This window comes from Leucopleurus acutus, assembly GCF_964270905.1.
Source record: "Leucopleurus acutus genome assembly, chromosome: 12".
Taxonomy (NCBI): domain Eukaryota; kingdom Metazoa; phylum Chordata; class Mammalia; order Artiodactyla; family Delphinidae; genus Leucopleurus; species Leucopleurus acutus.
Window position 1 is genome coordinate 25,677,412 of NC_139154.1, and position 63,302 is coordinate 25,740,713.

At 44.2% G+C, this 63,302-nt stretch overlaps 2 protein-coding genes across 4 annotated transcripts; both read left to right on the forward strand.

The window, feature by feature from the left end:
* Positions 1-9,148: 9,148 nt before the first annotated feature.
* LOC309969663 (sulfotransferase 1C4-like) lies at positions 9,149-19,081 on the forward strand. The gene is made up of 7 exons (XM_082851517.1): positions 9,149-9,448; positions 12,127-12,252; positions 12,968-13,065; positions 13,349-13,475; positions 13,692-13,786; positions 16,675-16,855; positions 17,714-19,081. Exons 1-7 carry the CDS (start codon positions 9,295-9,297, stop codon positions 17,827-17,829), a joined length of 897 nt encoding a protein of 298 aa, XP_082707643.1. The 5' UTR covers positions 9,149-9,294; the 3' UTR covers positions 17,830-19,081.
* A 5,570-nt stretch (positions 19,082-24,651) lies between these two features.
* GCC2 (GRIP and coiled-coil domain containing 2) lies at positions 24,652-60,660 on the forward strand. 3 transcript variants are annotated; one of them, XM_082851519.1, is made up of 23 exons: positions 24,652-24,716; positions 24,830-24,886; positions 25,824-25,908; positions 27,036-27,103; positions 31,348-31,452; positions 32,241-34,697; positions 35,427-35,496; positions 37,980-38,080; positions 38,174-38,272; positions 41,897-42,016; positions 42,465-42,629; positions 42,926-43,030; positions 43,677-43,839; positions 46,873-46,973; positions 47,070-47,147; positions 47,855-47,992; positions 48,809-48,930; positions 50,273-50,449; positions 52,003-52,220; positions 53,683-53,877; positions 54,873-55,012; positions 56,527-56,728; positions 57,791-60,660. In XM_082851519.1, the coding sequence occupies exons 1-23, from the start codon at positions 24,711-24,713 to the stop codon at positions 57,859-57,861; spliced, it is 5,043 nt and encodes a 1,680-aa protein (XP_082707645.1). In that variant the 5' UTR covers positions 24,652-24,710; the 3' UTR covers positions 57,862-60,660. The 3 variants fall into 3 exon arrangements, with proteins under 3 accessions (XP_082707645.1, XP_082707644.1, XP_082707646.1); XM_082851518.1 differs by having other exon boundaries at positions 56,527-56,801; positions 57,791-57,821; XM_082851520.1 differs by lacking the exons at positions 54,873-55,012; positions 56,527-56,728; positions 57,791-60,660 and having other exon boundaries at positions 52,767-53,766.
* The last annotated feature ends 2,642 nt before the right edge of the window (positions 60,661-63,302 follow it).

Consider the following 63,302-nt stretch of genomic DNA (forward strand, 5'->3'; position numbering starts at 1 on the left):
CGTAAATAAGTTTCTGAGAAGGAACTTGTTTAATTCTGCTTAACTCAGAGCTTCAAACATGTGCTTGACCCAAACTCTTCCTCAAGTGAAGCCTCTAATCTCCAGGAAGCTCACATTCTTCCCAGCACATTCTGGAGGACAGTACGAAGGTCATTGGCCTTGAGGGTTGGAAGGGTGGTCCCTGAGTTAAATCACTTCTCCGAGAATGACCGCGGGGGCACAGTGGGTCTCACAGCCCGGCCAGAGCCAGGACCTTCAGCCACCTGCCCAGAGCCCACCTGATGCTACCATACTGCCAGCCCCTTCAAGGAGACAAACTTCGTGAAGTGGTCATTATTTTAGAGAAATGAAACAAAAAAAAATCCTAGTACATTTTGTTTGATAAGATAAGCAAAAACTTAAGGCTCAAGGGAAAAATTTTCTCTCTAATTTGCCCAATAATGAACCTGATTTCTTTTTTTTTCTATTGGAAAAAAGGTATTGTCTATTTGTCCAGAGACACATATATTTATAGGCACAGCAGTACTATACATGCTGGAGGGTTTTTTTAGGTTTGGGAATTTTTTTCCCCCAGCTTCATTTAGGGATGATTGACAAGTAAAACGTCAATATAAGGTACACAACGTGATTTTTTGGGGGGGTTTTTTGGGTTTTTTTTGTTTTTTGCGGTACGCGGGCCTCTCACTGCCGTGGCCTCTCCCGTTGCGGAGCACAGGCTCCGGACGCGCAGGCTCAGCGGCCATGGCTCACGGGCCCAGCCGCTCCGCGGCATGTGGGATCTTCCCGGCCCGGGGCACGAACCCGCGTCCCCTGCATCGGCAGGCGGACTCTCAACCACTGCGCCTCCAGGGAAGCCCCAACGTGATGTTTTGACTGAGAAATGAGCACCACAATCCAGCTAATAATACAACGCGTCCATCACATAGTTACTCTTTTTGGTGGGGGAGTGAAAACACAATTGAATTCTACTCTCTTAGCAAATTTCAAGTATCGATATATAATAAATTCTCAGTTATAATCATCATGTTGTACATTAGGTCTCCAGAATTTATTCCTCTCATAAATGAAAGTCTGTACCTTTGATTAGCATCTCCCCTTTCACCCCACCCCCTGGTAACCACCGTTCTACTGTTATTATGAGTTCGATTTTTTTTAGATTCCACATATAAGTGAGATTGTGCAGCATTTGTCTTTCTATATCTGGCTTATTTCCCTGAGCATAATGTCTTCCAGTTTCATCCATGTTGTCACAAACGTCAGGGTTTCCTTCTTTGTTAAGGTTGAATAATATTCCACTGTACAGGCAAATGTGTCTTCAAGATAGTAATTTTGTTTCCTTTGGATATAACCTAGAGTGAGATTGCTGGATCATGTGGTAGCTCTATTTTTAATTTTTTGAGGACCCTCCATACTGTTCTCCACAGTGGCTGCACCAATTTACTTTCCCACCAACAGCACACAGGGTTCCCTTTTCTTTACATCCTCACGAACAATTCCTCTTTTAACTTTTTGATCATAGCCATCCTAACAGGTGTGAGGTGATAGCTCATCGTGGTTTCGATTTGCGTTTCACTGATGATTAGTGATGTTGAGCATCTTTTCATACACCTGTTGGCCATCTGTCTCCTTAGAAAATGTCTCTTCAGGTCCTTTGCCCATTTTTTAATCTGGTTACTTGTTTTTTGCTATTGAGTTGTATGATTTGTATGAGTTCCTTATAAATATTTTGTTTCAAATATTTTCCCCCATTCTATAGACTTCTCATTTTCTCGATTGTTTCCATTGTTTTGCAGAAGCTTTTTAGTTTGATGTAGTCCTACTTGTTTTTTTGACCTTTGTTGTCTGTGTTTTTGGTGTCATATCAAAATAATCGTTGCCAAGTCCAATGCCAAGGAGCTTTTCCCCTATGTTTTCTTGTAAGAGTTTTACAGTTTCAAGTCTTATGTTTAAGCCTTTCAGGGTTGATTTTTGCGTATGGTATAAGATGATTTTATTCTTTTGCATGTGGATATCCAGTTTTCCTGGCACCATTTATTGAAGAGACTACCCATTCCCCATTGTGTATTCCTGGCCTCCTTGTTGAAAATTAGTTGATCATATATGTTTGGTTTACTTCTGGGCTCTTTAGTGTATTCCATTGGTCTGTGTGTCTGTTTTTATGCCAGAACCATACTGTTTTGATTACTATAGCTTTGTAACATTTATTCTGTGAAAAATGCCATTGGAATTTTGATAGGGGTTGCACTGAATCTATGGATCGCTTTGGATAGTATGGACATTTTAGCAATATTCACCCTTCCAATCTGTGAACACAGGATATCTTTCCATTTATTTGTTTCTTCTTCAATTTCTTTAATGATTATCTTATAGTTTTCAGTGTACAGATCTTTTACCTGCTTGGTTAAATTTATTTCTAAGTATTTTATTCTTTTTGATGCTATTATAAATAAAATATTTTCTTAGTTTATTTTTCAGATAGTTCATTGTTAGCATATAGAAATGCAACTGATTTTTATATGTTTATTTTGTATCCTGTAACTTTACTGAATTTGTTTAGCAGCTTTTTTATGGAGTCTTTATGAGTTTTTCACATATATGATCATGTCATCTGCAAACAGAGATAATTTTACTTTTTCCTCTTCATTTTAGATGCCTTTTATTTCTTTTCCTTGCCTAACTGCTCTGTCTAGAACTATGTTGAACAGAGGTGGCAAGTGTGAGCAACCTTGTCTTGTTCCTGATCTTAGAGGTTAATTGTTTTCTTGTTCTTTTGTAGTTCCTTTGTGCCTTTCTTCCTCTCTGGCTGTCTTCCTTTATGATTTGGTGGTTTTTTGTAGTGTTATGCTTTGATTCCTTTCTCTTTATCTTTTGTACATAAGGATAGCTTTGCCAAGTAATGTGTTCTTGGTTGACAGTTTCTTTTTTTTTTTCTTTTAGCACTTTGAATATCTATCTCATCTCACCCTCTCCTGGCCTGTAAGGTTTGTGTGGAGAAATCTATTGATGTCCTTATGAGGGTTCCCTGCTATGTGATAAGGCTCTTTTGTCTCGTTGCTTTCCAATGTCTCTGTCTTTGGTTTTTGACAGCATGATTCCAGTGTGTCTCAGTGAGGAACCTCTTTTGGTTGAAACTTCATGTCCTTGGATGCCCGTATCATCCCCAGATTTGAGAAGTTTTAGCCATTATGCCTTTAACTAAGTTTTCTGCCCCTTTCTCTCCTGGTATTTCTAAGATTTGCGTATTTGTCCTCTTGAAGGTGTCTCATAAATCCCATAGGCTTTCTTTAGTCTCTAACAGTTAAGGGAACAAAAAGAAAAAGAATGAAAAAGAATAAAGAAAGCCTATGGGAGCAGTTACAGAGCCAGAGTTCGCAGTGCAGACACATGCCGAGTGGTCATGGGGCCTGGGCGTGGAGAGGGGGCGTGTACGGAGCGGCTGGGGACCGGGGTCCAGGGCATGCAAGGGGTGGGGTGAGTGGAGGTCACGGTCCCAGGGCAGCACGACCGCGGCTCCTTCTTGGAGAGGAGAGCACACGGCAGCGTCTTCCTCTCTAGAGGGTCTGTGGTGGCTGTTGGTTACCTCAGTGGGGAAGCTGCTGGGATGCCCTGCGGGGCAGGCCACTGGGGTCCACGCTGACAAATCCTATGAAGGCTGCAGAGCCCACGCAGGGCGACTGAGGTCCTCAGGGACAAAGGCTGCTGGGGTGCCCTGCAGAGCAGGCCCTGGGGGCATGGTGACTCCGCTGTGTGTCTGACACTGGTAGCCCCCTTCTCTGAGCCCAGCCACCTCCAGACAGCTCTGCTGTGCCAGTCCCCCCAGCAATTCTCTCTGTGTGGTTATCCTCCTGTTTGGGCTCCACTGTGTTGCTTTAGGTCCTTAATTAGACTCTTGAAGCCCTTCCCAGGACTATTTTTGTTCGTGGATGGCTGGGATTTTTTTTGGTGGGGGATGAAGGCTCATATCTCCTACTCCACCATTTTACTGATGTCACTTGTCATCTAATTTTCTTGTAAGCTAAGTGATAAATTACATAACCATATAATTTATTACCCCTAGAGAATTAAGCAGATTTACACTTCACACATGAAAATAATACTACACAGAGCTCAAAGAGCCTACGTGAAGCAGACAGCATGGAGAAATCAGAACAGAAACAGCTCTCTGTGGGGTCTCTGGCCATTTTTAGTTGTTGAAGCTGAAAAAATGTGAATACTCTATTGCATAAGCATAAAATAAAGCTAACGAACCTTACCATTCCTTCATATTCTATTGCTTTAATTCAATTACACATTAACACAATGATAATTCAGGCTGGAAAGGAGGAATCTCAGCCGCGTTCAACTAGGAATGTGGCCTGAACTAGAGATACAGACGGCGGACAGAGGATGCTCTGAGGATGCAGCCCTCCAGAGACCTCTAAGGAGAGGAGGAGAAAACCGGGTCCAGTTACCTTAAGTAGAAAGTGAAATGAACTGAGGGTTCAGGAAGTCCTGGATGATCAGAGGGCTGCAGGGCGTGACACCAAGAATTAGATAAACCACATCTAGATCTCCTCCCACCCAAGTGTCTCAGAAAAAGGCTATTCACAATGCCTCACCTGTGAAGTGCAGTGATCACCCCTGTAGCCTCACATCTCACTCAATATCAGGAGGACACCCAGCCAGTGTCTGCGTTAGGCATTTAAGTACCGAGGGGAAAGGGATTATCTACACGCGTTAAAGTTTGTGAAAACGTCCCTGAATGTGCTATCCATCACTCTTTCTAGAAGTCACTGGAGAGTGGAGAAATCAGTTCACTGAAGCTCAGACCAAGAAGTTTAATGAAAATTGTGAGAAAAACATGGCTGATACGTCTCTGTCCTTCTGCATGGATCTTTAAAGAGCAGCCTCTGTGAAGCAGAAGAGAAACCTGTTTCCAAAAACCACGAATGGCTCGTGTGACGTGATGTCAGGGTTTTTAAACCACGACCTGGACATTTCAGCCTGATCTGCCTTTTGGATGAACCCAGTGTGACTTCAGTTACGCAGCATTAAGGTGCTTCATTTTCCTTCTCTCTCTGCAGAATTTCAGTCTTTAGGTGAATTTCAATATATCAACATGTAATATATAATATCACACACATTTTCATTTCTGTTCCTTCTATATATCCTCTTTCTACCTTCTGTTATAATTTTCTTTGAATTAAAACATTTATTTCAATCATATTCGTCAAAAATTCCCACTCCATTCATTTGATAACAGACTTGTACTGAGCGCCTTATTCATGCTGGGGAGTGGAGGGCATTGAAAGATGATAAAAATAGGGGGTTTTTTTCTTCCAAGAATGTAAAGATTCTTGGGGTTTTGTTTTAAGGGATGATCTGAGATTGAAGGTTTCGTGCATCCTTCCTTCACTTCACTACGAGTTCAGAACCAACCCAATCTCTGCAGTTGATTGAAGTGGCAAGTACTAACTAATACACTTCCTCTGACTTTGGTTTTCTCCCTCCTCAGCTCCTAGAGCCGAGCCCTGCAGCAGTGTGGCCACAAGGCCACCGAATCAGAAGGTGGGATGGGCTGTGCGTGACCCCAGACGATCCCTGGTCCCACACAGTCTGGATGTCGTTCCGGTCATACTGACCATGGCCCTGTTCCTCCTCTTTCCTCCTGACTTGGTCTCAAGGATTGGATAAGAATTGAGGAATTTATAAAAAGCCCAATAGGCGAAAGACTGATTCAAGGAATAAAGACAATTTCAGTTCAATTTTATTCAGTACGAGCTTAGCCCACTTCCCAATAGTTGTCTTTTAAAACAGTCTGCTGAACCAAAATATGTTTTAGACCTGCTCCTTCTGTAAAAACATATAAACAAGAACCTGTTTAAGAAAAATGACCTGCATTCTGACTTTTCCTAAGAAAAGCAGGTTAGAAAGCCCCTTTGTAATTTTTTCAAAGGGATCACATGTGAGGCCTAGACAAGCCCCTGGTTTGCACCTGGGACATCCAGAGAGGGCAGGAGGGGGTCTCCTCCCCACGCCTGGAGGAAAACAGTGGGAAAGAGGAACCAGGAAGACTTAGGAGAGAGAGGGCAGTGACTTCACCTCTGGTGCCTACCGTGTGCCAATACCGCAGAATGACTTACATGCCTCAATTCTTACATTAATCCCGTGAGGCTAAAATGGCTCAGAAGGGATTGAGTGACTAGAAAGTCTACACGGGGCAGCTTCAATCCAACCCCAGAGATTTGGAATTCCAAAGCAACGCTTAGCAGACGGAGACTTAGCACCACGTGAATTTTATAATAACTAAGTACAACACTTTATTTAATTTTCCTGAACTTGTGAGAAAGTATTGATATTATTGGGGAAAAATATTAAATGAGAATAGGAACCATCCGTGCAGTCATGAAAATGTTTCAGGTTATGTGAAATCTTCAACTATCCCCAGGTCTATTTCAACCTCAGCCAGTCCTCTTCGGGGACAGGGGGCATTTTCTCCCTGTCTCCCAGCCCTCCATCCCCAGCACACAAGGGACTAAACAAAACTGCCAAGATGTTGCTAAGCTCCCCAGCTCTCTACTCTGCTGGCACACAGAACTATAAAGACCATAGAAAGGAATTTCTCTGAAAAGCCACAGATAACTTTCCTAAGCCTTTTAAAATGCAGGTGAGGGCCAGGAATTCCACCTGGCAGTCTTGGTCCCAGGCATCCATCCATCTCCCGACAGCCGACAGGGAGGCTGAGGGGCAGGGAGAGCCCAGGCATCCCCCTGAGGTCACATGGGGAGAGGGGCCCATAGTCATGGCTCATTAGTCACAGATAAGGTTGCTGAGCGGTAAACACACTTTCATTCGCACAACAACTCCATAGGCAGAGGCTGTCATGACCCCCATTTTCAGAGGAAAGTCGGGGTGCAGGGGCACAGAGGGTCAGCACCCCGTCCACAGCCCTCGGCTGCCGGGAGCTGGTGCAGGGGTCAGGGCAGGCGTCCGGTGTCTGCCTTCCGTCTCAGACCCCCAGCCTCAGCCACCAGCTCGCCTAACCCCGGCACGGTGGTGGCTCCCAGACCTCACTCCCTCGGTTCTCCAGTTCGTTTCCCTCTTCCCTTCTGCAGAGGACACAGGCGCCAGCCACGGGGCCGGCTGCGGTGAGGACACGGGCAGAGCCCAGTTTCCGTGCTGCGGCGGACAGGGGAGGACACGGGGCTGAGTGCGGACGGCTGCTCCAAAGGACAGGACAGGGCCACCAGCAATGAAAGGGGAGGCACCCAAGTTCAGGGACAGGCTCTCCAGAGAGGGGCTGTTTAGGGAGGACGTTAAAGAAGATCTGAAGGTTCAGACGCAGGTGAGCCTGAGCCAGAGGGTGAAGCCGGGAAATGAAGGACAGCCACGGCGGCGGGAGCCTGTGCCTGCGGGAGGCACGGGGACACAGGAGGGGGGACACGGGGGGCATCAGGGCTGCAGAGCGGGCAGTGTGCACACCCTGGGCTCCCAGGTACCGCAGGGGCGCCACGCGGAGGCCCTCGTGGGGTGCTGTGAAGGTCTGGGTGGGAAGTGGTTTAAGCAAGAAGGGAGACTCCTGCCGGCAGGAACAGCATCTGGGGCAGCTGGGGGTGGGAGAGGCGTCTCAGGGTGGTTCTCTGTCAACTGGCTTCCGTACTGACACTGACCACCAGGGGTTAGCGCAGACCCAGAGGTCAAGGGCAAAGTCTTTCCCAAGACCCACCCCCCCACAGATGCACCCATGAGTCGTGGGGACCATCTGTGCTTCTGACCAACCAGCTCTAAGTGTGGAGGGTCCCCATGACCCCCATAGCATCCATAATGGTGCTTTCAGGACTCACTGAAAGCGCTACACCTACAATTACAATTTCATCATAGAGGATTCAGATCACAACAGCCAAATGGAAGAGGTGCTGGGAGCAAGGTCTGGGACAGAGGGAGCAGAGCTGCCGTGCCCTATCCCCCTGTCCTCGTGGAGCCTGGGCACGGCACCCCCCTGGCCCGGCCCCTCACTGCGCTCACCGGCCGGGAAGCTGCACAGAGCCTCGGGGTCTGGGGTTCGTGGGTTCTCATGTCACCGGCCACACGGCTGACCCCACTCTCCAAGACCCTCTCCTCTCCCTGGAGGGGGGATGGGATGGAAAGGCCCAACCCCGTGATCACATGCTTGATCTTCTGCCGTGGCGGCCCCTCCCCTGGAACTGTCTATGGGCCCAGCAGGTGTCACCTCGTTGGCACCAACTCAGGTGTGGTCTAAAGGGACTCACGGTGAACAACCAAAGGCTCCAATCACTCAGGGACTTAAAAGGCTTTTGAAACTCGGCATCGGGAACCGGAGACAAAGACCAGACGTGTTCTCGATTATATCACAAGGAGAAACAGGAGACCTGGGCAGGTCTGGTCTTGTTTTCGAGGTGGTCAGCCGAGAAGGGTCGTGGTGGAAATAGGAGGGGAAGAAACTCCGCTGCAGCCAGGAATGATTCCAAGGAAAGGCACAAGGAGGCTAAATAAGCACCGAGGCTTTTAGGAAAACAAGGGGCTTACAGGGATGTGGCACGAGGCTGGGAGGTGAACTCCAGGAAGGAGGAAGCCAGAGGGTGTGTGTTCTGTAGCTCCCAAGTTTTTGCATCCACTTGGCTTCAAGTAAGACAAACATGTTTTATTAGCTGTGAACAGACACCGACTGATACGGACACTGAACAGCCTACAACAGGAAGGAAACCTTCGCTATTACAGCCTCGTTTACTTTACTCTTAAAAATAACAATGCTGACCCCTTCGGCCATCTGTGCTGGGAGGTTCAATCTAGGCTGTCATTGTTAGCAACACAGAAACTTCCCTCCAGCCTTTCGGCGTAGGCATTCTGCAGTTGCAACCTGTAATCCCGCGGGCAGATTCCCTGCAACTTCTTAATTAGCTTAAAATTCCCAGAAGAAACAGTTAATGGAGATCTGTGAATTATTTTGTGGACACAGAGGAGAACTACAAGTGAGGTGGCACTGACTCCTGCTAACGGTACAGAAGAGCAGGGCTGAATGTGCACAGGACCCTGAAACGCAGCCAGGAGCCGAGGGCTCGGCGGCTACATCAGAGCCCCGCTGGGGCTGTGGAGGACTTTGCGCTGTGTGCAAAGTCCTAAACACGAGTCCCAGCTCCCTGGATGGGCTCCCCCTCGACTGCCAGCCCAAGGCAGGACCTGAGGTCTGAGCTCTGCCCTGTCTGTACGATGCCAAGAACGCAGCTCTGAGCTGACTGAGAGTAACACTTTCCTGGAGCAGAAATCTGATATCCAACACTCTTGGCCTTGAACAAAATGGAGGATTTAAAATATGACGGCACGGAGCGCCTGGCTGTGGACTACGTGGAGGGGATTCTGCAGCCCACGCCCACCTGTGACACCTGGGATCAGATCTGGAACTTCCAAGCCAGGCCTGATGATCTGCTCATTTCCACCTACCCGAAAGCAGGTAGGCGGGAGGGATGTGGGGGAGACGCAGAGGAGGGTTAGGAAGAGAAGCGGGAAAGATGCATCAATAATGAAATAAAGAGGGCTTCCCTGGTGGCGCAGTGGTTGAGAGTCCGCCTGCCGATGCAGGGGACACGGGTTCGTGCCCCAGTCCAGGAAGATCCCACATGCCGCGGAGCGGCTGGGCCCGGGAGCCATGGCCGCTGAGCCTGCACGTCCAGAGCCTGTGCCCCGCAACGGGAGAGGCCACAACAGTGAGAGGCCCACGTGCCGCAACAAATAATAATAATAATAATAATGAAATAAAGAAACCGACCTGGATTTGAGTGGAAAGCTGTTTACTGGGCAGAGTGATACTGCCAAGACAAATCACAGGCAGTAACTGAAACCACACAAAAAATATTAAAATGACCTACACATCTTAAGAATTTAATTCTTTCTGTGATGTACCTGTTTTTTTACTTCCCTGAAAGAGAGTGAATCAAACAGCCCAAAACAAAGGGGCCAGACTTGCTGCCTTACTTGTTCCCAGCACAGGCCCATATAGCAGAGCCAGACAGGGGACCCCTGCCTGATCTAGAGAAGAGGAGGGGCTTGGGCTCTGCGATGCTGAGCTTGTAAGTCTCCCAGCTCAGGGTCCCAGAAATACTCTCTTAATTTCCACCCTCCCTGGTGGTAGGTTGTGAACCTACTTTCTTATTTCAATAGTCAGTTTAACAAAGTCACTGAAGAAACAAGACAAACTTGAGCTCAGCCACTGCATCATAAAAATGCGGGGGTGAGCAGAGAGAAAGAGTTCTCTGCAGTTATTTGTGTATATCTACAGTCAGACCAAAAATACAGAATTCAACTCATACCCCAATTGCACTGACATCTGCTCTCTGCAAAGTCAAGCTCCATGTCAATAACTTCTGCTACATGCTCACACACATGTGCGCGCGCGCACACACACACACACACACACACATGCACACACGCTCCACCCCCTTTGCCTTTATCTGTAACAATCTGACAAAAGGCTCTACAGGCAGACGGGGCCTTAGACTCACCCGTCCATCGGTTTCATATCGGCCCTGATTTTCTGATCTTACTCATCATGAGTCTGTTCAGAATTAAAATTTTCTGAATGTGAATTTCTGAAAGTACCCACTGGTGGGGATCACATCTCACTGCCTTAATTTCACCCACAACTCTTAAGTTATTACCATAATTTCAGTACAATGCTTAATCATTCATCTTTTCTCCACCTGCCATATGTGAGCATTAACATTTGGTTCATTCAGGGTTTTCATGGGTTAGGGGCAAGCAGGACCGCACAATGCAAACACCACGCTCAAAAGGTGAAGCACTTGCCAGCTAAGGTAATATTTAGTCAATCACTCAAAACCTGTGCGCCAATAAAGGCTCTACTGATCAGAGGGAAGAAACAAGCTCAGATCATGGAATGGTTCACACCTAACTTTTTAGCAGGATAATAAGTGCTCTGTGACTGAGGTGAGATAAACACACTGCAGAACCGCTGACTGCTAGGGGACGATCTGGCCCTGAACCTCCAGTCGCACTGGAGTCTGCCCCAGCGTTAGCCCGTGGCTGTCAATTCAGAATAAACACACAAAGCGAGTACACTTGAACTTCCTTTGAGTCAATAGCTAAAGAAATACTGGTCCTGGATCCTGTAATGAAAGAGTTGGTGTCAGAAAATATTAGAAGCTAACTGGTCGAGGATGTAAACTGCAGCTGCTCTCTTGTTTCCTAAGCTGTGCCCCCTGGCAGACCTAGAAGTGCTGAATTGGGAGCATGAGAAAGGGTCTCGTAACCAGAGTCGATCAGCCCAGACCCAGGACTCAGAGCTCAGTCTCCCAGCCTCCTCCTGCCACGGACTCAGTCAGGTGTCTGGTCAGTAGTCTTCAGCCAAGGCCGAAGGTCAGGTGGCAGCCCCACGCTGGTCAGGATGGGGCGGCCCGCAGGAGCTGACCGGAGCTGGGAGACAGAGGCCCTTCTCGGGGGCAGCGGGGGCAGTGAAGGCGCAGCCTCTGGGTCGAGGTTCCAGGCAGCAAAATGCGGAGTGGCCTCTGCACATCTTCTATCAATCAGACCTCTACCTCCTTCCCTCAAATCCCAGAATGTAAATCAGATCTCAGGACATTTAGAATCTCGGCAGCAAAGGAGCCTGGGGAATGCACTTTTTAGCCTTTCAGGTAAAATAAAGGAAAGTGTGAAAATGGAGACTAAACCCTAATCTTTCATTCATTCGGCCAACACATAACAAGAGCCTCCTCCCGCGTAGCAAGCCCATGCTACGCACTTGGGAAACAGTCTGAAGACCACACCGTGATGACTCTCCACATCACAGCCTGGTGAGAAGGACTCTCGTTCTGCCTTTCGAAGGAACTATGCAGCTAACTCAATAGCATAACAATCCTAATTAATGGTTGTACAGAATAAAAAAAGAACTATATATTTATGAATCTAATGTCCACTCCAAATTGGAGTCTTTGTATAAAAATCCATATCATACCATATTATGATAACACAAGATATAAACAAAGAAGGATGGTTTCTGAATTTCATTATAAAGCTGGCTTTAAAGTTCACACGGCTGCTCTAACAAGTGTTTGGTCACATTCTAAGAACTGCAGTAGATAAAGCCTGTGCTTCCTCATCTTCCTGGGCAATAAGGAACAACCTGGACGCAGGAGATCGTGGACTTGATACAAAACGAGGGTGATATTGACAGAAGCCAGCGGGCACCTACTCACGAGCGATTCCCCTTCATCGAGTGGAAAATCCCGGGCATGGAATCTGGTGAGTACGGCACAGCTGCACCTGACCCCGGGCCTAGACACCCACCAGGGATTTTTACTATCCAGTAACCCTCTCAGAATTCTAGGCATTCAAACAACCATCGATGGACTCCGTGACTATCTTTCTCACCATCGGGCCATCATTCTAACTCCAGACATTTTCTAATCAAGTTACTGTTTATGCAAAAGTAAGTTAAGTTTTGATTCTCCAATTAGAAATTAACTTCACTCCACAAGGATGAGCCTAGGTAAGATAATTTTATAGTGGAAGGGTTTGAATTTTTTAGGTTCTTCTTTATTTGGTTTATTGTTATGGTTAAAAACTGCTCTAGCCGGGCTTCCCTGGTGGCGCAGTGGTTGGGAGTCCGCCTGCCGATGCAGGGGACGCGGGTTCGTGCCCCGGTCCGGGAGGAACCAACATGCTGCGGAGTGGCTGGGCCCGTAAGCCATGGCCGCTGAGCCTGCGCGTCCGGAGCCTGTGCTCCGCAATGGGAGAGGCCACAACAGTGAGAGGCCTGCGTACTGCAAAACGAAAACAAAAACAAAAACTACTGCTCTAGCCCAAAAAACCCATTCGTGAGCTACAAGTATTCTCTCAGATGAGATCCACAGAGTTACAGGCGGCCTGGAACTGTTCCTAACGTAGTAATAAAGCAGCAAGATTCTGAAGCAAATAGAGAAAAATAATGGGAAGTCATTGAAAATTAATTTTACAGGCTTGGAACAAGCTAATGCAATGCCCTCACCACGGATCCTGAAGACGCACCTTCCCATCCACTTGCTGCCACCATCCTTCCTGGAGAAAAACTGTAAGGTAAAGAGCCAAAGGAATTCAGAGTTGACCCCTTAGAAGGACCTCAGACTGGTCCTCAATCCATTTCCTCTTAAAACACTTCGCTTGTTAAAAAAAAAAAAGACGAGTCCACCTTGTCACATCATCAATATGCAAATTGATATGAATGCTTTCCACCTCCCACAAAAGCCAAATCACAGGAATGCAGCATCGGAAAGATTCATCTGTATGGAATATACCCACCCTAACATAACTGTTGGTCTAATCCTGGTTTTGCTTCTTCCCTCCCTCCCTCTACTCCCAGATGATCTACGTAGCAAGAAACCCCAAGGACAGCATGGTGTCTTATTACCACTTCCACAGGATGAATAAAGGGCTTCCTGCTCCAGGAACCTGGGAAGAGTACTTTGAGAGTTTTCTGGCTGGGGACGGTGAGAGAACTCAGCTTTGTTCCCATCCTTTCTCAAAATCCTCAAATACTCTACAGAGAAGTCATCATTTCCTTAGAACAGCAGGGGCTCTGCCTTCTTTACCGTGAGGGAATCACCAGCGTGACCTTCTCCCCTCTTCAGGACTCTCCTCCCAGGTGGGTGCTTGTCAGCTGGGTTTCCGCGACTCACTGCCCTATTTCTGATCCCGTCCTGCAGTGTGTTGGGGCTCCTGGTACGAGCACGTGAAGGGATGGTGGGATGCCAAGGACCAGCACCGCATCCTCTACCTCTTCTACGAGGACATGAAGAGGGTAAGGAGCAGGGCCGCCTCACGTGTTCCCCTCTGCCGGAAAATATTTCAGTCATAACGTGCGGACCCCATCAGGGACTCACAGATTGAAACAGGGCACAGAAGACGCTACATTTCACCGGCTGCAGCTGTCCACGCGTCAAAGAACACCTGGGACGTCATGAGTTTCTGTATCACACAGTCTCACCTGAGCTTCCTGGAGCTCTGGGCTCTGGGACACCTTTTCCTTATAGGCAGAGGATGGCAAAATGAGGGATGCCCTTTTTTCTCCTTGTATGTAGACTTTTAAATTCCGTTTAGAAGGGAAAACAAATCTAGCATATTTTGGGGTTTTTTTATTAGTACTTGAGGAACGTCATAGTTTCAAGAAACAGTTTAAGAAATTATGGCGCAGTGGGAAACACTAATGGTTTAGAGACAAAATTCCTGAATCCCAGTTCTGGCTTTACTGCCTACTGGCAATTATTCTTTGTGAAGATGCTGAGCATCTAGGAATTTAGTTTCCTTACATGCAGAAAGGAGATAGTAATATGCACTCCAAGAGCTGTTATAACGACTAAATGCGGTGGTGTCATGAGACTATATTGTAAATGGTCATCTACCCAGTCCTTTCTGTGACTCCACTGAATACAGGGATCTACACAGAATTACAGTCTCTGTTCTAGAATTTATAACAGAAAGCCTGGTTCTCAAAAGGTACATCACAGACAGCTGCATGGCCTCTCAGAGCTGCATGGCCTCTCAGAGCCCAGCCCAAGCCTGGTTCTCAAAAGGTACATCACAGACAGCTGCATGGCCTCTCAGAGCCCTGTTCTAGAATTTATAACAGAAAGCCTGGTTCTCAAAAGGTACATCTCAGACAGCTGCATGGCCTCTCAGAGCCCATGGCCTCTCAGGGCCTCTCAGAGCCATGCCTCTCAGAGCCCATGCCCTCTCTTAGCCAGGCCTGCTAAGTCAGACGTGCAGTTTTAAAAGATTAATCGGGGATTCCTGTGCACATTAGTTTAGCTGCATTTCTCTTAGGTTCCATCACTACTGGCCTTTATCCAGTTGTGTCTACAAAATATCTGAAGAGTGAAAAATACAGCATCATTTTTCTACGTTTTTTATTGAGATACAACTGACAAGTAACATTATATTCGTTTCAGGTGTATAGGATAGTGATTTGATATTTGTATGTACTGAGAAATTATCTCCATAATCAGTCAACATCTGTCACCACACACAGTGACAAAAATTTTCTTTCTTGTGGTGAGAACTTTTAAGATCTATTCTCGGCACAGTGTTATTATACTGTACGATACAACGTTATTAATTATACAACACAGTGTGATTAGTTACAGTCACCATGATGTACACTACATCCTGGGACTTATTTATCTTACAGCTGGAATTTTGAACATTTTGACCCCCTTCACCCACTTCACCTCCCACCTCTGGCAAACACTGATCTGTTCTGTATGGTTTTTTTAAATAGGTAAGTTTCTAGGATTACATTTCTAGGATTCTCAGAACCATGATTCCAGGGCTAGCAGGACAACCCATAGAGGTATCAGTATAAAATTCTCTCCCTTGTGTTTGCTTGGTACAAAAGTGTGGAGACACCACAAGAGAGCACCGAAAAACTAAACAACAGGAGGGCATACAAAAGGAGACTCCGGTCACATATACATATATGCACTGCTGCAGTTCAGAGAGTTGTCTCGTCACAGGATTCCAGATATAGACACTCAACTAAGGAATATTATGGCAGGGGTTATAAGGAAGGGTTTGCTCTTTTATGACTGGATGTGACAAACAGGGGCCATGATATCAGATGCTACTAAGCTAAGACCAGGGAAAGTCCATGTAGGTGACGCTTGCCCACATATCGTCATAGCAGTGCCAAAGGAGGATGTGTTCCTGGGAACGGTGTATAGATCCCTGGGGTAGATCCTAATGCATTATGAATGCCAGGAGGAGACTTCACCGAAATAGGCAGTCTAACCTCAGGGTCCCCAGCGCCCTCTTACATGTTTCTGCGATCATGCTCTGGGCTGTCACCTGCCTGTGGTCACTCAGAGCGCACAGTTCTCAGCACTCTTGCTGATTCCTAGTCTGTGTGAGGCCAACTAAATTAAGCACTTTTGACATCCAAGCTTCAAAGCGGGAGCCCATTTTAAAGCAGGAGACACAGTGGCGGAGATAAACGCTCCCACCGGCAACGCACCACTCCTCCTGGATACAGGGGCCTTCCCACACCACAGCGCCCCTGGGCTGCGTCCCTCTGAGGAGGAAACAGTGGCGACAATGGGGCTGAAACCTTCTCAGAGACACCGAAGCACCCGGACCAGCTGGGCACTGCAGCTACTGCCACGGGGCCTCTTGGGTGCAAAGAAGTCCCTCCCACCCTCGTGCCCCCCTCACCGGCACCACTGGGAAAGTCTGGGGCCACTTCTGTCCACATGAGAAGCAGGAGACGGGCCTCTGTGCCAGGTCCCCAACGCTGCTGCAACACCTGCTCGCAGCATCAGTCCAGTGGCTGTCCCCGTGGGGCATTTAGCTGGACGGGCTAGAGCAGGACATTTGGGCCTAATTCTGGACACATCCCTCTGTGGCACGCGCCCCATGCATTGCATGTCACTGTGTGGTGAGTGTCTCACCAACACGCTCAGTTGACGCTTCCATGTTAGAACAAGAAGAGCGTAATGACTCCAGTTGATACAGTCACCACATCAAAGTGAGTCACATCTGAAAAGCTGAGCACTTGTGAGACACAATTTTTTAAAATTTTAATTCATGACATGTTACTGATTACTAGCATTAATTCATTCCAACAGTCTTTTGAAACTATTATTTATTGATATAAATTATCTTATATCAAGTCTTTTCTTTTGACTCTGATCATAGAACCCAAAGCATGAAATTCTGAAGCTGGCAGAATTTATTGGAAAGAGCCTAGATGATAAAGTTCTGGATACAATTGTCCATTACAGTTCATTTGACGTCATGAAGCAGAACCCGATGGCAAACTACACGTCGATTCCAGCTCCATTCATGAACCACTCTATTTCTCCATTCATGAGAAAAGGTTTTTATGTTTCCTTTTCACCATAATCTTAAAGGAATTGTCCAATATTTCAGAGTCTTTGGGGAGTTTCTTTTCGATAGATAAGAAAAATAAGATCAATAATAAATGGTTCTGGGAAAAAATAATTTACGAAACCACAGATGAAATGAAATCAGTGTTCAGCCACAACTGGAGAGTGAGGTTTGGTGTCTAAGTCCAACCCTTTATCCTCACCTTCCTTCTGGAGTTCTGGCTGATAAGGTGAAAACATACAGAATTAAGTCAGATGGAGCAAAGAATCCACTTTCCAGAGGGCTCTAAGCTCTCGGAGAGGTCCATTCACTCCAACATACTTACCGACTGGAGTGGCTACCATGTGCCAGACACTGTTCTGGGCAATGTCCACAGCAGTGACCAAAACACACGAAAACTCAGGATAATAGTTGCCAGTAAGTACTATGTAGAAAAAGCAGTCTGGGAAAGGTAACAGGGATTGCACGTGGAGAACTGGAGGGGGATCTTCTTTCTCTTCCCTCCTTTCTCAAAACCGCACGTTGAGTCCTTCAAGAAGCAGGCCCTTCTACCTGCAGGACGCCAGCCACAGGCACAAGCACCGAGCGTGCTGCGACGGGCAGGAGGGAAGGGCAAGAGAGCTCCTCAGACCTGCTGTTCACGCGGCCGTGTCACCTCCCGACCCACAAGCCAGACGGGCGATTCCTCCCCCTTCCAAGAGGAGACACTGCCAGGCCAGCCAGAGAAATGTTTGCCCGACTCTGTCCCTCCCTGACGGGGAGTAGAAATCCTCACACAGAAACGGGAGAACAGAGAAATCCAAATCCCCCCACGGTACTGACACCCACCACCCCACGTCTGTTTCAGGGGCTGTGGGAGATTGGAAGAATCACTTCACTGTGGCCCAGAACGAGAGATTTGATGAAGATCACAAGAGGAAGATGGCTGACACCACTCTAACTTCCCACATCCGATTCTTGTAAGGAAGAAAAAGAACCAGAGTCCATCAGTGTGAAAGCTGATTACCCCGACCACGTGACACTGGATTCAGGCGGTCACACTAGTGCTCCTTGTGTTTGCTTTTGTTCACCCTCAAAAAAGTGACAGGGCTATCAGAGGTCAGGGCAAAGTGGAGGGTGGGCAGGGTGGCAGCGTGGAAACCATGGCGTCATTGCTAATTATCATCATATGTCAATTTTCCACAGATCATGCGCTTGTTAACGTATTAAAAATGCTTCGGTCATCACACAAAAACACACTAAAATTTACAGATTAAGTTCAAGCCAATTTTTAAATGCAGCACTAAAATGTGTAAACAGTTACTTCTAGCAATTTCTTGGTAGCCAAGTAACCATCAGGTGACTCTGTTTCTAAGTCACTCCAGAGCACCCACCCCAGCCTCTCACCGCAGCCTCTACATTTAATGGGGCCCGCCCCCCCCAGCCCAGCCGCGCCGCAATCCATCCCGGCCTCCCACCTTAACCTCCCTCCCTCCAGCGCCTCTGCAATCCTGCTCTAATCCATCAGCAACATCCGTCGGTTTTACTTCCAGGAAGTCTCATCTCTACAGCCATCCCCCTGGTTCAGAAGCCTCTCCCTCTTGCCTATAAGCTACCTAACTCGTTTCTCTGTTCATCATACATCAGCCAAGCTTGTGTTCCCACAACAAGACTCATTATATTTCTCTTTAGCTCAGAATCCTTCAATGATTCTGAATGTTTGCTGCCTAGAAGATAAATCCCAAGCTTTTTAGCCATCAATTCAAAGGCAGCTACAACCATATGACACAGTTGACTGACCTTCCAAACCACCTTCCAGCTGGATTTCATTCTGCCAGTCACCCTCCTTGCCTCAGCGACGAGTGCCCGCGCTGGGCCTGAGCGCATCTCACAGGTTCCCAGACGATAGTTTCACTTTCACCCGCCTCCTCCTGACATTTCCTTTCCTTCCTTCCTACCCATCCAAAACATAGACAACAAGTCCAATAACCAGCACAGGTCTCCCATCTTCCTACAGATACTGCAACCTGAAGGGTTGCTGCTCTTCTGCAGTCCTTTACACTTAGCATAATTCTTCTGTGATTAAGATTAAAGTATATCATGCTATCTCTTGGATGTCTACATTGTCTCTTTTGTGCATATTTAAATTTTCATTTTTTTATTTTTTCTCCAAGATAGGGACATTGCTAGATACTTCACTGCAAACCAAATGGCAAACAATATGCTCAAAAATAAGTAACTGAAATACTGTATCAGTTAAGGAAATCTAAAAAGCCAGCTTTTTACATTCTAAGTAGTCCCTGGAACAGCTATCATCTATAGCTGTGCTGTGTTAGCTACTAGCTGCATGTAGCTATTTAAATTATTTAAAATTTGGAAAGATCCACACACCCCAATGTTCACAGCAGCACATTTACAACAGCCAAGACATGGAAACAACCTAAATGTCCATTGATAGATGAATGGATAAATGAGAGGTGGTACATATACACAATGGAATATTACTCAGGCATAAAAAATGCAACCTTGTCATTTGTGACAACACGGATGGACCTAGAGGATTTTACGCTAAGTGAAATAATCAAAGACAAATACCATATCATTATACTTACATGTGGAATCTAAAAAACAAAACAAACAAACAAAACAAAACAGAAACTGACTCACAGGTACAGAATGTAATATACAGCGTAGGGAATATAGTCAATAGCACTGCAATAATTTTATATGGTAACAGATGGTTACCTGACTTATTGTGGTGATCAATCCTTAATGAATATAAATGTGAAATCACTATGTTGAACACTTGAATACTAATATAATATTGTATGTCAACTGCAATTTAAAAAAATAAAAATAGGGCTTCCCTGGTGGCGCAGTGGTTAAGAATCCGCCTGCCAATGCAGGTAACACGGGTTCGAGCCCTGGTCCGGGAAGATCCCACATGCCGTGAAGCAACTAAGCCCATGTGCCAGAACTACTGAAGCCCGTGTGCCTAGAGCCCATGCTCCGCAGCGAGAGAAGCCACCGCAATGAGAAGCCCGCGCACGGCAAGGAAGAGTAGCCCCCACTCACCACAACTAAAGAAACCCCGTGGGCTTCCCTGGTGGCGCAGTGGTTGAGAGTCCGCCTGCCGATGCAGGGGACACGAGTTCGTGCCCTGGTCCAGGAGGATACCACGTGCTGCGGAGCGGCTAGGCCCGTGAGCCATGGCCGCTGAGCCTGCGCGTCCAGAGACTGTGCTCTGCAACGGGAGAGGCCACAACGGTGTATGCGTGTGTGTGTGTAGGGCCAGGGGATTTTGTGGCGATGCGTCTTACATCCAGAGCACCCCGACAGAGATGACGGCTCTCAGCTGGCAGGTTAGAAGCCCCCATTTCAATGGCCCTGAAGGGGACTCACCACACCCTCCTAACAGGCAGCCTCCCCAGTGAAAGACTGGGGCCTGACAACAAGTAAAGCTCCTGGAACTATGGCTCCAGACTGCTTGCTCTCTGCCCTACCCCCACCATCACCACCATAGAGGCCAAAAGCCTTACTAGGGGTACTGGGGGCATTCTTCTTGGTCCTTTACGTTGGCTAGCCCATAAACTGGTCCCATTTGAGTGTCGTGCAGAACGACAGGCTTCACCTGAAGGTGTCCGGCAAGCTGCGGCACGCTAGCTACTCTGGTGGCTCTGCACCCCCAGCAAGAGCTTGAGCCAGAAGTCTCTGTGACTGATGACCGCTGACAGAGCCTCTGGGGAAGGGAGGAGCCCCACCTGCAAGTGACCCTGGGGGTTTGCACTCAGTGCCTTCCGGGACTGTTGCCCGCTGCGTCCCCCCTGAAGAGCAGCCATCAGCTTCTCAGGAGCCCCTGTCAAAACTGGGTGACCGACCCAGGGAGGCCTCGTGAACCTCCAGCCTGATACTCCCATTTTGGGGTGGCTCGACCCACAAAACCTTTCCTGTCAAGTGCAAACGGTGGATTCCAGAGCGGCGGCCTGGCCACGCAGGCATCTGGGCCCTACCTGAGAAAGCAGCAGCTATCTCTCCAGGGAAAGCTTTGCCCCCCGCTGAGCCAGGTGAGTCACTGCACGGCTCACTGGAGCCCTCAATTCACAGACGCCCCTAAATGCTGAACGCCTGCTTTGACTAAGCGAAAGCTCACTGATTTCCACTGGACTGCAGTGCCAGCCCTGCATCACCAAAAGCGGACACGGCCCCTCCACCCAGAGGCCAGAATCCAGGCCCCTCTCAGGGCTCTGGCCAATGCCTGCCTTGAAGAACCGTGCTCTGTGCTTACTGACTCCTGGGCTTTGCCAGTGGCCTAGCTACCAGGTCTGCCATTATGAAAACTAGAGTAGCGTTAAAGACACCCCCCTGGGGCCGTGAACTGTGGAAACAAATGATGACTGCTGACTGCACTTTCCGGGGTCCTCATGTGGATGTCCACAGAAAGGACCCTTCTCTGATGGGACACGCTAGAACTAAACTGCTAGTTGAGCACGCGCTGCCCTGGCTGCTACCATCCTGCTGCCTGGATCCACCATCACATCAGACGTGACAACGCAGCCACCGTCACAGAAAAGGCACAAAGTGAAGGGCTCCGTCTCTGCAGAGGCTGCCACTGGGTTCCGGACTGGTGACTCCTGCCCAGAGCTGCTCTGGTCTCTCCTGACAGACTGACCTCCGACCCCTCCCAGGCGTTTTATTGGTGGAGCCTCATCACCGGTGACACTTTTTCAGGTTTTGGTGCTGCTGTTTCAGTCAAGTCAGCCAACTGCAGTCACACTGCTGCAGCCCCTGAAACTAGAATTTGTCATGTGTTTGGTTTTGTGGAGCTTGCAACCTGAACATAGCATGCCTTTTACCAAAACCGCAGCTCGACAATGGCTGACCGGGGGGTGTTCAATGGAGCTCCCGTGCTCCCTGCCTTCCGCAGACATTTGATATTGTTAAGCATTGAGATGGCCTCTGGAAAAATCAACTCAAAAAGGGTTTGACTGCTTCCCTCACATCCTGGTCTGCACACCTTACCAAGGCAGGTGGTCACTAAATGTGGCTATCCCCAGAAAGATGCCCTCTGCCACTTGCCGGGTAATGATCAGGATGAACAGTTGGCAGTTCCTTAAAAAGTTAAACATACTTAGCACAGAGCCCAGCGATTTCCCCTCCTAGGTCTGTACCCTAGAGAAATAAAAACTTATGTCCACACAAAACTCTGGACGTGAATGTTTATAGTGGCTCTATTCATAATTACCCCAAAACTCGAAACGAACCCAAATGTCCTGCAGTTGGTGAATGGATAAACAACGGCACATCCGTACAATGAGTATCAGTTAGTGATGAAAGGGAACAAATCATTGACAAATGAGACAACCTGAACGAATCTCAAAGGCATTTTGCTGAGGAAAAGAAACCTGTCGCAAAAGGTTTGTTTCCATTTATATGACATTCATGAATGACAAAGTGATAGTGATGAAGAACAGATGACGGTTGTCAGAGATTAGGGTGGGAGGCGTGTCAGCCACGATGGGGTAGGGTGAGGGTAATGAAACTATTCTGTGGACTGATTATGCCAGTGATTACAAGAGTCTGTACATGTATTAAAATTCAAAGAACTGTATGCCAAAAGAAAAGATAATATTACTGTACGTTAATTGAAAAAATAAAAGGTGGGGAGGACTTCAAAAATGCCAAATTTCTTATTCCTTTTTTTTTTTTTTTTTTTTTGCGGTACGTGGGCCTCTCACCGCTGTGGCCTCTCCCATCGTGGAGCACAGGCTACGGACGCGCAGGCTCAGCGGCCATGGCTCACGGGCCCAGCCGCTCCGCGGCATGTGGGATCTTCCCGGACCGGGGCACGCACCCGCGTCCCCTGCATCGGCAGGCGGACTCTCAACCACTGCGCCCCCAGGGAAGCCCTCTTATTCCTTTTTCTATTGAGCTATAATTGACATATAACGTTAGTTTCAGGTGTACAATATAATGATTTCATATTTGTATGTATTGCGAAATGATCATCACAATAAGTCTAGTAAATATCCATCATTTTTTCCTTGTGATGAGAACTTTTAAGATCGACTCTCTCAGCAACTTTCAAGTATACAGTAGAGTCTTATTAACTGTAATCACCATGCTGTGCACAACATCCCCCAGACTTATTTGCTTCATAAATCAGAGTTTGTACTTTTCGACCCCCTTCACCCATCTTGCCCACTCCCACACCCTGCCTCTGCCACACCAATCTCTTCTCTGTATCTATGAGTTCAGTTGTTTGGGGGTTTTTTTGGTTTTGTTTTATAAAATGTCAAAAATGTCCAAAGTTTGGCCAAAATGTCCATTTTATAAAAGACAAAGAAAGACTGTGGAAATGTTCCAGATTAAAGAAACCTAAAGAGATGTGACAATTAAATGCAAAACCTGACTCTAGCCTGGATCTCATACTGGAAGGGAAAATAAAATGCTATAACGTCCTTGATGTTAATAGATACAACAAAAGCCCTGTACTCTTAGTTCTAAGTTTCCTCAAAACCCAGAAGAAAATGACCAGTGATCTTAGGTTCTGTCCTGCTGATCGGTTTCTGTATCAATTAATTCCTAGATTCAGTTAAGTCTGCATGCAGTGCAATGCATGAATATATATACAAGGCAATGGACTAGATGGAGAGGGGACAACAGAAAGTCCTCTTTTTCTCCAAAAGGTGCTCAAAGTCTCGAGTTTCACCAACACTACTTGCCAACGCATTTAGTCACTCCTCCTTAACGGTATTCACTGCCACGTAAACATTGAGAACTTTGGTGGCTTTTAGGAATTACTCGTGATTTTTCTAAAAAGCCGTCTGAGGCTGTTTTTCTAGTCCCGAGGAAAGTCACTCATTTTACAACCCCGCCCAGTGTCCAGATTTACGGGCATTTTCCGAAGCCAGCTCACTGCAGGACGATCCTTTCCCCAAGCTGGCGAACTTCATCCCACGACCTGCGTCAGGGCGTTGCAAGTGACAAGTGACAGCCAGTGCCAGGCTGGTGGCTCACGGAGCGGAGGGGAGGCACCGGCTGCGGCAGCACGTTTTTGCTCCGACCATCCTGGCGCCGCCCGTCCCCACCGTCCCCAGGCCGCCTCCCTCCCCCGGCCAGCGTCCCCACACTCGGGCCTGTTTCCTCAGTCCCGCTCCAAGAAAGAGCTACCGGCCACGAAAGGCAGGTGTGTCAGCACAGGTCCCCAACCCGCCCGTCCACCCGGAGCGGGGCTGGGCGCCGGGACTACTCACCGTCCAGGAGGAGGGCCGGTGTCCAGGCTGCCAGGCGGGACGGCGCTCCTGCTCTGCGGTCACCCACTCGCCTCAGGAACAGCTGCGCCTCGTCCCCTCGGCCACCTGCAGCCGCAGGGCACAGCCACGCGTCCGTTCCGAGGCAAGGGCGTCTGGGGACACTGAGGGGGGCTGAAGGGACACCTGAGGGCACAGGAGAAGGACAGGAGATAAGACAGGTGAGGGACAGCTGAAGCACAGGTGAGGGACAGGAGAGGGAACAGGAGATGGGACAGCTAAGGGGGCAGGTGACGGGACAGGAGACTAGGGCGGCCGCCTGAGCGCGCGCGGCCCGACAGTGCCCGACCCTCCCAGGAGGGGCCGGGGCCCCCACTGCCCCAGTGGCGCGCCGGGCCCCGCCCACGGGCCCGACACGCCGCGCCACGCCCCCTCGCGGGCCGGCCCGGGGGCGAGGCGGAGCGCGCGGGGAGCCACCTCCCGAGGCGGAAGCGGAAGCGCCGCCGGGCCGCGGCCTTGGAGACGCGGGGGCGGGGCCAGCGGAGAAGCGCGACCTTTGACCCGCGGCGGGGCTCCGCAGGAGTCAGCGGGCGGAAGTGCGGGCTGCGGGTGGCCATGGAGGTAACGCGGGGGCCCGGGGGCCGAGGGACCACCGCCCCTCCCCGCCTGCCCTCCCCGCCCGCCGGGGTCCGCACAGCCGCATGTGACCGGCTGGCTTTCGTTGTGTTTTGCAGGAGCCTGTTCACGACGGGGTGGCCTCGCCGGCCGCTCCTGGGACCGGGAAATCCAAGGTGAAGAGACGCTGGAGCGGCGGGGTCCTGCCGGGAGGGGAGGGGGCTCCCTGGGGGACAACTTTCCTCCGGGCTCTCGGCCTGAGCTGTCACGGTCGCGCGTTTAGTCCCTCCTCTCGGAGCTCCCTGGTGTGACGCCTGAGTTCGTCTCCTTGCCGCCCGGCTCAGCGCTGCTGAGAGATTCCGCAGGTTCCCAACGTTAGATGAAGCCGTCTGGCTTGTGAGGTCCGAGCGGTGGGCGGGCGTCGCGGTCTCGGCTCTGCCTGCGCCTCCGCTGATGTGAGCGATGTGAGCACTGGTCACCGCTGGGGCCCTGAACGGGCGCCCAGGAGATGGGGACTTGCCGCCGAGGTTTATTGTTTCAAGCTGACTTTGAGACACTCGCCCAAACACTAGACTGCATTGAAGCTTCACGGTAACCGTGAGATAAATAATGTGGTTATGCCAGCTTTATGCCTAAGAAAACTGAGCCCGCAGGGGTTAAGGAACTTTTCCTGATTTTTAGGTAAAGCCTAAACGCACCCTGATTCATCTTATCGCTGTAATTAGGCTTACGTGTTTTCATGTGGCCAGAGACTCCTTTCAGCCTTGAATAGGACGAAGCAATTTTACAGATCTAAGGAACTTTACGTAGAATTAGTCGCAGTTCCCTAATTTTGCAATTAAATCAAAATCTATAAAGTGTCTTAACCTGTAACAAGGATATCTGTAACGTAAGAGGATACGTGCGATTTTCTCTACATTTCATAATAGTTGCTGAGCTAATAATTATTGAGTGAAACTTGCATTTGCTAATCTTAAAAAATGTGGTGCTTGGTTGACATAAATATCTATTCAGTAGGATGTTTTTTATTTTTAGGCAGACTTTATGTTTCTTTTTTGTGGTATAGTAGAAACATGAATTCTCCCTAATTGGTAACATCACTGACTCTTCCAGCTGGAAACATTGCCCAAGGAAGATCTTATCAAGTTTGCCAAGAAGCAGATGATGCTAATACAGAAAGCTAAATCAAGATGTACAGGTATTGGGTTGAAAATATTCGTCTTGACCGCAGTCTTGTTTAATCATGGTTACAACTCTTAGTTTTGTAATAGTACATTGGCTTGTTTTGTTTATCAGCGAATCCAATAATATTAGCGTAGTGGAATCTGTTATTACTTAGCATTGTAAACTTTGCTTCTGATATTTTTTATTATCTCATATCCCTAAACTGCAGTTACCTTTGAATTAATAAAGTCAGGGAGGAGGATTTTAAAAACAGTTTGTTAAAGTTCAGCACTTTTTTTTTTTTTCTCATGTGGATCGTATATTCTTCTGAGTAAAGCATTTTCTCCTAGAGTTGCCAGTTGAAATGTTAGAGACATGAAGTTCTGAGCCCAAGGAAGTAAGAAGAGGCCCCAAGTAAAGTAGTAAAAGATTTCTGTTCCTGGAATTTTGAAATATATTTATTTACTGAAGTTGGTTGATGGCCTATTCAGTTTCTCTTTCTTTATATTCCAAAAAGACAAAGATATTAGTATCCTTTTTTAATATGTGTAGGTGAGCTCTTGAATTTTCAGTAACTTAACTGCCCTGCCTAAAAGCCAAGACTTATTTACTACTAGAAAAGGTCAAACTGTGTTTCCGGAGGTTGGATCAGCTTATGATAAGAGAGTAATTTATTTGGAAAGATGTCCTAGGCTCCAGACCTAGACATGAGTTGATGAAATAGATTAACATGTATGTTTAATATGAGGTTAGTTGTTGCTTTAAGATTATACAGTAAGAAGTTATTTACAGCTGAAATAATGTCTGGGATTTGCTTCAAAAATATCAGGATGCATAAGACAAGAGGGGAAGGAGGAAATGAATACAGGTTGGGATGAAACAAGGTTGGTCATGTAATAATTATTAAACCAAGATGATGAAGCATAGAGATTAATCGCACTATTCTCTCTGGGTATTTTTAATTTGTTTGGAGTTTTCCATAATAAAAAGGAAAATAAAAGGTAATGAAGGGTGAACTTAGTGCTTCCTCAACATATCTGCTGCTTCTTAAATGTATTCTAATTTATAGTGATTTTTTTTTAAGAATGTACTTATCACTTGAGCCAGTAATTATTTTCTTCATTTCTGAACTAGTATCTTTTTATTTTTTTAATTGTTTAGAATTGGAGAAAGAAATTGAAGAATTGAGATCGAAAGCTGTTGCTGGAGGAACTGATGATATTATTAAGGTAATGAAACAGTTGTAGTATTGCTTTAATTTTCACTTCTTTACTTAGAGGAGATGCCTGATGATAAGTCGGATTTCCTTGAGGGCTGTCAGCCTGCTTGAGCACTCTCTGGCTTCCGTGCCTTTTGTTCCACTTCCTCTCTGCCCTTGGTTCCACTCTTCACCTTTCTGGTTGACTGTAAAAAGAGAGGTGAATGACCTCTGCGTCCCTTTCTGTTCTGAAGTGGTATTACTTTCTGTCCTTTCATCCTTTACACACTGTAATTATGGTTATTGCTTCAGTCTCAGGCCTGCTGTTCCCTCTCGCCATCAGAAAACCCAGCCACGCTCAGGACTTTGATGATTCTCTCCATTCCCATGGTTCTTTGTTAAACACATCATGTCTTACTTGCTAACCGTACTTACCTTGATAACCCGTAACTGGGCTCTCTTTCTCTTTTACTTCTACATACTCTTGTCAGGTGATAGAATGTTGTTTTTATATTGTTATTCCCTGGTTAAGATCCTGAGTTTCTCATTCTTACTTATGTGCCCGTAATGTAATTAAATGCTTTTCCTTCCCCCACTTGGCCTACCTTCTTTAAAGTTTCTTTGCTGTTCAAAGCTCTGCAGAAATTGTTTTCCTTGCTTTTGCATGTTTGTAATTTGAGTCATAGTATCTATCTATTCTTTGATTATATGTTATCTTGGTGTCCCAACTTGTGAGCCATGCACAATTGAGGGACTCCCATGAAGCTACTACCAGGAGTCTTTAAATCGCTGTGCGTACCTTGCACTACCATTTTGTTCTTCATTTAGCTAGAACAGTGTATGAATCCTGAATGGTGTGCGCAAATACCATTTGGATTCGTAATGCGCCGATTGGTTGAAGCATTATTGAATTCGTAATGGTTTTGTTTATTTGGTCACTATGTATTTCCCTGATTAGTAATAGCAGAAGTACAACTCCATGTAGTTAAAGAGCTCTGACTGTGGAGCCAGACCACCTGATTCACATCTTCAGACCCCTGCTGTGCCACACACCAGCTATGTGACCACGTTTCTTTTTTTTTTTTTTTTTTTTTTTTTTTACGGCTACGTTTCTTAACTTCCTTCTCTTCCTTCATCTGTAGACTAGGGATAATAATAAGGCCTACTTTCATAGAGTTGTATTATGAGTTAGTACATACAGTACGTAGAGCTGGATCTGTCACATAAGTACTCAATGGTTTTATTATTACCATATATTATTTGGGGGATATTTTCTACACACATGTATACATACATCCATCCATGCACACCCGCACTAAAAAGGAGATTTCTGTATTTGAAAAGAGCACTGCAGAGATTCTGTTCTAATTTTGCATCAGTTAACTCTTGGCCCTTAAAATACTTTTCATGCTGTTGCATTTCAGAATATTCAAATATCTGTCCCTTATTTCCTCCTTATCAATGTATTCTCCCCTTCTGTCAAAACTACTCCTAAAAATTTAAGGGTAGAAAATTTCTCTCAGTTAGCTAACTTTACCTTTCAGGTTATTAATTTAATATTAAAGCATGTTATCCTGACCACTCAAGTCTCAGAAAGTAAAGGTTGGTAAAATTAAATGAGAATGAAATCTTTGGTTTCCAGTGTTAATGAGAAAATTACATTGGGGAGTGATTGGCAGAGCTGTGCATCAGTTATTCAGTTGCTGTAAGTAAGTTTTCTGTTTTAGGAAAATCATATACTGCAATGTGATATGTCCTCTGCACCTCTGGAAAAGGGAAAAGACTTTCTTGCTATGTTTTGTCTCTTCACTGGGAAAAGTACACTGGAAAAACATGGCTTTGAATACAGAATTTTCTGTCCTTCATAAAAATGTATGGCTTTTTACAAGTTTTAGTTATTAAAATTTCTGATAGTCATCTTCTAGTGCATTGAAATACATCTAAAGTTTTACTGCAAACCTGGCATATTTGACTTTTAAAAAAGAGGAATAAAAACCCATATTTTCCATGTCAAAATTTGAGGTGTATGGTATTACAATGAACTTATATGCTGCTTCCAAATGCAAGAGGGAGGTAAAAATTGCATGTCAAGATGCGGAATTTCTAGTACGTATCACTTATTGTTTTCTCTTTGGTGGAATCAAATTTGTATTTCCTAGGAAATAACTGTCCATTTGTGCCTCTACTCTTTAAGGATATTTAAAGCTGTTTTCAGATAATGTCCTCTGTATATCTCCTAAAATTATTAATGTTTTCAGGCTTCCCCTGATAATTTACCAAACAGGAGTTTACATTGCAATACTATGCAATGTGAAAAAACTAATTTTAAAACTAAAATTGTTTTAACAAAAGTAATATATGCTCATGATTTAGAAATAGTACTAACAACTAAATAACTTATAATTCTAAATAGCTTATGGAAATTATCTCTGTATTTCTGAATAATATGCTTATACTGCTTTTCTTTGATTTATCCCTTGGTGAGACATTTAGCTATTAACTTCCTGTTACAACAGATGAAAATTTAGCTATCTTTCACAATGACTCCTACTTGCCAACTGGTCAAATAGATCAAATAATCGTTATATTTTTTTCTGGACACCTGCCTCCTAAAGCCTTCTGTCCTGTGCTAATTTGGTCTGGTTGTTCTCCAGGTCTGCTGTGGTTTTCCTGGAGTCGGCCTTTTGCCATGATCCAGTGAATTATACTGCTTTCATATGTTGGCCCCCCCACCCCGTTTGCTGGGTCACAGGTCATTCACTTTCTTGGTTAACCTCATTTTGGTAGAGCATGTCCTTCTCCAGCTTCCTAAGAACAGATGCATAGGAGGAAAATTTTTGTGTCATCTTGTATTTAAAAGTGGCTTTATTCTACTCTCATGTTTGAATAATAGCTATAACTTGGTATAGAACTCTAAATATTTTCTACATCTGCTTTGTTTTTGTATTTTTGAACAAGAGTTTTTCTTTATTATTTCACAAAAGAAGTTCAGAGGCAGTTCTGGAGTGATAGTTGACTAAGGTTTCTTTAGGATTTTATCTTGGTTTTAATGTTTAAGATTAACTTTATCTAAATTCACAGTGAAATGGGTCTGTGATTTTCCTATCTGTAGAGTCCTTGCGTAATGTTATCAAGTTATGCCAGTTGTGTAGAATAACTTGAGAATTCTTCTTGCTTTTTGTTTTGTCTGAAAAAATTCGTATGTAATTGGGATAATCTGTTCTTTGAAAGCTTGATAGAACTCACCTATAAAACTATCTGTTCCTCCTGTTTTCTTTGGTGGACAATTTTAAACCACTAGTTTGATTTTTAAGTAGTAATAGTATTGATGATGCTTTTTTTTTTTTTTTTTTTTTTTTTTTTTGCGGTACGTGGGCCTCTCACTGTTGTGGCCTCTCCTGTTGCGGAGCACAGGCTCCGGACACACAAGCTTAGCGGCCATGGCTCACGGACCCAGCCGCTCCGCAGCATGTGGGATCTTCCCAGACCGGGGCACAAACCTGTGTCCCCTGCATTGGCAGGTGGACTCTCAACCACTGCACCACCAGGGAAGCCCGATGATGCTTTTTAATTTTTTTTCTTGAGTTACATTTTTCTAGGAAGTTTTATCCATACCATTTTACTTTTCAGTATGATTGGCAGATTAATAATTAATCATAATATTCTTCTTAACTGTATAATCTGTAATTTATATATGGATAGGTTCCCCTGTTATTCATAATATTGTTTGTGACTTCTGTCTTCTCTTGATCAGTCTTACAAGAAGTCTATTTTGTTAGCTTTTTTCAAAGAACTGACTCTTGGCTGTTCTATTTTCCACTTCATTAACTTCCTTTCCTGCTTCATTTCTGCAGGAGGTAAACTTCTCTGGGGTAGGGGGGACACTGGTGATTTCTTGCCCATTATTCTAAGCACTCCTGATTGAGATTGTCAGTCAATCCGATTTTTGAACCTGACTCTCCAGTTCCTGAGCATTTAGTTTTCTAATTAGTGTTTGCCAGCTTCTCATGTGTTTCCCTGCACAAGCCCTTAGGTTATAGACTTCTTGTTCTTTCTAACTCACGTCTTCCATGTCCTCCACTTTCAGTTTTCCAAAGTTATATTGAAATTTTTCATACCCTTATGTCTTTTCTCCTTTTTACTTTGCTCTTATGTATATAGCTTTTTAAATATTCTTACTTTAGCATGGTTTGGAAAAGGTGAGGAGGTAATTATGCATGAAGTCAATCCACCATTTTTAACCTCAGGCAAACAAATCATCCTGTTCCAAAACAGGCATTGACCATACGTCTGGATGCTATGCTTTTGGAAAAAGCAGAGACTGAGCAACAGTGTGTTTCTTTGAAGAAGGAAAATATTAAAATGAAGCAGGAGGTTGAGGTAAAGCAACATTTTATTTTTTTTTTGCTTTTTATTAACTTACATAGTATAGTTATGCATTTTAGAGCCAAGACCTTAAAAAGCATCTGATCTGATTTTAACTGTAATAGTTACAGACAAGGAAACAGATTGATATTTAAAAAGAAAAATAACTGAAATCACCCAACTACTTAGAGATAGAGCTAACATTTACTTGTTCCATTGTGTAATCTTCATTTTAGTTGTAATATTCTTTAATAAAAATGGGAAAAAATACCTATTTTATAAAAAAAATTATCTATTTAAATAAGTTGATTGTCACACATACTCTAAATGTTATCTAAAAGAAAGAAAGAGAGAGAGAGAGAGAAAGAAAGAAAAAGAAAAAGAAAGAAGGAAGGAAAAGATAAAAGAAAAGAAAAGAAAAAAGAAAGGAAAGAAAGTTATGTATTCAGTTCTGGGATATTCAACTGTCTTTTGGGTCTGTGCTAATTTTCTCCCAAAAGCTGTATTACTCTATTCAGGAGATATTCATTAAAGCCTATGACTTAATACAACTTACATAATTTATTACCACTTAAAGGAAAATTAAATTCAGAGATTTCCTAGCTTTTAGTTATTTCTTTGAGTAACCTATTTAGTACTGCTTAAGGTAGTCAGAGCTTCTAAGCAGAATTCTTGGAATCTCAGTATCATATTTCTTTATGTACATTTCTGCTCATTTCTTCTTTTATGAGCCTATGTCTAATTTTTCCTGAGGGCAGGGGTTTGTTTTATCTTAAATAATTTTTGTGTGCTTACTTTTACAGGATTCTGCAACTAAGTTGGAAGATGTGCGCGAGGAGTTTGAACAATCACAAAGAAACTATCTGAAAGAAATGGAAAATTTGAAAAATGAATTAATGGCAGTACATTCCAGATACAGTAACGATAAAGCTGGTTGGCAAAAGGAACTGGAGGAAGCATCAAAAAAACAATTAGAGCTTTCAGAACAAATCAAATTTCAGAGTGATTCTGAAGATAATGTTAAAAAACTACAGGAAGAGATTCAGAAAATTAAGCCGGCCTTTGAGGAGCAGATTTTATGTCTGCAAAAGCAGTTAGAAGTTGCCACAAATGAAAAGGAGCGAGAAATTACTCATCTCCAAGGAGTCATTGAGGCTAATTCTCAGCAGTACCAAAAAGAAATTAATAGTTTGCAAGAGGAACTTTTACAGTTGAAATCTACACACCAAGAAGAGGTGAAAGAATTGAAGTGCCAGATTGAAGCATCTGCTAAAGAACACGAAGCAGAAGTAAATCATTTAAACCAGCTAAAGGAGAACTTAGTCAGACAGTGTGAGGCAAGTGAGAAGAACCTTCAGGAGAAATATGAATGTGAATTAGAAAACGCAAACCAGGAAAATCAGATGTGTTCTTTGCTCTTACAGGAAGATACTATTGTAGAACAAGCAGTAAATGAAAAAGTCAAACACTTAGAAGATACCCTAAAAGAACTGAAGTCTCAACATAGCATCTTAAAAGACGAGTTAACTTACATGAATAATCTTAAATTAAAGCTTGAAATTGACGCCCAGCATACAAAGGATGAGTTTTTTCATGAACGGGAAGATTTAGAGTTTAAAATTAATGAATTATTACTAGCTAAAGAAGAACAGGGGTGTGTAGTTGAAAAATTAAAATCTGAGCTAGAAGATTCAAATAAACAATTTTGCTGTACCGTAGAACAACATAACAAAGAAGTACAGAGTCTTAAGGAACAACATCAAAAAGAAATATCAGAACTAAATGAGGCATTATTGTCAGGTTCAGAAAAAGAAAAATTAACATTGATGTTTGAAATACAGGGTCTTAAGGAACAGTGTGAAAACCTACAACAAGAAAAGCAAGAAGCAATTTTAAATTATGAGAGTTTACGAGAGATTATGGAAATTTTACAAGCAGAGTTGGGGGAATCTGCTGGAAAAATAAGTCAAGAGTTTGAATCAATGAAGCAACAGCAAGCATCTGATGTTAATGAACTTCAGCAGAAGCTCAGAACTGCATTTAATGAAAAAGATGCTCTTCTTGAAACCATGAATAGTCTCCAGAGAGAAAATGAAAAGTTATTAACACAGCAACAAATTGTACCAGAACTTGAAAATACCATAAAGAACCTTCAAGAAAAGAATGAAGTATATTTAGTTAGTCTCAGTCAGAGAGATACCATGTTACAAGAATTTGAAGCAAAGATAAGTTCTCTTACTGAGGAAAAAGATGATCTCATAAGTAAAATTAAAGGTTCTCATGAAGAGGTGGAGACTGTCTATCACAGACGTGAAAGGGGAGAAAGGTTTATTGTAGGACCCGGGGAGAAAGTGGAGCAGACTACCCAGTGCAACAGTGAGCTAGAACAAAAGGTAAATGAATTAACAGCACAACTAGAAGAAACCTTAAAAGAAAAGGATCAAAATGACGAAAAACTGGAAAAGCTTATGGCTCAGTTGAAAACTCTCTCTGAAGACCAGGAAGCAGTGTCATCTGAAGTGAAGTCTCTTCATGAGGAAAATAGTAGACTGTGTTCAGAAAAGAACCAGTTGAGCAGGGATTTGGAATCTCTCCTATCTCAAAAAGAAGGAGATTTTATGCTGAAGGAGCAGATTTCTGAATTAGAAAAGAAACTTCAGTTAACAGTTGAAGAAAGAGATAATTTAAATAAACTTTTGGAAAATGAGCAACTTCAGAAGTTATTTGTCAGAGCTCAGTTGTGTGGTTTTCTTGAACAAATGGAGTCAAAAGTTTCAGAAAAAAGTGAAGAACAAGATGTTGTAAGTGTCCTACAAGCTGTAGGTGAATCCTTAGCTAAAATAAATGAAGAAAAACACAACTTGGTCTTCCAGTATGGTAAAAGGGTAGCAGAGTTAGAAAAAGAGATTAAGTTTCTCCAAGAAGAGAATGTGATTCAATGTGAGGAACTTAGGTCTTTACTAAGAGACCATGAGCTAGAGAAACCTCTCTTAAGGAAAGAGTTAGAAGAAACCCTCTTGGAAAAAGAGGCCCTGCAGTCTGATCTTCTAGAAATGAAGAATGCTAATGAACAAACAAGGCTTGAAAATCAGAATCTCCTAATTCAAGTTGAAGAATTATCTCAAAAATTATGTAGTAAAAATGAAAACCATAATGAAAAAGAAAAATATTTTATAAAGGAACTTGAAAACCTAAGGCCATTACTAGAACAAAAAGAATCAGAATTGCAAGATGTGAGAGCAGAGTTGATATCATTAAAGGTACTATTAATTTGCATTTTATTGATTTTAAAATACTTAGTTCTAGTCATAGACTCTAGAAAATATATTATTGCACTTTGAAGTCAGAAGTAAATTTTTAGCACTTAAGATCACATGCATATTTCTGAAAGTACATTAAACATTTTCACATCACACCTTATCACATTGATCACTTTTTGGTTTTAGATCATTTTAGAATTTTGTTTTTATATAAGATTAGATGATTAGGGGGTTAAATGTTAAAATTGTATAATTAGTTACCAGCAAAGCTACAAGTAAACATGGAAAAATTTGAATTTCATCCTGTGTGGTATGCATATTAACTTAAAGAGCACTGCTGAGCAGAAATGTAGGCTAAAGTGGTATTTAATTTTAGCCAGAAATTTAGGGTTTTTTCCCCAGATCATGACAGGATAAACTATAATCATCGTTTAATCTTTCCTTATTGCATTATGTAGTTGATATCTGTTGGGTGGTTCGTCTTGGCCTTGGATATTGCTGTTTTTTATAGTGAAACACATGACCTATACTATGTTTATAGTAAAAAGCATCATGCTACATGCATGATAAGGTCAGAATTACCTGGTCTATCAAGGGAAGAGAAAGACTGTTCACCAGATTGCTTTTTGTATGAATTCTCTTTGATAATGATTTTTTTCATGCTTAACATGACGGCCAGTACATCATCGGGAATGCAGTGATTGTCTTTGTTTTTCCTATAAAATCTAGGATTCCTTAGAGAAATCACCTTCTGTAGAAAGTGATCAACCTTCAGTAAAAGAGTTTGAAGAAAAAATAGGTAACTATGGTTTTGCATATGTTGTCACAGTTAATTACACAGATTCTTCTTAGTGTTAGAATAGATTGGGAAGTATTGTCACCAATTAATGAGTTGTTAAAAACATGAGTAGCTCTCTCTTCCCGATGCCGCCACTCTTGCCCCGCTGCCATCTGCTTGCCTTCCCTTTCAAAACTCTCACTTTCTATTGTTTAATCCAAAGGAGTGATGTGATTCCATTTATAAATGGTTCCATGATTGGTTTTGGATTTTTCATGCATTTAGCAACCTTATTTGAATGCCCAACTACCTAGGCACTGGTAATAGGAAGGGGGTTAAGATACACACCACGCAGACCGTGTCTTAAAAGAACTCACTGCAAGAAGGGGCTGTTACTGCAGTACTTCGGGGTGTGGACAAGGTACGCTGGTGACAGTACAGGAAGACATGATTAACTGCTCGTTTTGAGTTAGGAAAAACATCACAGAATAGGCTGTACTTGTGTGTTGAAGAATAAGAAATTTGACACGAGAAGAAAGGTACTGCAGCAGGAGGAAACAGCAGGTGCTTGTACGTTAACATCCATGACGTCCAGGAGCCTCCTAGGAAATTCTGGAGAGGCAGGAGTCTGAGCGTGAAAGGGCTGGTGTGTTGTGCAGAAGAGCTGGGACTTCCCCATACCCATCTATTCCTCAGAGTAACATTAGGAGGTAGCTCTTTTATTCCCATTTTAAGATGGAGAAACAAAAGTGTTGTGTGATGTACCCATAATTCCCCAGTTTAATGCCCAGTGGGATTGGTGGGGGAGAGGGGACGGGTGGTTGAAAGAATTTGGAATGACCCACAGTTTTCTGTAATGGATGACTGGGGAAGGTCGGGTTAGGGGAGAGCATGAGTTCAGTTTTAGACAAATGAAACTTAATTACCACCCCAACTGGAGATGTCAAGTAGACTACTAACTGTGCAAATCTGGAGTTACGGGGAGAGGGTTAGACCAGATAAGACTCCACGCTTAACACAGTGGGCATTAAAAGCCATGAGGTTGAGATCCCAAGGAAGTGAGCGTAGGAAAAAAGACGAGGACCAGAGACAGTTCTCTGTCAAAAGTCAGAAAGATAGAAAGAACCAAGGAGAATGAGAAGGAATAGCCGGTGAGGTAGAGCCGAGAGCACAAGATGTCTTTGAAGCTAAGACAGATGAAGTACAGGTGGAGGAAGTGCTTGAGGAGGGAAGAAGGGTCGCACTAGCAGTCAGAGCTAACCCGAGCTAAGCAGCACCCAGCTCATTGGCGACTTGATAACACTTGCCATGATGTACTGGAGCCAGAGCCTGGTTGAAGTAGGTTCAGGGGGAAAATGGGGGAAGAGAAAGGTGAGGAGGGCATGTATAGACCACACCTAGAAGGAGTTTTGCTATAAAAGAAAGAAGACATGGGACAGTGTCCAGAGGGGAGGCGTGCTCTTTTGCCTTTCTTTGTGTGATGTTTCACCTGTCCTATCATGACCCTCCCCTGCCCTCTTTAGCTGCTTCCACTCTTTGTTCCTGACCTTAATCTCTTTGGTGATATTTTTCTTATTGCATGTTTGTAAACTGTTGGGAAAAAATCTGTTAGGGGGATTTGCTGCACAAGAGAGGAGAGAATTGCTACACTGATGCCTGAGTAGGTGAGACTATGCAGGATGACATGCAGAAGTGGAACACTTGGCCTGTGCAATGGGCACACACAGTGCACCTGTCGCAGCCAGAGGAGGGCAGCATACGTGAACACAGGTGCTGTGAACACTGGATGAAGAAGCAGGGACAGAAATTCAGATCATAGCTGAAGTTAAGCAGAACCAAGAAGTAAGATCAGGAACACTGGTGTTTAAGTCGGGGAGATGGCTAGGGAGGATATGGGAGAGACCCAGATTGGACATGTAAGCAGATCGCAAGCTCAGTTGTAAAAATCAGACCCACCAACCAAGAGGCATGTGCCTATGGATCATAAATGTGTACGTGCATCTGATATCGCCTCTGCTTGATCCTGATCTGCACATCACCGCCTAAAAGCCTAGCACACTTGCGTTTCCAGGATATCTACTGTTAAAGGGGTCCTGACAGCCTCTCCAGTTTATAGACACTTAGGAAATGGCTAAAAACAGTAGGCTGGGACTTCCCCGGCAGTCCAGTGGTTAAGACTCTGCACTTCCACTGCAGGTGGCACGGGTTCTGTCCCTGATCAGGGAGCTAAGATCCCATATGCCACGTGGCATGGCCAAAAAAACAGGCTGTTTTGGAAGATTGAAGAAAATGAAAACCCTTTACATTGTTTGCCTCATTTAGAAAATAAGTAAGCTTTACTTTGAAAGATAGATATTAATATTTTACTTTATTTTAATCTCAGATTGCAGATTTTGTGTTCCAGATTAAAGATCCATTTCTAGGGCTAAAGTAAGTAAATAATGGGTGTATTTTCGCTCTTTTCCTTTGAGTCTATAGATAATTGTTTCATTGTATGTTTTTAGCATATCTGGAAGAAGAATGCAAAGACAAAGAGGAGAAACTAGAGAAGTTAAAACTAGTTGCTTTGAAGGCAAAGAAAGAACTAGGTTCTAGCAGAAAAGAGGTAAGGTGACTTAAAAAGGCAACGTTTAAGGAACTTACATGTTAGAAAATCAAGTTTGTCTCTACATAAAAAACTATTGTATATTTAAAATAGGCCCAGACGCTCCGGGAAGAACTTGAATCTGTTCGCTCCGAAAGGGATCAGGTGTCTGCTTCCATGAGAGATCTCATTCAAGGAGCAGAAAGCTATAAGGTAAAAATAGTTATTTTAATAACAAGCTATATTTGTGACTTCTGAGTTAAGGAATGTACTAGAAATGTAAAACTCTTGTCCATAACATAATCACCTTGTATTTTTTAGTAAATCTTTTTTTCTATTTTTTTGTGTAATGTATCATCCTAGTATCAGATTTTAAGTGGCTAAGCTTTAAATATGCCTTTAAGCTATTGTTTTTTAAAACTAAATTTCTGTTTTGGGATTTCCTAATAAAATCAGTAACAAAAAAGATGGCCATTGTTACTGTTATTATTTAATAGTCTTCTGGCCAGGTGAATAAATGTGAATGTTAGACATGTCTAACACGAAAGTGAAAACATTATTTGAAGGCAGTATTGCTTGTCTACCTAAATAACATGAGAATCTATTATAAAAAATATAAGAATTAAAAGTAAGAGAGTACCATTATATTTATTTATGCATTCAAATATTTATACAGCCAGGCTAAGTACTGATTACTGGGGAGACGGTGGTCAACCAAGTAGACGGAGTTCCTGTCTGCTTGGGACTTAAATTCCAGTGGCAGACAAAAATCCAAGAAAATACTGTGTGGAAAAGTAAAGGCGGGTAGGGGGAGGAGAGTGGCCAGTAGTCAAGTGGGACTTGATGGAAAGAAGAAAATACCAGAGTAGTCCAAAAAAATGAAATTTCAGGAAGAACTTTAATGAGACTAAGTGAAAAGAGGAAATTGACATCTTGCTCTACCAGACACTAAAATTTATTATAAAACTACATAATATGATACAGTTCTGATGCAAAAATAAGGCAGGTTAATTGAACAGAAGACAGAGACTTCTGGGCACTTCCCTGGCGGTCCAGTGGTTAAGACTTCGCCTTCCAATGCAGGGGGTGTGGGTTCAATCCCTGGTCGGGGAGCTAAGATCCCACATGCTTTGGGGCCAAAAAACCAAAACAGAAGCAATATTGTAACAGATTCAGTAAAGACTTTAAAAATGGTCCACATAAAAAAATCTTTAAAAAAAAAAAAAGAAAGAAAAGAGACTTCTTTATAAAAACAAGCACTCACAGGCCGCAGGCACTCTTCTGAGTGCTCCACATGTCTTGTCACACCTGATATGTGTGTGATAAGTATGTTGTTAACGTTGCTGATTCACCGGTAAGGAATCAGAGGCACGGAGGTCACAGAGCAAGTAACTAGTAGGGCTGGGGTTGGATTCAAGCAGTCTGGTCCCAGATCTGTTCTTTTACCAACTAAACTGTGCAACCCCAGTAAGATTTGAAAACTGAGAAGCCAATGCGGAAGGAATCAGAAAACTACTTCAGGAAAATTTGGTTAGATTTTTACTTCATGCCACACACCAAAATAAATTCTGCAGTTTTGTCAAAAAATGAAAGCGATTTTTTTTAAACCTAGAATAAAATACTTGATCATTCAAGCTCTGGATACAAAATACTTTTCTCAACCTAAAAGCAGTTAAAGAAGTTACAAGGGAAAAGACAAATTGAACTAGATAAAATATAAAATTGACATATGAAAATATGACAAGGGGTTAGTATCCTTAATATATAAAGATATAAGTCCATGTTTTAAAAAACACTTCTTGGAAATTCATACGTGAGGTTGTCTTTTATGAGCCATTAGGAGCTTGCTTCTTCACATTTTCAGAACCCATATGATTATTATCTCCTGCAAAGGTAGACCAGGTATACCAATTTATTTGTTTAAAATATGTATTTCAGAGGACTGGGAAAAAAAGAATAGAACATCCAAGAACTGTGGAACAGCTGCACAAAATATAGCATATGCATAATGAATGCCATAGGAGAAGAGAAAGAGCAACAGAAATACTTGACACAATAATGACTGAGAATTTACCCAAACTAAGGTCAGACGCCAAGTTACAGATCCAGTAAGCTGAGAGAACACCACACATGGTACATACCAAAACAGTGACACCAAGGCAAGTCATTTTCACACTACAGAAAATAAAAGATAAAGTCCTGAAAGAAGCCATAGGGGAAAAAATAACCTTATTTATAGAAGAGCAAATATACGAATTACATCCAACTTCTCAGAAACCATACAAAAAAGAAGCATGTGGAATGAGTTAAAGTGTTGAGAGAAAAAACCCACCAACCTAGAATTCTGTGCCCTGTAAAATTATCCTTCAAAAGTGAAGGAGCAATAGAGTTTCTCAGATAAAAATTGAGACACCTTGTTGTTAGTAAACATGCCTTTCAAGAAATGTTAGAAGTTCTTCAGAGAGAAGGAAAATGATATAGGTCAGACCCAGAAGAGGCAACACAATGTTTTTTGCTTTTGGCCGTGCCTCGCATGTGGCATCTTAGTTCCCCAACCAGGGATCAAACCCAGGCCGCCTGCAGTGGAAACATGGAGTCTTAACCACTGGACCGCTAAGGAAGTCCCCAACACAATATTGAAGAAGAACAGAAGAACAAAGTGGGAGGATTAACCTACCCAACTTCAAGACTTACTGTAAAGCTACAGCAGTCAAGACAGTGTGGGGTGATATTGGTGAAAGAATAAACAGAACAGTGGGACAGAATAAAGCCTAGAAGCAGACCACAGATACAGTCAGCTCTTGACAGTGGAGCAAAAAATCACCTTCAGCAAATGGTGCTGGAACAACTGGACATCCACATGCAAAAAAAATGAATCTGTCCACAGGCCTTACACCTTCACAAAAATCAACTCAAAGTGGGTCACAGACATCAGTGTAAAACACAAAACTATAAAACTCCTAGAAGATAACATAGGAAAAACAGGTCATCTCCACCCTCGATGACCTTGGGGAAGACTCCAAAGGCACAATCCATGAAGGAACCGATAAGCTGTACTTCTTTGAAGGCCACTTTCAAGGAAAACTCACAACCATTTTGTTAGTTATTTTGTACAGGGATTCATTTTTATGCAGGAGAGCAGTCAGTAGTCCAGGAACAAGGCAAAAACAGGGTTTATAAGAAGCAGGGAGAGGAAACAAACTACAGGCAATCCGGAAACAGTGACTCTCATATATTTTGGAGGATAACCCCACAGGCTGGTGTATAGCACAAAGGTCAGTCCCAGGATTCTGTCCTTGAGTAGGGGCCAACTAGGAATATCAAAGAAAAAAATTCAGTTGGTTTTAGAGTCTCCAGAAATTGATGAATGTTTTGCATCAAAGGGTGAGACTATAAAATGTCTTCTTGTGTTCTTCGATTAGCACCTCTGCCTCACCTCAGGCCAGGCCCGAAACAATTCCCTCAGCAGAATTCTTTAGGTGGAGTTAACAGGACCAGGTTAAACTTTTTCTCCTCCCTCCTTAAATGTTGTGTGCATTTCAGAAGTTTATTTTTGATGACTAGGATATATAACTGGGAGATGCTATATTGTATACATTTTAAATCCTCTTCCCTTGAATAGATTTCCCCACCCATACTAAAAGTCGTCTGGATTATGCTAATTATATTATATAACATATAATATATTGGGTATTCTATCAAATGTTGAACCTAGGTAAATATTTCAGGCTTCTGGAATGAACTCATAAATCTTGTATTAAGATGGCTCAGTAATACAGTCTGGCTGATTGAATGTATGATAATACCCTAAAGTTAAATCCTTGTCTTTTGTTGAAGAATCTTGTATTGGAATATGATAAGCAGTCAGAGCAGTTGGATCTGGAGAAAGAACGGGCTCATAATTTTGAGCACCAAGTAGAAGACCTGACAAGACAATTAAGGAATCTGACTTTTCAGGTAACTTTAAATTGAGCAAATGCATACACGGAAATTGTAATAAGTATATTTCAATTCTAATATTTTTTTGCACAAAAAATTAAATTTAATACATAGTCAGAAACTTTATTTTCTTTTTCCCACTGTTGGGAGAAGAATATGACAGAAAACTAGCCACCATCCCGTCTTATTGCTGTAATCTCAGTTCTGGGTTTTTTGTTTTCATTTTTTCATTTCCGCCTTTTCCTCTGTTAGTGCTGCTGGTCTCTTGTAATGTTTGCCAAATTAATATCAACAGTAGTAGTGTTTTAAACTTACTCTTGATTTTACGTTTTCATTCTGTGGAATCGATTTTGAAATCTTCACTTTTTTATGCTATGCCAATATTCTCATTAATGTTGCATTTTATTCTTCCTCTCCTGTGTGTATTTTCTGCATGTTTACAGTAATGAATCATTTGTCATTCTAGTGTGAAAAATTAAACTCAGATAATGAAGACCTCCTGGCCCGTATTGAGACACTGCAGTCTAACACCCGGTTATTAGAAGTGCAGATTTTGGAAGTCCACAAAGCCAAGGCCATGGCAGACAAAGAGTTGGAAGCTGAAAAACTTCAGAAAGAGCAGAAAATAAAGGTAAAAACAGTTCTGTGGGATTAATTCATTTATACAGTGATATTTTTATCAAAGTATTTAAGTGAATGAAAGACTTGCTAATGAGTAGCATTTGTTAATATAGCAAAGTTTATTAAATCCTTAATGTATGCCAGCTATGAATTTGAGAATCCAAGTTATAATTTTTGGGTGTATTCTTTTTTTAAGTATGGAACTTTCTGTACTTTATATGTCAGATTTATTTTATAGCCCCTTACAAATACTTTTTTTAATGCTGGTTGGCTTAGGGGTGGTGATGTTTTTATTTTTAATTTTAGGAGCATGCCAGTTCTGTAAACGAGCTTGAAGAGCTTCAGCTACAACTGCAAAAGGAAAAGAAACAGCTTCAGAAAACCATGCAAGAATTAGAGCTGGTTAGAAAGGTAAAATGAAACACCAGACTCAAAACCGATACGAATATTCACATTCTTAAACTATTCTCTAAACATAGAAAAGAAATATTTGAAAAACAACGTTAGTTGTGGTGCTGAAATACTGCTTTATAGATTATTTGCCTCCAAATACTGAAAATTTAATGTAGTTCTCTGAGTGCCTGTCTCTCCAGAAGAATCTAGGCTCACAAATTATTAGACTTCAGTTTGCTATTTTATTTTTCATACCTGATTGTTGTATGACAAATGAAGATTTAATTAATGTCAAAAGCTAAAGTTAGTATTATGCTTAGAACTTTGGCTCATTTTTCTCTACTTTTTCAAAGATGAGGGCAAAAATAAAGGTACTATAAGAGTTGCTTAAATATGAACATTTATAAATAAGAGCCCCACAAGAGCAGATACACCAATTGTAGTTAATGAAAACTGTAATGAAATACAATGGCACTGAAAAGTCAAATTATTACAAAAATACTTTCTGAAATTACAAACTAGAATGTAGCCAACTTGTAGTTTCTGCATTAATGTATAAACTTTCTCTATAGAGCCAGTGTGTTCCTGTGGCATCCTTTTAGAAATTCTGGAACAAAAGTAACTCATCTAGTGTTATGTGGATCTTTTATTATAACATGTGCAGGATGCCCAACAAACCACATTGATGAACATGGAAATTGCTGATTACGAACGTTTGATGAAAGAATTAAATCAAAAGTTAGCTAATAAGAGCAGCAAGATAGAAGATTTGGAACAAGAAATAAAACTCCAAAAACAGAAGCAAGAAACCCTGCAGGATGAAATGAGTGAGTAAAATAGAACCCGCTTTAGCTCACGGTCACTGCCCCCAGCAGAGGCCGGGGTCGGTGGTGGGGGAGGGTGCTAGTTGTGGGTTTCACCAGCTCTTGGCGGCCAGGTCATCCACACAGCAGGGGCCCTGCCCGAGGACCAGAGAGGGGGCTGTGAAACCACTTCCTGTGCCCTTGTGTGCAGTCCAGGTGGGTGCTTAATGTATTCATTCCCGTAAACGTTCCTCAGGTGGTCCTGGGCCACCATTTGCTGATTGTCAGCAGAGTGGGATAATGCAGTAGCGGCATAATCTTTCTTTTTCAGGTGATTATATTCCATTTTATCTGTTAAATAATTTCTAATGTAAGCATCTAGAGCTCTAAGTATCCCTTTAGGCACTCCTTCAGCTACAGCTAACAAATTGATACGTTGTATTTTTATTTTAATTCAGCTGAAAATACTTTTTAGTTTCCTTTGAATCTCTTTTTTGGCCCATGGGTTTTTTGTTTTGTTTTGTTTTGTTTTTGGCTGCATTGGGTCTTCGTTGCTGCACGCGGGCTTCCTCAGTTGCGGCGAGCAGGGGCTACTCTTCGTCGTGATGTGTGGGCTTCTCATTACGGTGACTTCTCTTGTGGAGCACAGGCTCTAGGTGCGTGGGCTTCGGTAGTTGTGGTACGTGGGCTCAGTAGTTGTGGCTCGCAGGCTTAGTTGCTCCACAGCATGTGGGATCTTCCCGGACCAGGGCTCGAACCCGTGTCCCCTGCATTGGCAGGCAGATTCTTAACCACTGCGCCACCAGGGAAGTCCTGGCCCATGGGTTTTTTAATTCCTAAGTAATTAAAGGAATTTTCAGATATCTTTCTGTAAATGGTTTCTTTAAATCCTCACTGTGCACATACCACGTCTTCCAGCTGCGTTCTTGTGCAAACTGGGTAGCAGGGCTCCAGGTCACACACGTTGCAAACATTTGGTTTTGCAAGTTAGTCAACTAGCTGAAAAAGAGTCTTGAACCTGGGAAAAACTAAAAAGAGCTGCTTATTCAAGAAACCACCCACTGTCACTGGTGAATAAGTACAGGAATGAGAGGTTCAGGCAGCGGGTGCCAAGATCTCAGAGGGAGAAGCTTCTGCAGACAAGCGATTGAAAGTTGGGGCTTGTGTTGGGTGTGAGATTTGAAGAGAAGAAGCAGGTTGGGAAGGGTGGTCTTTTCTGCAGCATAGTTATGAGCAGAAGTGAAAAGAAATAACATAATTTTGGAAGTCTTAACTAGTTGGAGGAAAAAGCTTGCCCTGTTAGGGAGAAGTGAAATGTAATTAGGAAGCTCTTCTTTATCCAGTTCAGAAAGGCCCTGAATACCAGAATGTACTTGGGCCCTTTTGAAGGACAGCGGGACAGATCAGTGAGCACAGCATGGAATCTTGGAAATGCTCCCAGCCTCGGGCAGCACAGGCCCTGCAAGGCTGAGCTGGGGAGCTGGGGACCCCCCGGGGAGGAGGGTGAGGACACATCAGGACAGTGTCCATGCAAAACCCTCAGCCAGCTCACTCTGCCTGGGGCGCGAGGAACACACATCTCCTTAATCCCAGGCCCTCCAGCATCGGGCCCCCGTGTACCTTCTCAGCCTAACCTTCGTTACTCCCTCGGTGCAGAGGCCCTTCCTTCTTCCTGAAGCACGACTCATGTTTTTCCACGACTGTGTCTGCTGCTGTGCCCTCACCCTCCCACCCCTGTGCTCACCTTCTGGAATCCTTACTAATCTTAAATGTTTGCTGTTCCAGGAAGTCTTCCTTGTCCCAAGCAGATATAACCTGGATATAACCTTGAGCCAACGTGGGTCCGCATGGCCTTTTGCATTTCTGTCTTAATAGTTATATTTTGCTTTACGTTATCACACTATCCCAGGTGGTATCCTCTCTTTTCATTCTGTGTTCTCGGAGCTCATAATTCCTGGAGCACTTAAAGGCTTTGTGTGTAATTTGTGCCTTGTACAGTCTTTTCAGGACTGGGTAAATAGTTGCCAGGAAATAACTGATGATAACATATCATAAAGGCAAGTTAAGGTATTTTCTTACAGGACACCTGCTCATGTTTACTGAGTGATACCGTCATTGCATGTGGATTTAACTTCATGGAGTTAGTCGTTGCTGGTGGGGTCTTCTAGCAGCCATCACGTGGCCACGTTCGTGGCCTAGACTCAGCATCAGGCGCACTTGTTCTTAAAGGACCAGGTCGTAAATCTCGGGCCCCAAGGTCTCTGTCAGATGTTCTTTACTTGCTTCACAATGGCTGTGGCCAGGTTGGCCTGCTGGTGTGGTTGGTACTGGGATCTGGACAGTGAATCCACTTATTCCCATTTGATGCTCTTCTTTACCTCTGTTAGCATAAAAGTTTTTTGTTTTAATCATGTTTCAGTCTGTTCCTTAATGAACTCTTTGTCCTACAAAACAGTTAGTATCACAAACACAGATCAGATCTGTGCCTCTAAGGCGATTAGAAACACACAGCACCTCTTTTGAGGTATTTCTTACAAGTAAAGTCTATGTTTTAGATACACAGTAAGTATATGCCTTTATTTTAGAGATACATGCTAAAATACATACAGACAAATGGACTTCAAGTGTGGGGAGCCCAGGGGGCACAGGAGTAAGTGGGAATGTGGGTCTGGGGTTGCAGACGTTTGCTGTAAAGGGCCAGACAACACGCATTTTCAGCTTTGCGGGCCCTGTGGTCTCTTGCTGCGCTAAAGCAGCTGTAAACAGTATGTAAACAAACTGTTCACAGAAACAGGCAGCAACAGTGGCCTGTGGGCCTGACGCCTGATCTGGGTGGAATGAGATTGGCCATGTGTTGGTGATCGTTAAAGGCAGTGATGGGTCCAGTGGGGTTTAGTGTGTTATTGTCACTAGTGTCATATATGTTTGCAATGGTCCGTAATAAAAATCTAAGACAAATTCCTTTCAGAGGTAGACTAATACAAAGAAAAGACTTGTCATTTGTTTACTTAAATTCACTCATAAAACTGTTTCTCCTGAAACAATCTCTCCCACTAGCTTCACTGCAGGCTTCAGTACAACAGTATGAGGAAAAAAACACCAAAATCAAGCAGTTGCTTGTGAAAACCAAAAAAGAACTGGCGGATTCAAAGCGAGCGGTATGCGAATTCCTCAGTGTCGTATTTCAGTCCTTATTCATAGAGGATTTGTGAATAACTGCACTATTTAATTTAACCGAGTTTCTTGTTATGTAGGAAACTGATCACTTAATACTTCAAGCGTCTTTAAAGGGCGAGCTGGAGGCAAGCCAGCAGCAAGTAGAAGTGTATAAAGTAAGGTTCTTTTTACTCTTTAAGATTTTAAAAATTTGCATGTGGAAGTAAGGTACCACTTGGGGATTTTTCTAAATGTATATGTATATATTAAACACATGTGTGCACACACACACACACATTTCTCCCCCTAAATATTCTTCATCAACATTTTGAGGAAGGAGAAGCAGTGAGCCAAGTGTGGCTTATAACTGGGTTTACCATTGAGCATAAGCTTGGTTCTTTTCATGTATTTGAAAACCCATAGTACATTAAGAATATGGCAGCAGAAAATAAACATGGCCCCAAACCTACATCTGAACTTTCTAAATGATAGTACAGTCACAGGAATCTGTTTATAAAAAGGTTTTATATATTCATGTTACATTACATCTATTACGTTTATATTTTTTTATATCCATTATGTTTATATATAATATCTTTAGGTATTTAATTAAACGTTGAACTGTAACGTGTGGTCTGGAATTTTTTTCATGATTGATTATTTGATTGATTTTGATTCAAGGAAAACCAAGTTAATTTATTGTGAAAATGTTCTACTCATATTGACTCCAGTCTTTCAATAATCATAAGTTAAAAATCCTACTATTTAATTACGTCCCTTAAATATAGTCCTCTCTCAAAACCCAAGTTGGTGTTTAACGAAAGTCGGTTTAACCAACGAAGATCTGATTCACCAGAGCCTGACCGAAAGCCTCTGCCCCCAGATTCAGCTGGCGGAAATGACGTCGGAGAAGCACAAAGCTCACCAGCACCTGAAGGCGTCCGCGGACCAGCAGCAGCGCACGCTGGGCGCCTACCAGCAGAGGGTGGCAGCCCTGCAGGAGGAGTGCCGCGCGGCCAGGGTGCGTCCTCCCCAGGGCGGGCGGCTCCCACCCGGCTTGGCCCCATCCACCCCAACCCCAGCCCAGCCCTGACTCTCACTTGCATAACTTCTTTTTGCTAAAGGGAAAGACATGGATACATACTCTTTCCATTTTAACCTTGTTTTACAGTTTCTGTGTGGAAGAAAGGTATTTTTTTTTCTTTTTTTTCTTTTTCTTCTTTTTTTTTAGTTTTTTCATTAGGAAGGTTACAGTTCTCTCTGAGGGCTAAGTGATTATAAAATCATATTCTGTTAGAACAGCCACTTTCTTTCTTCAACATACAGAACAGACCCCTGCAGTGGTTTTGTTACAGGTGCAGCTCTGTCTAAGCCACCTTGGCAAAGGGGCCTTGGAAGGTCACGGGTCACTTCAAGAAAGTCCAAGACCTAGAATTTAACTTTTCCCACTCTCTTTTGAAAAGTGAAGTTCAAGTAGCTTAATTTCTTTGAATTAATTTTTCTTATATTTATCATAAGTGAAAATTGTTCTAAAGTTCCAAAGGCAAATAGTGCTATTATAAAATTTATGGGCAATAAATTAATTTACATGGGACGAAAACAGGTAGAAATGTACCTCTTGTCAGACAAAATTATGTCGTTCAAAGGCTTTAAAAAAGTGTAAGGCCAACAGAAGTGTACTTTTTAGGGAAAGGTAACTGGGGGCTAAAAAGTATCGGCCATTTTGCTTATTTTTAAAGAAAGGTTTTCATCTTAATTCATTAGTCTCTGAGAGAAAATAGGAGGATCACACAACCTAGAAAATGCAGTAAATTTCTCTCTCTCTGAACTGTTACAGGCAGAACAAGCTGCTGTCACCTCTGAATTTGAGAGCTACAAAGTCCGAGTTCACAACGTTCTAAAACAACAGAAAACTAAGTCTGTGTCTCAGACTGAGACCGACGGAGCCAAACAAGAAAGGTAAAGTCTGAGCTACGCGGAGCCTCCCCCGGGGGCGGGAGATCCTGCTCTGGTTGCTTTTGACCGTGGAGGTTTACATGTAGTCACCAGTGAGGACAGAGCCGGCTTCACCGCACTGTTCACGCGGAGAGACGTGTGCAGGAGCCGTGGAGCCAGGCGGCGTCCGGACACCCGGGCCACACAGTCCAGCCCTGTCCGTCGGTTCTGGTCACAGTGTAAGGACAGACGTCACCGTTACGTCAGGACCAGTTTTTCCACTTTTGAAAATATAGTAGGAGAATAAAAATGCTTCCTTGATGTACTTATTCACCATTAGTTAGGCTAAGCATAAGTTGATTAAAAACATTTTACTTATTTCAAAAAGTTTTAACTAAATTTTCATCTAGAATTAAATTTTTCTTCTTAAATTTATGACAATCTCAATTACATACTGTTTCAATAGTATATTAATGCTCCTTAAAAACTAGCATACAGATCACTTTTATGAGTTATTCAAAAATGTACTAGGAATGACAGATAGGGCATTCTACAGCATGTATGTTTTGTGTTTGTACGTAGAGACCCGCTGTTCAGAGCAATTTTATATCTGGCTCTTACTGTTCTTAGTAGGACTAAATATCCTGCAGTATTTGTGTGTTTATGCTTGTGTTACTTTTTAAGTATTTAATAAACAAGGGAACTGTAGGCTGAAAAATGATAAGATATTTTTTTCTTTCAATAGCTCATCTTAAAGCCGAAGTTGAATATTGACACACTTACTATAAAAATATCACCACTTACAAGAGTCGATTTTGATCATGCCAGAATCTTGTGTTAAAATTATTTTAATGTAAATGTTTTAAGTTCCTTCTTCTTTCTTATATATTAAATAGTTTTTTTAAAAAGAAATTAATAGTGTATTATACCACTTGTGACAGAGTTATAGGTTTTAGCTGTTTTTCTCCAAAGACTTTCTTTCACTGTAACTTGGTGTAACATGCTGTTCCCAGAATGGTTACCTTAGAACTGCATTTCTTTTTTTTTCAACTAATGACATAGCCCTGTAATATAAAATAGGCCATTTTGATGCCATTTAATGGTCTACTCCGTTTGAATGTGAAATTTGAAAATTCAGAGACTTTTGTAAACATGTAGTGTCTGCGATCTGAAGTCTGATTATAGCGTCTTTTATTTCACATTTAATCCTATTCTCTGAATTCTTGTGATGATTATATTTCCTTTAGAATCATCCATAATTGCAGAGTATGACATTGAAAGGTTATATGATTAAAGTAAAATTTATTTGAAATCACAAAATCAGTTTTACATCTTTCAAAAAATTTTTTAACTATTTCTGTTTCAGAGATCATCTGGAAATGCTGATTGACCAACTAAAGATCAAATTACAAGACACCCAAAATAACTTACAGATCAACGTCTCTGAACTGCAGACCTTGCAGTCTGAACACGACGCCCTACTAGAAAGGCACAACAGGATGCTGCAGGAGACCGTGTCCAAGGAGACCGGGCTCCGAGAGAAGTAAGGCTGGTGGCGCCAGCAGGCCTGTGGGTGCCGGGGGACAGAGCGTGTGTTTGCTGGAGCTCCCGGTGTGGTGCTTCTGGGGCGGATGCAGGCTGATAGCTGGAAATAGGTGTTTCCACAGGCTTGGTGACTTGCTGCTTCTACCTTAGAGCTCCCCCTTTTGATTGTTTCTCTACTTAGCTTTTCTAAGAGTAATTTTATCTGCTCACCCAGTGTTCTATCTCCCGTGGCCTTCATGGCCAGATGCTTCTTTCCAGCCAGGTGTCAGAGGACGAGCACTTTTCTTTCTCTCTAGAGGAAAACATTCCGAAAGCTGCTGACTGAGCTCCCTGTGCAGCTGCATCCTTGGCCTGTCACATCGCCACACTCGTGCTAATCAGTGCTCCAAGGAGCTGCTGGGGTGTCGCCAGAATAGAAGGATTATTGTGAACAAGAAGCTTTGAGCTCCTGGGATACAGCAGTTGGGTTCACGGAGCATCTTCTGTCCGGGGTGTGGGGATGCTCTGCAGAGCTCAGGTGTGCTCGTCTTACGAGTTGAAAGCACTTGGTTTGCTTGGCTTTAGACCTTTCCACGGTGTGACTTAATCTGTGTTAATCATGTAACTCACAGTTCCAGGAAGACCCACCAGTCTTCTGACTACCTGGCACCAGGTTTTCCATGAGATTAGCTTACACAGTGATGGTCACTCGCTGTTTACATCAGAAGTTTCCAGCACCTATTCTTTATTCTAGAAGGGTGGTTGCGACTATAGTGCTAACACGACTGAAGTGCAGTTATCTCATGCTCCACGTGTAGCCCTGTGCTCTGATAAACTATGAAGGAGGCTTCTCATCTGAACACCCAGCGTGCTTCCTCAGCGCAGGCCCCACATCGGAAGTGGGTGATGGCCGGGGTGGTTTTGAGCTCAAGATCAAGGCTGTAATACAGGCACAGAGTCTATTAGAAGCACAGCACATGTGGGGGGAGCACACAGAGAAGCAGTTTATTTACGACAGAAGCAAAGCAGAGCTACACACCCCAAGAAGCGTGTGGGCGTCCTTGCTGACGAGGAGCGCGCCAAAGGGGTGATTTAAATTGCTCACACAGGGGCCATCTCCCAGGTCTGTCCTGTCCTCTGGCCAAGCATCCTGCTTCATTTCCCACACCTGCTCTGACCCCGGGCCCTGCCCAATATGCGTGTGCATCCTTTAGCCAAGATGGATTTCAGTGTGAGGGTCTCTGGGAGATGGACAGCACGTATTATGGGATAGCACCCCCTCCCTTTTTGACCCTCCCGAGAAATGTTTCTGCACGTGCAGTCGGGGAGGTCTCCTTCACCTCCAGAATGGTAGATGCGGTCGTCGTATCTTTTTATCCCAGCAGCTTAGTTTCTCCCTGCTCTGCCATTAACCTTTTTGTTGAAGTGTCAGGGGGACACAAGCTCCAGTTTGCTCGGACCAGGGGCCCGTCTGTGTCCTGCCTCAGTTCCCCAGGTGCACGTGCGGTCCACGTCTCAGGGCAAGGCGATGTCTGGGGTGGAAGCTCTCACACAGCACGGCCCTCTCCCCAGGCTGTGCGCCGTGCAGTCGGAGAACTCCGCGATGAAGTCTGAGCACGCACAGACCGTGAGTCAGCTCTCGGCCCAGCACGAGGCCCTGCGTGGCAGCTTCCGAGACCAGGTGCTGCAGCTGCAGGAGGAGCATCGGCGGACAGTGGAGACGCTGCAGCAGCAGCTGAGCAGGCTGCAGGCCCAGCTCTTCCAGCTCCGGAGCGAGCCGTCCACAAGAAGTATGTATGTATGCTCGGGACACTGCCATCCCTGTCCTGCCCTGTGTGTCTGTGCTTCCCACCGTCCTGAGGAAGTAGGTGACTTACGGGGTGACCACCAGCGTCAGTGCTGTGGTCAGTGAATATTGGATCCACTTACTGAGAGGAGACTTGGACATTGAACCCTCCTGTAGTGCTTACAGCAGCCTCTGCACCCCTCAGGATACCGACCTTCACGTAATTGGGTTTTCCTCCGACTCACGGACGCTCTGTCGGTCTCAAGACCCGTGTCCAAATTCCAGTGTCCACTGCATATGTTTAGTGTTCTTCACTGCTAGTCTTCAAATATGTCTGTCCTTTAATCAGAAATTCTAGATAGAGCTGAACTTGTAGGATCATTTGGCCAAACACAGCTTCTTCCCTTTCAAGTTTCTAATTAGTGGAGTTTGAGTTTAACCACACACACGACTTCCGTTCTGCTTCCTGGAAGAGATGGGAACCCCTCAGGCAAGTTGAGGCCACACTTCAGTATTAACTATCAACTTGATACTGATTCCTTGTCTCCAGGGCATTGGCAGCTGTGGTCGCTCCTCAGGATCGAAACCTATGCCAGGAGTCATCAGAGGAAAGTAACCAGCCAGGGAGACACTGGAATCAGGAATTAGCAGTAGCATAAGCAGTTAGCAAACTTTCAGGAAGGTGCTTCAGCAAAGGCAGCCGAAGGGCTAATGTTTGAAAAGTGGGGCGGGAGAGGGAACGTCATGGAAAGGTGAATAAAGGAAACTTGAAGTGAAAAGATCTGGTCAGAATTCTGGTCCCTAATGCACCTCGGAGATCTTGGACCAAGACATTTAATTTCTCTGACCGTGCGGTTTCTTGAGATTAATAAAGTAACATGCTCGGAAATATCTTATAAATCTCCCAGTTCTAGTCAGTGCTGCTTGTCAGCAAGCAGGGGAGCCCGGCCCAGACTCTGTGATGAGTCAGCCTGCGCTGGATTCGGGGCTCTTCTTTGCTGGACGCCACAGAAGGAGCGGGCAGTGGCAGGAGCCAGCAGGGTGGAGTGTGAGGCCAGTGGCCAGCAGGAGCATCCTCGGAGCTGATCTCAACAGCAGTGTGGTGTCCCAGAGTTTGCAGTGCCGTAAACACCCAATCCTCAGAATCTGGTTGAAGGGGTTTTGCCCTCGTTTAGCAGCTGGCCAGGCCTCTGCATTGTGTCATCTAATGGTTTATCTTAACTCTGGTAGCAAGTACCACTTTTGCTGGATTGACTTAAGTGGTTAAAAGTTCAATAACTAAATTGTTAGGGCTGTTTCAGAAATTCTTTCTTTCTATACCATTTGCTTGTCTTCTGGTTTTTCAGATTCCCTACCATATCATTTGTCATCCCTAGAATCATTTTAACTTTACTGTGTATCTCTGTTGATGCTGAATCCATAATTTTGGACAAACTCTTACTCTTTTAAAAAAAAACATGTAACAGGCGCAGCTTCTTCCCAGCAACCTTTGAGGAGCCTTCGAGAAAGGAGAAGTGCAGACCTCCCGCTCCTGGATGTGCCGGCCACGACCCGGGAGGAGGGGGAGGGGATGGAGACCACGGACACCGAGTCCGTGTCTTCCGCCGGCATCCACGCGCAGTCCTTAGAGCAGCTGCTCCGTTCTCCCGAAGCCAGACTCGGTACGGTTCCTGCTTCATTGTGCCTTTAGTTAATTCTGCTGTCCTATCCAGCTAATATTACTCTGATTTATAAATGTTTTTTTGAGCTACTCTAATAAAATTTTTTTTCAGTATTCCACCCTTTTTCAAATGGAAAACTTTCCTGCAGAATGAAACCAAAAAAAAAAAAAAAATTTTTTTTAAACAAAATAAAAAGTTCCGCCCAAAGCTTGAGCCAGAAATAAGTGGTTGGAAGTTCTGTAGTGGTGTTAGAAATAGGATAAATTTCTCTCACCCTTCTAAGAAACTGACGGTTCCCGCTTTTTCCTCTTGATGAAGTGGTCATGCTGAACTTGCCTTATTAACTGTAGTAAAGTTTTGGACTATTTTCTTCTTACCTCTAATGCACATTAATGTTCCAAGTTCAGATGACTCTGTTCGTCATCTCGGAGTCTCCAGGATCTGGAGTGAGGACCAGTTGTGTCCTCAGTCCTAGGCTGTGATTGGTCCTTGTCCCCCAGGAAGAGTTAGTCCTGATACGCTGTGGCCACAGCTCCACAATCGGACTTGGCTTTGCCATTTTTGCCAAAATTAACCTGTTGACTTTGAGCCTCTTCCCTCATGTATTAGATTTGAGTGATAATACCGCTCCTTCCCTGGTAGAAAATCCTTGTGAGAGACCATGATTTAAGTGATCAGTAACTGCTGGCACTTCCTCCTTTATAAGTAAAGTGACACCAGCTCTCGGGACATTAACAGATGTAGGAGGATGAAATCAGTAAGTTGGTGCCTACACGCTGGCCTAACAGCTTCCAGAACGAGCTCGTCGAGCCTGTGTCCAGGCAGGTGGCCCGCTCCACAGCAGTCCATTTTACCTGTGTCACATGCAGCCTTTTAACTGGGCCATGGGGGATGGAGAGCAGAGCGAAGTGTCAATACTTGGGTATTTTCTCATTTATAATCTTCACCTGTGACCCCTCATTTTGGAAATTAACTGTTGGGGCAATTCCTTGCAGAGCCTCCTTCCTGGCACGCTGAATTCACCAAAGAAGAATTGGTTCAAAAGCTCAGTTCCACCACAAAAAGTGCCGACCACTTAAACGGGCTGCTTCGGGAAACAGAAGCCACCAACGCCATCCTCATGGAGCAGATTAAGGTGAGGGCAGGACGCCACCTCCAGGAAGCCCTCCATACATAGACTCATGCATCCATCACACCTTGATCCCTTACAATGTTACATTTCTGAAATGGAGAAATATTCTTGGCTTTTATATCTTTTATATAAAGACTATTTTAATTCCTACTTTTTCTAAGAAGCCAGAATAGATTTAGAGATTAGACAGCTGTTCACAAGTCCTTGTTCCACATTTGCTTGAGTAAAACTTGAAAGGATGTGAGTCCCTAAATTCCAGACATGGACCATAGAGCACTTCCAATTAGTGGCAAAGTGGCATGGGAGGTTTTCCTGTTTAAAGTCGACTCTGTAAGCATGTAGGAACCAGGCAGTTGAGGATTACGCAGCTGTCTGCACCCGAACTCTCTGTAATACAGCCATGTTGGTTGTTGACCTCTTCTCACAAGCCAGGCCCTGCACTTTACGTTATGTTACCGTATTTAATTCTCATCATCTCTGGGTGAGAACAAGTTGATCAGGGTGGAGAAAGTTCAAACTTGTGTCTGTCTGAAAAGCACCTGCTTCTGCCCTGGACCTGCTTGTCCAAATAGATGGTCCTTCCTCAGTGTAGGGCCAGAGGCTGTCCTTGTCAAATTATGTTTTAAATGCTGAGTTAATTCAGTTATTTGCAGTAAATTGTATATATCATGACATCCCACCTCTAACTATTTTAGTATGCATTTCTATAAAATATATAAAATAACATTTTCCCACATTGTCAAAGCTTTATCACAGCTAAAAAAATCACTAAGTAGCCCAGAACCTGAGTGACTATTCAGATGTTATGCTTCCATAGACTGACATTGTCCCATGATTTCTTAGACCTTAGTGTCACTTTTTTAAATGACCCTATGTTTGAGGACAGAGTTGGCCAAATTTCATAGACTAACCTGAAATGATAAGTTGTAACCATGTATTTTTATTTGTTTCAACCCAGAAATCTTCCTCAAATATTCACCATCCTGCATCTTTTTCACATCGTCCTGTGCCCTCTTTTCTGTTAGTTTCTGATTGATATTCATTGTGAATTGTCTCTCTCTCCTGGACTCAACTTTTGTTTGGTCAAGTGCTCTTCGTCTTGTAGCGGCTCTGGCTGTGGACACCCTGCCTGCCTGCCGGGAGGGGGCGGGAGTGGGGATGGCAGTGGGTGTGGCCCACAGTCTGTCATCCCGGAGCCCTGAGCCCTGAGCCCTGGCCCCCTTCTGCCAAGCACGGAGGGGGCGCCGACCCGCGTTATCCCCCCACCCCAGTCCCCGGTCTCAGCCCCGCTTCCCACCGTGCGCGGTGCTGCCTCTGCGGCCGGGCCCCTGGGCCCCGTCTCCCACGGCGCCTGCTTCCCGACTTCTAGGAGCCTCTTGATGTTTCTCATCTACTCTTTTCTCCCGGCCTCGTCGCTCCTTTGTTGCCATTTTGGGGGCATTTCGGGGAAGAGAAAGAAGACCGCGTTCCTCCAGTCTGCCATGTTAACCCGTCTGCACTCCTTTCTCTGACACCAGCTTCTGAAGAGTGAAATAAGGCGGCTGGAGAGGAACCAGGCGCGAGAGCAGTCGGCCGCCAACCTGGAATACCTGAAGAACGTGCTGCTGCAGTTCATCCTCCTGAAGCCGGGAAGCGAGCGGGCGCGGCTGCTGCCCGTCGTGGACACGATGCTGCAGCTCAGCCCCGAGGAGAAGGCCAGGCTGGCCGCCGCCGCCCAAGGTGCGCGTGCCTGGGACGCAGACCAGAGCTTTGAAACTTTGTCCATTGGACGCACTCTGCCGTGTGTGTCCCCGTGAGTAGGGTTGAAAAGCTGGCTCTTCAACGTTTTAGGGCAGCTGTGGTGTGTTTGCGTCATTTTCACACAGCAGGCAACAGTGCAGTGTCCAGTTTGATCTTCCAGTTCTTTGAAATTGGATTTGTGATCCTAGCGTTGAATTCTGCCCACGAACACAGTTCCCTTTTGTGTCGTACTTTTTATCATGTGGTAGACGTCCTCACCCCCCGGGAGTCGTTCGCCACAGGGCCGTGGGAGAGAAGTGTCCCCAGTGGGGCTGCCGAGGCCCAGGACCATGCGTGGAGTGTACATTCCTACCTGCATCTCAGACCTTCCGCCAGAAAGCTCTCCTTACACACGAAGTGCATTGTGGAGAATTTCCAGCAGGGCGAACTTGTTGCTGAGAAGGCCGTTGTGGGCCTGTTTACTCCTTCGAAGGCAGTGAGGCAACGTGTCTCCTTTCTCTGGTTGCTCTTAAGAGTCTTCTGTCTTCTTCTCTGGGGCAGTTTCACTTTTATGTGAACAGGGGAAAACGTCCAGCCTCTGTGTGATGAAAGGCAACAGGAAGCGCCACCCTGGCCCCTACACGAGCAGTGCACGGGGGGCACTGCTGGGCGGGGAAGGCTGGCGCTCTGCCAGCCGTGCGTGCGTTAGCGCGCCTGCTCCCTGCGCGTCAGGTCCCAGCAGGTTCACAGACTGCATGTGTCTTTCCTACTTGATGTATGACTTGTGATAAGGCAGCTCTGCTCCCCAAGGGGGTGAGTCACACAGCATTTTCCTGTGCGGAATCAGGACCTCAGCCCCCCCCCCGCCTGACAAGACTGGGCCTTGCCCCTGTGCATGTGCGCTCCCAGCTGGCCACAGCTCACAGGCTGTGTGTCGTTGCTTCGTATGCCTTCGCGGGCTGTCTGAGCCAGACAGGAGACGCTACAGGTGTGAGGACAGACAGGTTTGTAGCATGAAAATGCGGTGTGAGAGGATTAACACTTTTGTTTTGCTCCCCACAGGTGAGGAGGAAAATGCTTCCCGTTCCTCCGGCTGGGCGTCCTATCTGCACAGCTGGTCTGGACTTCGATAGACTGATGGGAAAAGCATTATTTATTAACCAAATAGAATCCATTCGGCAAAAAAGGTTCATGTATGTGGCTGTCGTTCTTTTGTCCAGAAGCATGTGTACGTAAGTCACATCTCCGTGTGTGTGTCCATACGTGTGTCTGGTGGGTTTAAAAGGCTCGGCCCGCGGTGAAGTGCAGCAGGTAGAGTGTGGGAGGGGCCGCGGCCCAGGGACCCTGGCCCTCCCGCTGCCGCCAGACCCAGGGGCCACGAGGCCACCCCACTCCCTCCTCCGGACCCTCAGGCCACGTGTGTCGGGGCCGCACTGTGAATTCTGAAGTTAAATTAGATTTCGGTCCTGTACCAGCTGGGATTTAGGCTTTTAAAATAATGTTTGAAGACCATTTATCGCAAGGTCAGACTTGCAGGTAGATTGTTATTAGTGACAAATCATGAGAGAAAATTTGTGAGTTGGAGTGTGAAGGAAAATGCTTTATCAGTAACGCTGACGTCTTATGACGGGAACGTAAAGTGAATGTGCTGACGTTCATTACGAGACTAAGTTAAAATGTGATTCATTTCGTTATTTCCTTTCAAATGAGCTGTTCTTTTTTCTCTGAAGTGTATTACCTCAAAACCTGTTCTGGGATCGGATCAGAAGCCCTGGTCACCACGTTCCCGCGGTGGGGAGGGGGGGGGTGCCCGGGGCCCTGCCCAGGCTCCTGCTGTGCATCAGCTGCTTCCACGCCAGGAGTCTGGCGGACCCGGGCCACCTCCCCAGGTGACCATTCACCGGGGCGCCGGCTTGCAGCTCCGCATGCTCCCGGCCCCAGCGGACAGGTTGCTGCGTGCTGCATGGGGCCCTGGGAGATCGCACAGCCCCGAGAGCAGCTCTAGGTGCGGGTCACCTGCCTGGGCGCCTCTGAATATTCCATGGAGCCCATCAAACACGTGTCCTTAACTCATAAACGTGAGAATGCTAGTCGCAGTATTTCTTTGTGGAAAAATCGCCTCACAGTGTGCTCTGGGAAGCTCTCTCAGCTTCCAGTTCATACTCCGGTCTTCAGTCTCAGCTGGTGAACTGACTTTGTACTTTGGTGACTGGGAACTTTGGTTTCCAATTTAATTTAACTGCAACTTGCTGCTGACATGTTGAGTTTGTTCTTTAAACAAAAATCTCAATGTCTGTCTTTCCTCCTGTTTTAGAAGAACAGACCTACTAGTGAATGTATTAATGAAATGCATCTATTGCATAGCTGACTTTAAAAGTTTGAGTTTAGTTTTTTCCTTTATGAGCTGTGAATATGAGTATGCCAGCAGTGTGCGCTATAACTGTCACAGTATTTAAATAGATTTCACTGTCTGCAAGTCCAGGCCTCTTTGAAGTCTGTAAAAACTTGTTTTGAAATATAGTCTCTACCTATGGACATAATAACAAAATGCCTTTTTGCAAGATAAAAAATGTATTACTTTGATTACAGAAGGGGTGCCCTTCCCTGGTTTCAGCAATGAGAGGAGGTGCACTGATTATTGTAATATTTCTGTTAAACGTGCTGCACTGTTAGGCCTGCTCATCTTCTATTAGCCGAGGTCTCCTGGGCATTTTGAGTTGCTTTATGAAATGAATCTTGGGTTCCTTCTCTGCTGTCTTTACCAGTTGGGACCTCGGACCCTGGGTGCTTGGAGGAACGCAGGTCGCCGTTCAGGTCCGTGGTGCCTGCGCATCTGACACCCACCTTCCAGCTGAAACTCAGGCCACCTTGGCCTTTCCGTGGGCACCTCTCAAGTTCCGGCCTCTGTGGTGTGAGGCTTTCTTGTACAGCGAACTCTGCTTATGCTCCAGTCAGCGTAAGTGGAGAATTACATTCCTTTAGGCAGAAGTGGACTGCTCACTAGCAGTGCCGTGTCCTTTACCCATTAGCCAATGGTGAATCTAAGAGTTCCCATGAAGATACAACAACGTTGCTGTTTGGTAAGCAGAGCACACAAAGATGCTCACGTGTGGTTAACTAGGAACATGGTGGTGGCACTCGGTGCAAGACTGTTGTGTTTTGATTTGGTGTCTGAAAATCAACTGTGGCTTCGGCATAAGCCCAGGGGGACAACCTGTTACAGCTTTGCGGTGTCTTTGGGCTGATTTTCACCCATGAGTGTTAAAAAGCATTTGGTTGTTCATGTATTTGGTTATATAGAGAAGGGAATGTTTTTCACCTGCATTCAAAATCTGATTACATGGGAAAAGAATCAAGTTCTGACATTCAAGTTGTTACCGTTTAAAAAAATAGAAAGGCTCCTGTGAGTCGAACGCTGAATATGGTGAGGAAACGGGATTTCAGGTTCAGGAATGCAGGTGACCACCTGGTTTCCTTGGAGGATGGGCCCACCCCCACCCACCTCTCCAGAGTCTGCCCTCGCCCCTCCTCTCTGAGGACGGTCACCGCCCCTTCCCCACACACCCCATACAGATGCAGGGAGGCCCAGCCTTAGTCACCTGGACCAGGTGCAGGGCCTTACCCGAGCCAGACCACCTAGATTCTCTCAGGGTGAGGACTTGGGACTGAGAGTCAAGTCAGCATGTCTGTGCGCCCGGAATCGGGACGTGTAAACACAGGGGCTCCGGGTGCCCAGAAGGAGCGGGGAAAGCCCCACGCAAAGAGGCCAGTAAGCTGGCACGCAGGCATCACAGAGACCCGGGGCAAGGGTTCAGGGCCTTCGATTAACAGCATGGAGTGAGCTCGTGCTGTTAAAGTTCAAACAGAAAAGAAAGTTGAACAGAAAGAAGCAGACACTCTAATCTAGGAAGCTCAGGAGTTAATGGTCTCTGGTCTCTGAAAATAAAAGAAATAGAAATTTTCAAAGAAATATTGCAAGAAAGCTTTGCACAACTAAAAGAGAAGTTCACAGTAAAGGGCTGATCAGAGATCCGGTAGAGACCGTCCGGACTTCGACGGGTCGGCTTCAGAGTTTTTGACTTGTTGATGGTGCGAAGGCAATACCTATTCAGTAGAAACCGTACTTGGAATTTTGAATTTGGCTCTTTTCCCCCAGGCTGGCGATACGTGGTCCGGCCCCTGCCGTGCTGCTGGGCAGTGGGGCCGTGGCTCCAAGTCACCCTGCGACCAGAGGGTGAACAGTCGGTACACTGACAACCATTCTGCTTTCACTTTCAGTAGAGAATTCAACAAGTTACATGAGATAGTAAACACTCTGTTATAAAACAGGCTTCGTGTTAGATGATTTTGCCCAACTGCAGGCTATTGGAAGTGTTCTGAGCACGTTTAAGGCGGGCTGGGCTACAACGCTTGTGGGGTCAGGTGTACTAAATGCATTTTCCACTTTCAGTGGGTTTAGTGGGACATAGCCCCATGGTAAGTGGAGGAAGATCTGTACATGACTGAAACGGGAATATCGATGTAAATTTTTAGGAAAAAAAGAGGCTCCTAAAAGGTTTCCAGAGAAAAAAAACAAGTCACATACGCAGGACACAGGAGGGAAAGGGGAGCTGCATCAGACCTCTCGACAGCAGCACTGTACACCTCAAGGCACTGGAGAAATTCCTTCAAAATTCTGAGGAAACATGATCTCCAGCCTGGAATTCTGTAAACACAAGCTCTCAGTTAAATGGAAAGAGAAAGACATTTTCAGATCCTTAGGAACTGAAAAAAAAAAAAAAAAATTACTTCCCATGTCCTTTCTAAGGAACCTTTGAGAGAACCTGCTCCAGAGGGAGAAGAACACGCAAAACCGCAGCCGCCGAGCAGAGACCCGACGCGGGAGAGCACTGAGCCGCGTCCCCGGGTGGTGGCTGGGCGGTGGCCAAGAGGCTGAGGATGGATAAACAAGGCTCCTAGGAAACAAGAAGTGGAACTGATAGATTATTTGATATAGCTAATGTGTAAAAGTTTATTGAAAGATGTTGGAACTAATAAGGATCTATCGTATAGCGCAGGGAACTCTTCTTACTCAATACTCCGTAATGGCCTGTATGGGAAAAGAATCTAAAAAAGAGCAGATATATGTGTATGTATAACTGAGTCACTTTGCTGTACAGCAGAAACTAATGCAACATTGTAAATCATCTATACTCCAATTAAAAGAAAAAACACAATTTTACTGAAAAAAAGATGTTGGAAATGGAAACGTGAACACTGACAACATATTTGATATTAAGGAAATATTTTTAGCTTTTTTAGTTTTGATAATGTTTATGTTTAAAAAGAATTCTTTTAAAAACATGCTGAAATATTTATTGAAGTCACATTTGATCTAAATTAATATGGGAGGAGGGAAAAGTGGGTGAGAGTGTAAATGAAAGAGGATCAACAATAAATACATGGTTTTCTCATGACAAACATGTTCATTTTATGCATTCTTTTCCCACGCACCTGAAGCACACAGTTTTCTCTTTTTTACATAATTTGTACATTGTGTTTTTTAAAAATATTGAGATATAATTTACCCACCATAAAACTCACTGTGTACTGTGTACAGCTGAATGGCTTCAGTGTAGTCACAGGATTGTGAAACCATCCCCAATTTTCATCATTCCAGAAAGAAACTCCCTACCCGTTGTTAGCCTCTCCCCCACTAACCCATCCCACCCTTGGCAACCACTAATCTGCCTTCTGTCTGTAGATTTGCCTATTTGTATAATTCCTGTTACATTGCAACTAACTCATTCCTAATTTCCCAATAAAAGTAATAACCTCGTGAGATTAAATGAAATGATGCAGTCAGAGGCTGACTCAGCACAGTGTCTGGGACATAGGACCCATACAATAAATGTTAGATGTTTTTATTTTCCACTTTCAATGTATAATTACAAACTAGTTTCAGCACACTCTTGTCACTGTCATTACCAAGAAGATTAACATTAATGTTACCCAGTGAAACCATTGTTTGTGGCTATAAATCTTTTCTGAGGGATGTACTAAATTCTAAATGCAAAAATTAAATATTTTTAAAATTAATATCAGTGACATTTAGGTCATTTCTGTTACTGCTTTCTTAATTAGCAAAAGCAATTTAAAATGTAGTTTATCCAAGATATTGCGATTTCTGCTAGCTGTGTTTCTTGTATCTTTTTCGGTAACTTAGAAGAAAGCAAGTGTTTGGGTTTTGTTTGGCTTTTGGTCAACTTTAAATGTTATGCTGTTTCTTAACTTGTTGCTGGCTAGATACAGGGTACACTTTCCTGGGGGGCCCTTGAGGGCTGGCCATGCCTTCTCGTTCCTTTTCTTATCCCAGTAGATTACCAGAAGGCCACACTCCCTGGAGAACACTTCTGTTTTAACTTCAGTCTTTACTCTTAGTAACTTCCCCGAGGAAATGGATCTGTGCGTGAAGCCTGGTCTGCCTGGCTTCAGAATACCTACATTATCCCGTGATGTATTTTCCAGTTGCTTTGTCTGAGCATAGGTATAAATGTGACTCACTGCACAGGGTGGGAGGGGTAGTGGTGCATTA

Bases quoted from the DNA above. Each gene is read 5' to 3' on its own strand.
- GCC2 (XM_082851518.1), top strand. The intron at 35,497-37,979 runs GTAACTATGGTT...GTATGTTTTTAG, and splicing joins AGAGTTTGAAGAAAAAATAG to CATATCTGGAAGAAGAATGC. The intron at 52,221-53,682 runs GTATGTATGTAT...AACATGTAACAG, and splicing joins GAGCGAGCCGTCCACAAGAA to GCGCAGCTTCTTCCCAGCAA.
- LOC309969663 (XM_082851517.1), top strand. From the start codon at position 9,295: ATGGAGGATTTAAAATATGACGGCACGGAGCGCCTGGCTGTGGACTAC. The intron at 13,787-16,674 runs GTAAGGAGCAGG...CTCTGATCATAG, and splicing joins TCTACGAGGACATGAAGAGG to AACCCAAAGCATGAAATTCT. The intron at 16,856-17,713 runs GTTTTTATGTTT...CGTCTGTTTCAG, and splicing joins TTCTCCATTCATGAGAAAAG to GGGCTGTGGGAGATTGGAAG.